The following is a 71,718-nucleotide window of genomic DNA, read 5'->3' as shown; positions in this document are numbered from 1 at the left end:
TGACTATTGGAAAATGCTAAATTATATACATTTGTTATAATTGATTCAACCAAGATGTGGCACCAAAGATAGATGCAAAGACAGTATCCATACTTGCAGCTGAAGTATTGAAAATAAAGCCAATCATTGAAGCTATTCCTTCCTCTCTCAACAGCCCCTAGGCGATTGCAAAAGATGCAATTTGTTTCTTTGAGCCATGCTTTACAATGATCATAAAGACGACAGTTTCACTGTATGCTTCTATGAGCTATTATTTACAGTGCGGCTGAAACTCAGAATTCAATGATTACAGTGTGGAATAAAAGTTTGTGCGTACTGCATTTGTGTGAAATTCCATGCATTCCCCATCCTGAAATGTTTCGCCATCCTCTATCTCTCAGATCCAGGCTGCCACTCGCGTAAACGGAGGCATCTATCTCAGCATTGACAACGCAAAGCTCGCTGCAGACGACTTCAGAACCAAGTAAATATGTCCAACAACATCCACATATACAGAACACTGCTGGTGCATTCCATATACCAAATGGAATAAGCCCAAATCTGTAAAAACCCTCAATCTTTTTTATTTAATTTTGTGTTGAATCTATAAAAAAGGAAACCAAATGACATTACCCTTCACCTCCACCATAACTACATAACCACCTCCCAACAGACATGAAGCCTGGTGTTACTTTCTGTTATTTTCCCAAAACTAAATGGAATACTAGATTCTATAACCTCCTTCCTATTTTCACAGAGGAACACATTCCGGCAGTTCTTTGACCAAAGCTCTCTCTATCTCTCAGGTATGAGAACGAGCTGGCCATGCGTCAGTCGGTGGAGGCAGACATCGCTGGGCTGAAGAGGATGCTGGACGAGATGACCATGGCCAGATCTGACCTGGAGATGCAGATCGAGGGGCTGAAGGAGGAGCTCATCTATCTCAAGAAGAACCATGAGGAGGTGGGTGTGGGCTGATGGAACATATCCATACAGTCCCTTAAAGTACTACATCTATTGACCATGTCAACCTGCTATGGGTCTTCATTAGAACACCACTGCTGGCTTTCAAGCACATTTGTATCAAGCAATGGTGTTCAAATTTTTAAAGAAGACAGAGGGCAGGTCAAGTTGTTACCATCAAGCAGAGGTTAGTCACTTCCTAATGATTTAAACTCACCCCTATGTGTTTCTCCACAGGAGCTGCTGGCCATGAGGACGCAGATGACTGGACAGATCAATGTGGAAGTGGATGCAGCACCACAGGAGGACCTGTCCAGAGTCATGGCTGAGATCCGTGAGCAGTACGAGTCCGTTAGTGCCAAGAACCAGCGCGATCTGGAGGCCTGGTTCCAGACCAAGGTAGAACCTCTAGAACCTCTAAACTATGTTCATGGTGTAGATGTTCCTTTACTTCTAGTTGGTAACGTTGTCACATTCTATCATGGGTTTGTTTGATCCTGTGATGATTGACCATTGTTTTACAGACGGAGACGTTGAACAAGGAGGTGGCGTCCAGCACAGAGGTTCTCCAGACCTCCAAGTCAGAGATCTCAGAGATCCGTCGCACACTACAGGCCCTGGAAATCGAACTGCAGTCACAGCTAAGCATGGTGAGTAGTAATTACAAACATCTGACCAAGGACCACAGTTTAGGGGACATTACTTACACAACTTTCTGCAACTTTCTTCAATAATCAACATTTGAATCTTTCATCATTCTCTTTACCATCCCTCAAGTATCTCACTTTCACCTGGACTCTTCCACTATCCCACAAGTTGTTGTAGCCAGGCACCACTCCATTACTATAGCTAACCTCTACCTGCCTACATATTCAATTACTAGAGCTAACTTTTTCAGTATGACTGTAAACATTCCAAATTCCGAACCTACTCCCACAATTTTTGACCCATCATCTCTATCCCTCCCGGCCAATAGAAAAGCTCCCTGGAGGACACGCTGGCGGAGACGGAGGGCCGTTACTCAATGCAGCTGGGACGCCTCCAGAACCAAGTGACCAGTCTGGAGGAGCAGCTTATGTCTCTCCGCAGCGACATGGAACGCCAGGGCCAGGAGTACAAGATGCTGCTGGACATCAAGACACGCCTGGAGATGGAGATCGCTGAGTACAGGAGGCTGCTGGACGGAGAGGCTAGCGGGTAAGGCAGGATGGGATTGGACAGAGGGAGGCCAATGAGACAGACAGGGATTTGGGAAGAGATTGTTACATAATTGTGGGATGGGAGGAGGGGTGACAGGGACCTTGAAACAAGTGTAAATTAATTGATTTCTCCTTCAACATTTGATTTAAAAAACAATGTTCATTTGAAGGTGACCTTACTATGAGACATGGTTGCTTTTGACATGAATCTACTGCTTTGTAACCAGTTAATAGTTACTTATTATGATCATAGATGCTAACTATGGGTTTCCCTTCCTCACAGCCACGGCGGCAGCTCCACGAAATCCATCCAAAAATCCTCCAGCTCCCACGTCAGCTCCTCCAGCTCCGGCCAAAGCTCCGGTGTCAGCAGCTCCAGTGTCAGCTCCTCCAGTACCGTCCCCAGCTCCACCACCACACGGAAGGTGGTGATCGTCACGGAGGAAATAGTGGATGGCAAGGTTGTCTCCACAAGTGAAACCAAACACACCACATAAGGTCCCACACACGCAGCGAGCACTGCAGCAAGCAATGAAATAGAAATAGAAATAGAATTACTAGAATGGGTATAGGATATGAGAGGCCAGCACATGGAATATTACTGCTCTCCAGTGCTTTATTCATGCAACCTAAAATACAACGTTTCAACTTATACAAAGTCTTCGTCAGATGAAAAATACCTGTCTTTGTTATCTGTGTTATTTGTTTAGGCCAGCTCTGGTTAGCTCTAGTTTAAGATGTGCATTCCATCCTCCTATTCTTTCTAGAATGGCTAAAGCCCGTCAGACACCCATCATGGATCATTGACTTGAATGGGGATTTATTTTCTGGTAATTCTATTTCTATGGTTAACACCTCTAGAACAACACATTTTGCTACATCTGGATGGAACACCAACAACAGACCCCATTGTGAATGTAATAAAGATGCTCTGACTTGCTGACACCATCATTCTGTCTTCAGTGTCTTTCAACTTGATTTATCTGATCTGGCGTGCTCCCATCCATCTGACTATCATATAGGTTGTTATCTTTTGCACATGAGGCCAATTCTATGGTCTTGAGAAAGCATATGTTTCAGTATGATCTTGAATAGTGTAATAATGACAATCACTTGTACTGAGTTTAATACTAAGCAAAAATGTTTAAATAATGATAGTAAAAATGTTGAAAGTTGTTAGCAAAATTATATAATTCTATCTTAACGAAGAAACTTTACAAGTTTTTAGATTGAGTTTTATACTGTATGGAGAGTGTTTGTGGAGTCAACTGTAGAGCTGTACACCATGTTTTGGTGGAAAGATTTAGATTAGAATACAATTCATTTTAAATGAGATGAGAAAATGTAACTGCTTTGACAGCTATACTCACAGATTCCTATAGTCAGTCTATGATAAAGCATGAATATCTCTAAAACAAGTGAAACAACACAGTCTATTCTCGTTCAACCACATAATCTTTATTGATGGTTCTGTTGACAAATTATTACTTGATCTCATCCACATCCGCGTTCTCCATCATAACTACCATGTAGGTCTATGGAACTACGTCAGGAGCAAGTGCGTCCTAGGTTTTGTATTGAAATCGATGTAGCCAGAGGAGGATGGCAAAGTTACACCAGGGTGCTACCTTAGAGGTCCTGTTGAGACTTCTGTAGACCTTCATTGCGAAAGTGTGTTTTAGGTCATCAGGTATTTGGTGACGTGAGTTTATGTAGTATATTTTTATCTAAAAATCATAACTGTTGAATTTTTTATTATTTATTATTTTTCTGAAAATCACTGAGTAGGGTGGTCCTGCTTTTCCTCCTCTGAGGATCCTCCACTGTTACACAACATCAGTAGGCATTGGAGTTAATTAGAGGATGGTCAGTTTGCGTTGACAGATATGACTGTGGGAGACTTAGGAGATTTGGGAAACTCATACAAAGGCTTGGAAAGTAGAGTGCTCTACTCACAGTGGTGGACAGCCATAAATCAAGATGCAGACAACATATACACTACATGGCCAAAAGTATGTGGACACCTGCTCGTCAAAAACCTCATTCCAAAATCATGGGCATTACTATGAAGTTGGTCCCCCCTTTGCTACTATAACATCCTACACTCTTCTGGGAAGGCTTTCCACTAGATGTAGGAACATTGCTGCGGGTACTTGGTTCTATTCAGCTGCAAGAGCATTAGTGAGGTCGGGCACTGATATTTGGTGATTAGGCCTGGCTCGCAATTGGTGTTCCATTTCATCCCAAAGTTGTCGATAGAATGTAATTGTATGCTGTAGTGTTAAGATTTCTCTTCACTGGAACTAATGAGCCTATCCCAAACCATGAAAACCAGCCCCAGACCGTTATTCCTCTTCCACCAAACTTTACAGTTGGCACTATGCATTCAGGCCAGTAGCATTTTCCTGGCATCTGCCAAATCCAGATTCGCCCCAGTGTTGGTGAAGCGTGATTCATCACTCCAGAGAACACGTTTCCACTGCTTCAGAGTCCAATGGATCGAGCTTTACACCACTCTATCAGAAGCTTGGCATTGTTCATGGTGGTCTTAGGCTTTTGTGCGGCTGCTCAGCCATGGAAACATATTTCATAAAGCTCCCGACTAACTGTTTAGTTGCTGACTTTGCTTCCAGAGGCAGTTTGGAACTCGGTAGTGAGTGTTGCAACCGAGTTTTATGCACTTCAGCACTCGGTGGTCCCGTTCTGTGAGCTTGTGTGGCCTACCACTTCGCGGCTGAGCCGTTGTTGCTCCTAGACGTTTCCACTTCATAATAACAGCACTTACAGATGTCCGGGGCAGCACCAGAAGAAATTTGACAAACTGACTTGTTGGAAAGTTGGCATCCTATGGTGGTGCCACGTTGAAAGTCACTGAGGTCTTCAGTAAGTCCAATCTACTGCCAATGTTTGGTTATGGGATTGCATAGCTGTGTGCTTGATTTTATACACATGTCAGCAACGGCTGTGGCTGAAATAGCCAAATCCACTAATTTGAAGGGGTGTCCACATAGTTTTGGCCATGTAGTGTATGATAGATGATATAGTGATTCATGCATTCAGATGAACCTATTATATCTCATTTGATTGCATTGGCCTGGCACCTTGTTTGTGTGAACACGCCAATGCAAACTCACTGACTGACTGCACCCTTATGATTTAGCATTTCTCAGGAAAGACCATCATTTCACAAATGTAATAAGACACATGTGACAGCACTTGGGATTTGAATCCATTTCAACTAGATTGTGGTCTAGAAATGACTGCTTTAGCATGTCTTCTTTTAGACATATTTGTTCATGCGAAGGGGGTCCGTTTGTTCCTACATTGGGGACATTGTGTGTCTAGAAGAACCAGTTACAGAATGCCAATGGACAGGGGTTGAGTTCTGGGTGAATCTAGTGACTGTCAGTGGCTCTATGTGCTGTCGTGCTTGGCTCGGCTCTCTGTGACTGGGTTTTATTCAGCCACAAACAACCAGGAAATATGTTATGAATAATTAAAGACGAGGCTAAGGTGAGGAGGTATACTTTACTTTTTACAAACTTTAGACAAGTCTTAGGGCAACATTTATCTATTGTTGTTTTTGGACTGAGGCTGGAGCACTCAGGAATACTCAACACCACTTGGAAAGTCATTCTGGCATGTCTTTGACATTAAAATATGTGTAATTCTCCCGCTGAGAAATAAAAAGTTTAACCTAGGCCTCGCTCCTTTCATATTTATTTTGATCCTGACAAATTCCCCAGTTCCTGCCGGTGACAAGTATACCCATAACATGATGCTGACATCCCAACGCTTGAAAATACAAAGCGTTTCACCCTGTGTTGTTTTCAGAATCAAAATAAATAATGGAGCAACGCCCAGGTAAAATGTTAGAGGAAAATGGTAACCTCTGGAGCGTGACAAAAAAAGATCTGCAAGAAATGCTGTGGTTATATGGAAATATTCAGATGCCAAGTTCCCTGCCAAGATGTTAAGGGAAAAGAACAGTACTTTAATCCCATCTGGGGTGAGTTTTTCTAGGGTACAATGCCCCGAGTAATGACTCATCCCATGGGGGCTATAAAGTGGTAAAAGGAATGAAAAACTACTTTTGTCGGTCCTGCAGACTCCTACAGTAGATGGAACACGCATAAAGTTGAGTGAAAATTAGGAAAATGGAACCTGAGTGTATGCATAAAATCACAAAAACTATCAAGGAACAATCGACTGTTGCGTTTAAGGAAATGGACAGATTTTCTTGCGAGATATCAGTGTGTGAGACAAAGACAGGTCAATTCGGGGAGAATTTTGTCTGGGTGTCAAGCGAAATATCATATTGTACCGGGAAATTTCTTTGCAACTTGTTGTCTTGGTGAGATAACAGGTACAGGTAAATAGCCATTCAGTGTTTCAAAGAATATGCTCAGAAAACATGTCAAAGCTCACCTGTCACAGCATATCAAAGTTATACTGTGTGTGTTGACTGATTAAATGACTTACCTGGGGCTAATTGAAGCAGGCCTGTCCATGCTTTTACTGGAGAGGAATTCCATCTCTTTATGGGAGTGTGCACTTCTATATGTTTGTGTGAGTGCCTGCAAGCACCCTGTCGGCTGATACCACCTATAGAGTGAGATGGGGGAGAGTGGAGTTGCACAACAATAGAATATTTTCAAAATTTGCATATCCACACATACAGTACATATCTATCTATCCTCTTCAATCTTCTGCATCCTAACGTGTCAAAGTGGGGCGAGGAGCCCTGCCCTACATTTGGTAATACCTCCCTGTTTTCAACCCTTCTCTATTCCTCCCTCCCTCCCTCCCTCCCTCCCTCCCTCCCTCCCTCCCTCCCTCCCTCCCTCCTCCCTCCCTCCCTCCCTCCCTCCCTCCCTCCCTCCCTCCCTCCCTCCCTCCCTCCCTCCTTCTGCCCTGTGCAGCATAAAAAGGGAACAGCGGCTGGGCCGTGCACCACATTATCTCTCCTCTTCATCCCAGGCAGGCAGACTCCCTCTCAGCAGCCATGTCCTTCTCCAGATCTAGCATGTCCTACAGCAGCGGCGGTGGTGGAGGTGGCACCATGTCAATGAGGTCTGGAGGTGGCGGTGGAATGGGTATGGGTATGGGCTCCTCCCGCTTCTCCTCGATGGGTGGTGGTGGTGGAGGAGGCCGCGTCACTGCCATGAGGGCCGGCAGTGTGTATGGAGGTGCAGGAGGCTCTGGGGTGCGCATCTCTAGCTCCTCGTTTGGTTCTGGCGGCGGAGGTGGAGGTGGTGGCGGTTATGGTTTCGGCATGGGAGGGGGTGGTGGTGGCGGCGGTGGAGCTGACATGAATGTGTCAGCCAACGAGAAGGCCACAATGCAGAACCTGAACGACCGCCTGTCCAACTACTTGGAGAAGGTGCGGAAGCTAGAGGCGGCCAACGCCGAGCTGGAGTTGAAGATCCGTCAGTTCATGGAGAGCAAGACGTCCCCCAGCGCTCGTGACTACTCTCGCTTTTACGCTACTATCGCCGACCTGCAGGACAAGGTACGTGACATGTGTCCTTGATAGCAAGAGCACTCAATAATGACATCACAGCATGTCAAAACATGGTAATGTCTGCAGAGTGACAATGTTATGCTTCATCAGAGAGTACATGTACATGGTGTACACATGTTATCAGATTGTTTTTCCAACAAGTTACTGAGAGTGATATATGACAATTGGGAAATGCAAAATTATATGCATTTGTTATAATTGATTCAACCAAGATATTGCACCTAAGATAGATGCAACGACAGTATGCATATTTGCAGCTGAAGCATTGAAATTATAGCAGATCTTTGAAGCCAATCCTTCCTGTCTCGTAAGAGCCCCTAGGCGATTGCGAAAGGTGCAGTTTGTTTCTTTGTGTCATGCTTTACAATGTTCACAAAGACAACAGGTTCCCAGTAATGCTTCTATTGGCTATCATTTACAATGCAGCTGAAACTCAGAACTCAGTGATTACAGTGTGGTATCAAAGTTTGTGCGTACTGCATTTGTGTGAAATTCCCTGCATGCCCCATCCTGAAATGTTTTTCCATCCTCTACCTCTCAGATCCAAACTGCCACTCGCGTAAACGGAGGCACCTATCTCAACATTGACAACTCAAAGCTCGCTGCAGACGACTTCAGAACCAAGTAAGTATATCCAACATGATCCACATATAGAGTACACTGCTGGTGCATACCATAAACCAAATGGAATAACCCCAAATCTGTAAAAACCCTCATAGTGCTTTTTATTTAATTTTGTGTTGAATCTATAAAAAAAGAAACCAAATGACATTACCCTTCCCCTCCACCATAGCCACACCATCCCAACATACATATAAAAAGCCTGGTGTTACTTTCTGTTATCTTCCCAAAACTTAATGGAATACTAGATTCTATAACCTCCTTCCTATTTTCACAGAGGAACACATTCCGGCAGTTCTTTGACCAAAGCTCTCTCTATCTCTCAGGTATGAGAACGAGCTGGCCATGCGTCAGTCGGTGGAGGCGGACATCGCCGGACTGAAGAGGATGCTGGACGAGATGACCATGGCCAGATCTGACCTGGAGATGCAGATCGAGGGGCTGAAGGAGGAGCTCATCTATCTCAAGAAGAACCATGAGGAGGTGGGTGTGGGCTGATGGAACATATCCATACAGTCCCTTAAAGTATTACATCTATTGACCATGTCAACCTGCTATGGGTCTTAACTAGAACACCACTGCTGGCTTTCAAGCACATTTGTATCAAGCAATGGTGTTCACATTTTTAAAGAAGACAGAGGGCAAGTCAAGTTGTTACCATCAAGCAGAGGTTAGTCACTTCCTATTTATTTAAACTCACCCCTATGTGTTTCTCCACAGGAGCTGCTGGCCATGAGGACACAGATGACTGGACAGATCAACGTGGAAGTGGATGCAGCACCACAGGAGGACCTGTCCAGAGTCATGGCTGAGATCCGTGAGCAGTACGAGTCCGTTAGTGCCAAGAACCAGCGCGATCTGGAGGCCTGGTTCCAGACCAAGGTAGAACCTCTAGAACCTCTAAACTATGTTCATGGTGTAGATGTTCCTTTACTTCTAGTTGGTAACGTTGTCACATTCTATCATGGGTTTGTTTGATCCTGTGATGATTGACCATTGTTTTACAGACAGAGACGTTGAACAAGGAGGTGGCGTCCAGTACAGAGGTACTCCAGACCTCCAAGTCAGAGATCTCAGAGATCCGTCGCACACTACAGGCCCTGGAAATCGAACTGCAGTCACAGCTCAGCATGGTGAGTAGTAATTACATACATCTGACCAAGGACCACAGTTTAGGGGACATTACTTACACAACTTTCTGCAACTTTCTTCAATAATCAACATTTGACTCTTTCATCATTCTCTTTACCATCCCTCAAGTATCTCACTTTCACCTGATCTCTTCCACTATCCCACAAGTTGTTGTAGCCAGGCACCACTCCATTACTATAGCTAACCTCTACATGCCTACACATTCAATTACTAGAGCTAACTTTTCAGTATAACTGTAAACATTCCAAATTCCAAACCTACTCCCACAATTTTTGACCCATCATCTCTATCTCTCCCGGCCAATAGAAAAGCTCCCTGGAGGATACGCTGGCGGAGACGGAGGGCCGTTACTCCACGCAGCTGGGACGCCTCCAGAACCAAGTGACCGGTCTGGAGGAGCAGCTAATGTCTCTCCGCAGCGACATGGAACGCCAGGGCCAGGAGTACAAGATGCTGCTGGACATCAAGACACGCCTGGAGATGGAGATCGCTGAGTACAGGAGGCTGCTGGACGGAGAGGCTAGCGGGTACGGCAGGATGGGATTGGACAGAGGGAGGCCAATGAGACAGACAGGGATTTGGGAAGAGATTGTTACATCTTTGTGGGATGGGAAGAGGGGTGACAGGGACCTTGAAACAAGTGTAAATTAATTGATGTCTCCTTCAACATTTGATTTAAAAAACAATGTTAATTTGAAGGTGACCTTACTATGAGACATGGTTGCTTTTGACATGAATCTACTGCTATGTAACCATTTAATAGTTACTTATTATTATCATAGATGCTAACTATGGGTTTCCCTTCCTCACAGCCACGGCGGCAGCTCCACGAAATCCGGCCAAAAATCCTCCAGCTCCCACGTCAGCTCCTCCAGCTCCGGCCAAAGCTCCAGTGTCAGCAGCTCCAGTGTCAGCTCCTCCAGTACCGTCCCCAGCTCCACCACCACACGGAAAGTGGTGATCGTCACGGAGGAAATAGTGGATGGCAAGGTTGTCTCCACAAGTGAAACCAAACACACCACATAAGGTCCTACACACACAGCGATCACTGCAGCAAGCAATGGGTTAACCCCATAGAAATAGAATTACTAGAATGGGTATAGGATATGAGAGGCCAGCACATGGAATATTACTGCTCTCCAGTGCTTTATTCATGCAACCTAAAATACAACGTTTCAACTTCTACAAAGTTTTCATCAGATGAAAAATTCCTGTCTTTGTTATCTGTGTTATTTGTTTAGGCCAGCTCTGGTTAGCTCTAGTTTAAGATGTGCATTCCATCCTCCTATTCTTTCTAGAATGGCTAAAGCCCGTCAGACACCCATCATGGATTATTGACTTGAATGGGGATTTATTTTCTGGTAATTCTATTTCTATGGTTAACACCTCCAGAACAACACATTTTGCTACATCTGGATGGAACACCAACAACAGACCCCATTGTGAATGTAATAAAGATGCTCTGACTTGCTGACACCATCATTCTGTCTTCAGTGTCTTTCAACTTGATTTATCTGATCTGGCGTGCTCCCATACATCTGACTATCATATAGGTTGTTATCTTTTGCACATGAGGCCAATAAAGAAATATTTTGATGTTCACTCTTGCTGGAAGACCCTACATTCACTGTCTACTTTCCTTTTCTTTGAAATCTTTGAAAATCACATTTTGCGCAATTTCTAGCTAGCTACTAGATCAAATCAAATCACATTTTATTTGTCACATATACATGGTTAGCAGATGCTAATGCGAATGTAGTGCTTGTGCTTCTAGTTCCGACAGTGCAGTAATTAATATCTAACAAGTAATCTGACAATTCCCCAACAACTACCTAATACACACATATCTAAAGGGGTGAATGAGAATATGTAAATGTAAATGTAAGTATATGGATGAGCGATGCCTGATCGGCATAGGCAAGGTGCAATAGATGGTATAAAATACAGTATACATGTGAAATGAGTAATGTAAGATATGTAAACATTTTTAAAGTGGCATTATTTAGAGTGCATTGTATAAAGTGACTTGTGATCCATTTATTGAAGTGGCCAGTGATTGGGTCTCAATGTAGGCAGCAGCCTCTCTGAGTCAGTGATTGCTGTTTAGCAGTCTGATGGCCTTGAGATAGAAGCTCTTTGTCAGTCTCTCGATCCCAGCTTTGATGCACCCGTACTGACCTCGCCTTCTGGATGGTAATGGTGTGAACAGGTCGTGGCTCGGGTGGTTGATTTCTTTTCTTTTTGGCCTTCCTGTGACATTGGGCGCTATAGGTGTCATGGAGGGCAGGTAGTTTGCCCCGGGGATGTGTGGTGCAGACCGCACGACCCTCTGGAGGACCTTGCAGGTTTAGGGCGGTGCAGTTGCCGTACCAGGCTGTGATACAGCCCGACAGGATACTCTCGATTGTGCATCTGTAAAAGTTTATCAGGGTTTTGGGTGACAAGCCAAATTTCTTCAGCCTTCTGAGGTTGAAGAGGCACTGTTGCGCCTTCTTCACCACTCTGTCTGTGTGGGTGGACCATTTCAGTTTGTCTGTGATGTGTATGCCGGGGAATTTAAATCTTTCCACCTTCTCCACTGCTGTCGCTTCGATGTGGATGTGGGGGTGCGCCCTCGGCTGTTTCCTGAAGTCCACGATCATCTCCTTTGTTTTGTTGACGTTGAGTGAGAGGTTGTTTTCCAAAATACTGCATAGTTTCCTAAGAACTCGAAGCGAGGCGACCATCTCTGTAGGCGCCATGCGGTAAGCACTATTTATAACTGTGACGTGTGTGTCAGCCTGTCAGTTGTTGTCTGTCCTCGTGCGGTTGTTATTTATATGTGCCTTCAAAATAAATGTCCCATAAGTGGTGGGAGTTAAATCATTACACAAAGGTGAGTATTCAATGGGATTTTAATTTGAATAACAAATACGATTAAAAAACTTTACTATCGCAAATTCTTTATGTGATCTGAGCATGATTCCGTGGGCCGTATTGAATCAGGTCGCGGGCCACATACACCCCCCGGGCCGGCCTTTGCCCAGGCGTGGTCTACACCATGGTCCTACTCTAGAGTGTGCTGTTGAGACTACTGTACTGTAGACTTTCATTGCAAAATCAGTTTGTTTTAATTGGGTACAGTATTTGGTGACGTGACTATATTTAGTATAGTTTTATCTGAAAGGGATAACTTTTTAATGTTTCTGTAATGGAAATTATATGATTAAAGGTTTGACTAAATGGTTTCACTCAGAAACCTTATAACCTGTTGAAATGTATTCAAAATAAGGCTATAATAATGGGTTAAAAACTATATTTCAATACTGTGTGTGAGTATGACACTGGTCACTTCAAAATGAGCAGGGCAGAGTTGATAAGACGACATTGGGAAAGGAACAGGAGAAGAGGCCTCCTTAAGTTAGGGAGAGAAACTACGGCCTGGGAACATTTGGGCTGGCAAAAGATAAGGAGACAGGTGGTCTGGGTACTGTGGAAAAATACAGCCGCCTAAAGCTGGGTGGAGTTCTCTACTGGTGTGTGTGTGTGTGTGTGTGTGTGTGTGTGTGTGTGTGTGTGTGTGTGTGTGTGTGTGTGTGTGTGTGTGTGTGTGTGTGTGTGTGTGTGTGTGTGTGTGTGTGTGTGTGTGTGTGTGTTAATATAAAAGGCTTTGTACATTGTAAGGATTTTCAGAGCTCTCATAAATAAACGTTTTGACCCTTGTAGGCTGGCTATCCGTCTGCTTCATTCAACGAGAATCTTACACACTCTGGTGGGGTAGACTGAGTAGTTTAATTGAAGTTCGGTTTAAGAACATTGATAACTTAATTCCCGTAACAGTTTCATAATTTTTGATCCTCCACTGTTACACAACATCAGTAGTCATTGGAGTTAGTGTTGACAGATATGACTGTGGGAAACTTCAGAAGCTCATACAACGCTTGAAAAGTAGAGTGCTCTACTCACGGTGGTGCACAGCCATAAATCAAGATGCAGACCACATATTAAGGAAAGGGAAAGGGGGATACTAGTCAGTTGCACAACTGGATGCATTCAACTGAAATGTGTCTTTCGCCTTCAACCAATATAGTGATTTATGCATTCCGATGAATTGCTGTTATCTTAACTGTGCCCTGGCTCCTTGTTTGTGTGACCATGTCAATGCGGACTACCAGACTGACTGCACCTTTCTGATTTAGCATTGCTTGTAAAAGCCATAATATCACTAGATTGTGGTCTAGAGAATATTGCTATAGAATGTCTTCTTCACTTCATGACATATTTGTTCAGTCAAAGGGGTTCTGTTTGTTTCTACATTGTGTGTCTGGAAGAACCCGTTATGGAATGCCAATGGACAGGGGTTGAGTTTCGGGTGAATCTGGTGATTGAAAGCGGCTCTATGTTGCACTGCTGTGCTCTGCTCCGTGTGACAGCCACAAACAACCAGATAATAAGTTATGAATTATAAAAGGTTGAGGCTAAAATGAAGCGGTATACCTTAGTTAACACACAAACAAGCATGCTCAATTTAATTAAAGAATCAAACTAAAATCAAACTAAACCCGAACACTTCATGCCACTAGCTGAATGTCAGTGTAAAGTACATTCTAGTAAGTGGAATAATAATAAAGGTATTCTGCTTCTAGTTAGAGTTTATATTGTTTTTAAGATTAAGATTAGATAACTTTATTGGTCAATTGCACACAAGGTCCAAACCGAAATTTGACTTCCGCTTTTTACCCAACCTACAAATCCATACAGATTTTTTGGAGAGGTGTGGGGATGCCCGGGGATATTTTGTTGTGGTGGATTAAGTGCCTTGCTCAAGGGCACAACAGCAGGCAATGGCATATAAGATTTGATACCAGTAACCCTCCGGTTACCAGCTCACTTCCTGACTGATTTTTCCAGTCTGCCCCGGGATTCAATCTTGCAACCCAGTTGCTGGCTCACCTGCCACCCTTTATGGGTGATTGCACAGTAGGCACAACCTGATGTCCAAACTGGGAGGTGGATGTACACCATTGTTCTATTTAACCCTTATTCTACCAGGTAAATTGACTGAGAAGAGAACACATTGTTATTTATAGCAACAACCTGGGAATAGTTGCAGAGGTGAGGGGATGAAAGAGTTGATTGGAAAGCTGGGGATGATTACATTTTGGGGTCCCCATGTTGAGGGTCAGCGTGGTGGAGGTTATGTTGCCTACCCTCACCACCTTAGGTTGGCACTTCAGGAAATCCAGGATCCAGATGCAGAGGGAGTTGTTCAGTCCCAGGTTCCCAAGCTTGGTGACGAGCTTGGAGGGGACAATATTGTTGAACGTTGCGCTGTAGTCAATGAAAAGCATTCTCACATAGGTATTCCTCTTATCTTGGTGGGTTAGAGCAGTGTGGAGTGCAATTGAGATTGTGTCGTCTATGGATCTGTTGGGGCGGTATGCAAATTGGAGTGGGTCTAGGGTGTGTGGAATGATGGTGTTGATGTGTGCCATAACCAGCCTTTCAAAACACTTCATGCTACAAGGTGGTAGTTATTGTGGCAGGTAGTCTTAGAGTTCTTGGGCACAGGAATTATGGTGGTCAACTTGAGACATGTGGGCATTAGGGACTGAGACAAGGAGAGGTTGTAAATGACTGTTCTGCCCAAGCTCTGAGAACGTGCCCTGGAATACAGAGTGTTTACTTGATTAGCGAGATCACCCAGTCCTCTGAATTGGCGGGTGCCCTCATGCACGGCTCAGTGTTGTTTTTGTTGAAGCATGCATTAAATGCATTGAGTTCTTCTGGTGGAGAGGCATCATTGGGAAGATCATGGCTGGGCCTTCCTTTGTAATCCGTAATGGATTATAGCCCCTGCCACATGTGGCGGACGTCGGAGTCTGTGTAATAGGATTCCAGCTTGTTCCTATATTGTCCTTTTGCTTGTTTGATGGATGTCTGGAGATCATAGCAGGATTTCTTGTACTTGTTTGTGTCCTCAGCCATAGCCTCTGGGTTGGCTGTGATATCTCTGTGTGCGCTAAACCTATGCTTTAGCTTTGCGCCAAACTCTATGTTAATCCAGGGCTTTTGATTGGGGAAGCAGCGTCTGTCGCTGATGTATTTCCTAATGAAGCCGTTGACGGAGGTGGTTAGCTTGTTGATCATATCGGCTGAGTAACATAACATATTCCAGTCAGTGCTAGCAAAGCAGTCTTAGCCTCGGATTCGGAGGACCATTTCTCTATGGAGTGTGTTACGGATACAGGTATCCTGTTTATGTATCCTGTGAGTGTGTATTTCTTTTTTTCTCCTTCTCCCCTCCTCACAGGTGGCAATCATCATTCCCCAATCAGTCACCAATCAGTCTCCAATCTGAAGACACACCTCCTCCTGTTTCCATTAACCAATCACATCCCCTTTCTCCTAGTTTAAAAACCCCATCAGTTGTTTTCTCAAGAGCTCAATCTCTCTGTTATTCTCTCTCTCCCTCTCTCTTTGTAAGCTAGACCTCTCTGTTGTTTTTGCCCATACATGTCACTTTGTCCATTATTTGTGAGTATTGTTTTGTTATGGTGTTTAACTGTTTGTTTGATGGTGGGAAAATGGGGTAACAAGTCAAGTCGCCCATGGGCATACATTACCCGTAGGAATACTTTGTCTAAGAACACTAGTTAGAACTGGGCGAACCAGTTGTTGGTTAGTGAGCAAGCCGTTGTTGAAGTAGGTAGACTAGCTTATTTTTATTTTTTTGATATTTGTTTCTTTCCTTGGGTCCAGCTCAGCCCCTTTTCCCGCCCCCCATTACCGTGTGTTTAAGCAATAAACTATTCGAGTTTGACGGTAGATTTAAGTTGTCTGTGGTTTTTGTTCTCACCGTTCTTTTTCACTATTATAATTTGCATGAGTTATGTTACGGGTCTCGTTTCCATCCCCCCTAGACTGCAGGGCCAAAGGGATTCGTAACAGAGCACGTCACGGGTACTTCCTGTTTGATCTTGTAGACAGGAAGTAGGAGTATCAAGTCATGATCTGATTTGACGAAGCGCCTTGTATGCTTGCTTGTGGATAGAGTAACAGTGGTCAAGGACTTTATTGCTCCTACTGGAGGAGACGTGTTAATGGAAAGAACCAACCCAGATACAGGTTTCTGTGATTATATTTGTTATTAATAAGTCATTAAAAACAACATATGGACAGAACATTTTATTTGAGGTTGCAAAGGCTAATGGTGAAGACAAGGAAGTGTATAAAAGAAAAGGGTTATTATGGACAACATGAACCTCTTCCCCTCCCACCTCCCACAATCCCAGATCCCCAGCCAGCACCCAGATGCCGGTTTATGAGAGTTTGTAAAAGCCTGCAGTGTGCAGGACTTATCATGAGAGTACATTGCACACTGCCATGTCATAGCACCTATTATTCTATATAGTTGAGTTACATGTATGCATGACACAAACCAGGAGAGTTTGGAGTTGTTTCAGTGATAGAAATGTTTGACTAATGCGAACTTCAACTTTGTGACCAGAGGCAAAATCCACTCCAATTTTACACCTCTGTGTTTGAGAGTTAAAAAAAAATTATTTCACCTTTATTTAACCAGGTAGGCCAGTTGAGAACAAGTTCTCATTTACAACTGTGACCTGGCCAAGATAAAGCAAAGCAGTGCGACAAAAAAAACACAGAGTTACACATAAACAAACGTACAGTCAATAACACAATAGAAAAATATATGTACAGTGTGTGCAAATGTTAAAGAGTAGGGAGGTAAGGCAATAAACAGGCCATAGAAGTGAAATAATTACAATTTAGCATTAACACTGGAGTGATAGATGTGCAGATGATGATGTGCAAGTAGAGATACTGGGGTGCAAAAGAGCAACAATATGTAACAATATGGGGATGAGGTAGTTGGGTGTGCTATTTACAGATTAGCTGTGTACAGGTACAGGGATCAGTAAGCTGCTATGACAGCTGATGCTTAAAGTTAGAGAGGGAGATATAAGATTCCAGCTTCAGTGATTTTTTTTGCAATTTGTTCCAGTCATTGGCAGCAGAGAACTGGAAGGAAAGGCGGCCAAAGTAAGTGTTGGCTTTGGGGATGACCAGTGAAATGTACCTGCTGGAGCACGTGCTACGGGTGTGTGTTGCTATGGTGACCAGTGTGCTGAGATAACGTGGGGCATTACCTAGCAAGGACTTATAGATGACCTGGAGCCAGTGGGTTTTGCGACGAATATGTAGTGAGGGCCAGCCAACGAGAGCATACAGGTTGCAGTGGTGGGTAGTATATGGGGCTTTGGTGACAAAACGGATGGCACTGTGATAGACTACATCCAGTTTGCTGAGTAGAGTGTTGGAGGCTGTTTTGTAAATGACATCGCCAAAGTCAAGGATCGTAGGATGGTTAGTTTTACGAGGGTATGTTTGGCAGCATGAGTGAAGGAGGCTTTGTTGCGAAATAGGAAGCTGGTTCTAGATTTTATTTTGGATTGGAGATGGTTAATGTGAGTCTGGAAGAGAGCTTACAGTCTAACCAGACACCTAGGTATTTGTAGTTGTCCACATATTCTAAGTCAGAACCGTCCAGAGTAGTGATGCTAGTGGGGCGGGAGGGTGCAGGCAGCAATTGGTTGAAGAGCATCCACTTAGTTTTACTAGCATTTAAAAGCAGTTGGAGGCCACGGAAGGAGTGTTGTATGGCGTTGAAGCTTGTTTGGAGGTATGTTAGCACAGTGTCCAAAGAAGGGCCAGATGTATACAGAATGGTGTCATCTGCGTAGAGGTGGATCAGAGAATCACAAGCAGCAAGAGCGACATCGTGGATATATACAGAGAAAAGAATCGGCCCGAGAGTAAAGTGGTTACGAACGAAAGTGGGGAATGGATAAGAGTGGGATATGGCTGTGCCATTTACTCTAGACTAGATTTTTTTCAGAATTATTATCATACCCAAAAATAGATGTCATGCTAAACTAAGTAGAATTGCAGGAACTTAGATTTAAAAAAGAAATGCCAGCACCACATTTCTGGTCCTAGTCTGCCCCTGCTTGCACTTTTAATGCATTCTCAATTGCAATTCAGCTCATTTGGTTGAGCTATTAGACGAAGCACAGTGACAACACATTGAGTTGTACAAATACACAACATTTCTGTCATTGTTTTCCATTTGAACTTTGTGCTAAATGGTTGAAAGGGCAGATACAACACATTTAGGTGACAACTAAACAAAAATCAGACAATGTTTTTCCATTGTTTTTGGATGGTTGAAAGCATAGTGATAACACATTGGGAATTCAACAAACTTTTGTTTGTCTTTTTGCATGGGTGAATATAGGTTAAAATCTCATTGAGCAACATCTCAACCAAATATCATCCAATTGTCCATGTGAACTTACGTGGTGTGCCCAGTCGGATGTCACTGCAACTTACATGTCAATAATATGTCAGCTATGGTGACAGTTTACCTACAAAGGTTAAATCTTACTTTTGTTGCAAATTCCATGTTGACTGAAAGGCGATAGCTATATATAGTGCAACATCTCTGTCACACCAATGTCACAATAATCCATTCTACTGCAAATCATTAACATGAGATGCTGCAATGTTCTTTGGCTTTAACCACATACAAAATATGGGACTCAAATGGCAACATCTGGAGCATGATTAAAAAAATCTGCAAGAAATGCAGTGGTGATATGGAAATATGCAGATGCCAAGTTCCTTGCCAAGGAAAAATGACTTGTCAGACCTGCAAACTCCTACAGTGGATAGAAAATGCATAAAGTTGAGTGAAACTTAATATAATGGTACCTGCGTCTATGAATAAAATCACAAACACTATGAAGCAACAATGGACTGTTAAGGACAACTTAAGGAAAAGGACAAGCGGTGGTGACCGGTCGCATCACCGCCTGGTATGGCAACTGATCGGGATCAGACGGTAAGGTGCTACAGAGGGTAGTGCGTACAGCCCAGCTGCCAAGCTTCTTGACATCCAGGACCTAGATTATTACTTTCTGTTTTTCACTTTAGTTTATTTAGCACATTATTATTTTCTTAACTCTTAACTCTGATTCTTGAACTGCATTGTTGGTTAAGGGCTTGGAAGTAAGAATTTCACGGTAAGGTCTACACCTGTTGTATTCAGTGCGTGTGACAAATAAAATGTGATTTTATTTCAGATTTTCTTGTGAGATATCACTGCCATGATGGCCGGCAGTGTGTAGGGAGGTGCAGGAGGATCTGGGAATCTCTAGCTCCTCGTTCGGTTCCAGCGGCGGCGGAGGTGGTGGTGGCGGTTATGGTTTCGGCATGGGAGGGGGTGGCGGCGGTAGTGGCGGTTATGGTTTTGGCATGGGAGGAGGTAGTGGTGGCGGCGGTGGAGCCGACCTCCATGTGTCGGCCAACGAGAAGGCCACAATGCAGAACCTGAACGACCGCCTGTCCAACTACTTGGAGAAGGTGTGCTCTCTGGAGGCGGCCAATGCCGAGCTGGAGCTGAAGATCCGTCAGTTCATGGAGAGCAAGACGTCCCCCAGCGCTCGTGACTACTCTGACTTCCACGCTACTATCGCCGACCTGCAGGACAAGGTACGTGCCATGTGTCCTTGATAGCAAGAGCACTAAATAATGACGTCACAGCATGTCAAAACATGGTAATGTCTGCATTGTGACAATGTTATGCTTTGTTAGAAAGTACAGGTACATAGTGTACACATGTTATCAGATTGTTTTTCCAACAAGTTACTAATAGTGACATGAATATTGGACAATGCAAAATTATATACATTTGTTATAATTGCTTCAACCAAGATGTTGCACCAAAGAGATGCAAAGACAGTATGCATATTTGCAGCTGAAGCATTAAAAATAAAGCAGATAATTGAAGGCAAATCTTCCTCTCTCTTAAGAGCTCCTAGGCAGTTGCGAAAGGTGCAATTTGTTTCTATGTGTCATGCTTTACAACGTTCACAAAGAAAACAGGTTCCCTGTAAAGCTTCAATGAGCTATAATTTACAGAGCAACTGAAACTCAACTCAATGACTACAGTGTGGTATCACAGTTGTGCATACTGCATTAGGGTGAAATTCCATGCATGCCCCATCCTGAAATGTTTTCCATGCTCTACCTCTCAGATCCAGGCTGCCACTCGTGTGAACGGAGGTATCTACAGTTGAAGTCGGAAGTTTACATACACTTAGGTTGCAGTCATGAAAACTAGTTTTTCAACCACTCCACACATTTCTTGTTAAACAAACTATAGTTTTGGCAAATCGGTTAGGACATCTACTTTGAGCATGACACAAGTAATTTTTCCAACAATTGTTTACAGACAGGTTATTTCACTTATAATTCACTGCATCACAATTCCAGAGGGTCAGAAGTTTACATACACTAAGTTGACTGTGCCTTTAAACAGCTTGGAAAATTCCAGAAAATTATGTCATGGCTTTAGAAGCTTCTGATAGGATAATTGACATCATTTGAGTCAATTGGAGGTGTACCTGTGGATGTATTTCAAGGCCTACCTTCAAACTCAGTGCCTCTTTGCTTGACATCATGGGAAAATCAAAAGAAATCAGCCAAGACCTCAGAAAAACAATTCTAAACCTCCCCAAGTCTGGTTCATCCTTGGGAGCAATTTTCAAATACCTGAAGGTACCACGTTCATCTGTACAAACATTAGTACGCAAGCATAAACACCATGGGACCACGCAGCCGTCATACCGCTCAGGAAGGAGACGCGTTCTGTCTCCTAGAGATGAACGTACTTTGGTGTGAAAAGTGCATATCAATCCCAGAACAACAGCAATGGACCTTGTGAAGATGCTGGAGGAAAGAGGGACAAAAGTATCTATATCCACAGTAAAACGAGTCCTATAACCTGAAAGGCCGCTCAGCAAGGAAGAAGCCACTGTTCCATAAAAAAGCCAGACTATGGTTTGCAACTGCACATGGGGACAAAGATTGTACTTTTTGGAGAACTGTTTGGCCATAATGACTATCGTTACGTTTGGAGGGAAAAGGGGGACGCTTGCAAGCCGAAGAACACCATCCCAACCGCGAAGCACGGGAGTGGCAGCATCATGTTGTGTGGGTGCTTTGCTGCAGGAGGGACTGGTGCACTTCACAAAATAGATGGCGTCATGAGGAAGGACAATTATGTGGATATATTGAAGCAACATCTCAAGACATCAGTCAGGAAGTTAAAGCTTGGTCGCAAATGGGTCTTCCAAATGGAAAATGACGCCAAGCATACATAAGGACCAAAAAGTCAAGGTATTGGAGTGGCCATCACAAAGCCCTGACCTCAATCCTATAAAAAAATTCTGACCCACTGGGAATGTGGTGAAAGAAATAAAAGCTGAAATAAATTATTCTCTCAACTATTATTCTGACATTTCACATTCTTAAAATAAAGTGGTGATCCTAACTGACCTAAGACAGGGAATTGTTACTAGGATTAAATGTCAGGAATTGTGAAAAACTGAGTTTAAATGTATTTGGCTAAGGTGTATGTAAACTTCCGACTTCAACTGTATCTCAGCATTGACAATGCAAAGCTCGCTGCAGATGACTTCAGAACCAAGTATATCCAACACCATCCACATATACAGAACACTGCTGGTGCATTCCATAAACCAAATGGAATAAGCATAAATCTGTAAACATTCTCATACTCCTTTTTTACATTTAATTTTGTGTCTGTACACTATAATCACACCCGCCCAACAGACATATCAGAAGCCTGGTGTTACTTTCTGTTTTCCCAAAAATGTATGGAATACTTAAGAAATAAGGCCAGAGGGGGTGTGGTACATGGCCAATATATCACGGCTAAGGGCTGTTCTTAGGCACAACGCTCCGTGGAGTTCCTGGATCCAGAGAATGATGAAAGAGGGCTGGATGCAGACCTTGGCCGTTGTATATTGCCGTTATTGCTTTAATAAATTGGTTACCAACGTAATTAGAGCAGTAAAAAGAAATCCTTTGTCATTGCTTTGTAGGCCGTCACTGTAAATAAGAATTTGTTCTTAACTGACTTGCCTAGTTACATAAAGGTTAAATAAAATAAATAAATACCCGTTGTATACAGTCTGATATACCAGCCAATCAGTATTCAGGGCTCAAACCACCCAGTTTATAATAGAATCTATAAACCCCCTGCTATTCTCACAGAGGAACACATTCAGGCAGTTCTTTGACCTAAGTTCTCTCTATCTCTCAGGTATGAGAACGAGCTGGCCATGCGTCAGTCGGTGGAGGCGGACATTGCCGGACTGAAGAGGATGCTGGACGAGATGACCATGGCCAGATCTGACCTGGAGATGCAGATCGAGGGGCTGAAGGAGGAGGTCATCTATCACAAGAAGAACCATGAGTGTTTTCTATCCAATGCTACCAATTATATGCATATCCTGGCTTCTGGGCCTGAGTAACAGGCAGTTTACTTTGGGCACGTCTGTCAGGTGGCATCTAAGATTTGATACCAGTAACCCTCCGGTTGCCAGTTCACTTCTCGTCGGACCCGGGATTCAAACGTGCAACCCGTTTGCAGGCTCGCCTCTCTAACCACTAGGCTACCTGCCACCCTTAGGCACATCCTGCAATCCAAACTGAGAGGTGGGTGCACACCATTGGTTTATTGAACTCTTATTCTACCAGGTGATTTGACTGAGAAGAGAACACATTCAAATCAAATCAAATCAAATTTTATTTGTCACATACACATGGTTAGCAGATGTTAATGTGAGTGTAGCGAAATGCTTGTGCTTCTAGTTCCGACCATGCAGTAATATCTAACAAGTAATCTAACAATTTCACAACAACTACCTTTTACACACAAGTGTAAAGGAATGAATAAGAATATGTACATAAAAATATATGGATGAGCGATGGCCGAACGGCATAGGCAAGATGCATTAGATGGTATAGCGTACAGTATATACATATGAGATGAGTAATGTAGGGTATGTAAACATTATATAAAGTGGCATAGTTTAAAGTGGCTAGTGATGCATTTATTACATCCAATTTTTAATTATTAAAGTGGCTAGAGATTTGAGTCAGTATGTTGGCAGCAGCCACTCAATGTTAGTGATGGCTGTTTAACAGTCTGATGGCCTTGAGATAGAAGCTGTTTTTCAGTCTCTCAGGCCCCGCTTTGATGCACCTGTACTGACCTCGCCTTCTGGATGATAGTGGGGTGAACAGGCAGTGGCTCGGGTGGTTGTTGTCCTCTGATCTTTTTGGTCTTCCTGTGACATCGGGTGGTGTAGGTGTCCTGGAGGGCAGGTAGTTTGCCCCCGGTGATGCGTTGTGCAGGCCTTACGGTTGTGGGCGGAACAATTGCCGTACCAGGTGGTGATACAGCCCGACAGGATGCTCTCAATTGTGCATCTGTAAATGTTTGAGTGTTTTTGGTGACAAGCCGAATTTCTTCAGCCTGCTGAGGTTGAAGAGGCGCTGCTGCGCCTTCTTCACCATGCTGTCTGTGTGGGTGGACCATTTCAGTTTGTCTGTGATGTGTACGCCGAGGAACTTCAAACTTTCCACCTTCTCCACTACTGTCCCGTCGATGTGGATGGGGGGCTGCTCCCTCTGCTGTTTCCTGAAGTCCACAATCATCTCCTGTGTTTTGTTGACATTGGGTGTGAGGTTGTTTTCCTGACACCACACTCCGAGTGCCCTCACCTCCTCCCTGTAGGCTGTCTCATCGTTGTTGGTAATCAAGCCCACCACTGTAGTGTCGTCTGCAAACTTGATGATTGAGTTGGAGGCGTGCATGGCCACGTAGTCATGGGTGAACAGAGAGTACAGGAGAGGGCTGAGAACGCACCCTTGTGGGGCCCCAGTTTTGAGGATCAGCGGGGTGGAGATGTTGTTTCCTACCCTCACCACCTGTGGGCGGCACGTCAGGAAGTCCAGGACCCAGTTGCACAGGGCTGGTCGAGACCCAGGGTCTCGAGCTTAATGACGAGTTTGGAGGGTACGACTGTGTTAAATGCTGTGCTGTAGTCGATGAACAGCATTCTTACATAGGTATTCCTCTTGTCCAGATGGGTTAGGGCAGTGTGCAGTTGATTGCGATTGCGTCGTCTGTGGACCTGTTGGGGTGCTAAGAAAATTGGAGTGGGTCTAGGGGGTCAGGTAGGGTGGAGGTGATATGGTCCTTGACTAGTCTCTCAAAGCACTTCATGATGACGGAAGTGAGTGCTACGGGGCGATAGTCATTTAGCTCAGTTACATTAGCTTTCTTGGGAACAGGAACAATGGTGGCCCTCTTGAAGCATGTGGGAACAGGAGACTGGGATAAGGATTGATTGAATATGTCCATAAACACACCAGCTAGCTGGTCTGCGCATGCTCTGAGGACGCGGCTAGGGATGCCGTCTGGGCCGACAGCCTTGCGAGGGTTAACACGTTTAAATGTTTTACTCACGTTGGCTGCTGTGAAGGAGAGCCCGCAGGTTTTGGTAACGGGCTGTGTCGGTGGCATTGTATTGTCCTCAAAGCGAGCAAAAAAGTTGTTTAGTTTGTCTGGGAGCAAGACATCGTGGTCCGCGTCGGGGCTGGTTTTCTTTATGTAGTCCGTGACTGACTGTAGACCCTGCCACATACCTCTCGTGTCTGAGCCGTTGAATTGCGACTCTACTTTGTCTCTATACTGACACTTAGCTTGTTTGATTGCCTTGTGGAGGGAATAGCTACACTGTTTGTATTCGGTCATGTTTCCGGTCGCCTTGCCCTGATTAAAAGCAGTGGTTCGTGCTTTCAGTTTTGCGCGAATGCTGCCATCAATCCACGGTTTCTGGTTGGGGAAGGTTTTAATAGACGCTGTGGGTACAACATCACCGATGCACTTGCTAATAAACTCGCTCACCGAATCATCGTATTCATCAATGTTATTGTCCGACGCTATGCGGAACATATCCCAGTCCACGTGATCGAAGCAATCTTGAAGTGTGGAATCCAATTGGTCCGACCAGCGTTGAACAGATCTGAGCATGGGCGTTTCCTGTCTTAATTTCTGTCTATAAGCTGGGAGCAACAAATTGGAGTCGTGGTCAGCTTTTCCGAAAGGAGGGCGGGGGAGGGCTTGTATGCGTCGCGGAAGTTAGAATAACAATGATCCAGGGTTTTGCCAGCCCGGATCGCACATTCGATATGCTGATAAAATTTAGGGAGCCTTGTTTTCAGATTAGCCTTGTTAAAATCCCCAGCTACTGTCTCGCCCTGACCATAGAGAGCCTTTTTATTTCTCTATTTGGGTAGGTCAGGGTGTGATTTGGGTGGGCATTCTAGAATATGTTTATCTAGTTTATTTTTTCTATGTTGTGTTCTAGTTTATTTGTTCTATGTTGGGGGTTTTGTATGATTCCCATTTAGAGGCAACTGGTCATCGTTGTCTCTAATTGGGGATCATATTTAAGTAGTTGCTTTTCCCACCTGTGTTTGTGGGAGATTATTTTGAGTTAGTGCCTGTTGCACCTCTGTCGTCACGGTTTGTTGTTTGTTTATAGTTTGTTTGTTTGGCTAAGTTTCACTATATAATAAAGATGTGGAACGATATGCACCCTGCGCCTTGGTCTCCTCCTTCGGACGAACGTGACAGAATCTCCCACCACCAAAGGACCAAGCAGCATGCCCAGGAGTGGACATGGCAAAGGATCCTGGACGTGTGAGGAGATCCAGGCCGGATGGGATCACCTCCCATGGGAACAGGTGGATGCAGGGAGGGAGGAATGACGCTACGAGGAATTAGCACGGCAACGACGGAAGCCCGAGAGACAGCTCCCCCAAAAATGTTGGGGGGGGCACACGGGGAGATTGGCAAAGTCAGGGTTTAGACCTGAGCGAACTCCCCATGCTTCCCGTGGGGAACATGTGACCAGTCAGGCACCGTGTTATGTGGTGATGTGCACTGTATCCCCAGTGCGCATTCACAACCTGGTTCGCTCATTGCCGGCTCCCCGCATTTGCCGGGCTAAAGTGATCATTCAGCCAGGACAGGTTGTGCCAGCTCTACGCTCCAGACCTCCAGTGCGCCTCCACGGTCCAGTATATCCTGCACCGGTTCTACGCACCAGGTCTCCAGTGCGCCTCCACAGCCCAGTACGTCCTGTGCCTCCTCCTCGCACTCTCCCTGAAGTGCGTGTCCTCAGTCAGATACGTCCTGTGCCTGCTCTCCGCACTCGCCCTGAGGTGCGTGTTACCAGTCGGGCGCCATGATAAACATTAGCTTTTTTGCCATGATAAACACTTAGCGAAAGGGAGGGCTTTGGTGGAGAGTTTCCAGTTGCGAGGGAGGAGACTTTGCTTCCTTCCTATGCACGAAGGTAATCATAATTGAATCCTACAGACGAAGAACCATATATGTGACAATTTTTCCATTTTAAGATAATCAGTTATTTTTATATTATTCATTGTGTGTACCACATTAGGTGTTTTATGGTTGACAAATAATTCACCATACTCATATCTTGCAACAACAATTGATATTTTTTTGTTATTTCAAAACAAAAACAAAAATTGTTGCCGTTTTAATTTTTAGAATGTGGAAGAACAGTATATCTCCAGTGATGATTTCAGTTTGTGGAAGAACAGTATATGTGACATTTTGCATGACACTTGTAAGATGTCCTTTTTTAATACCTGATATGATGTTTTAAGTACTTTCAAGTACAGATGCCCTTCATGTAAATAACTTAAATGCAATATGTAGTTAATTCATTTAATGGAGGTTCATTTAAAGGTGGTCTATCTACTTTAGCACCGATGACTTTTCTTAAAGGTTGAGTCATGAAATCTTAGTCTCATTTAAAATGAAGCCCTCAATGTGAACATACCATAGAATAACTACAAAAATAGAATACAATTAAATTAATTCAATCAAAAGAAGCACAACTTGTACATATCAAATATGGATCAATGTGATGTGCCAATATGCATGTCCATTATGCAGGTCCCTAAGGTCAATATTACAAAACGTTCAGAAAACCATTCTCTTTGCGTTTAACACTATGATCAGCAATTAAGTTTTGAATTGCGTTAAACCCATGCTAAAGGCAAGAAATGTCCTTCTGTACTGAGGTGACAGCAGTAAATAAGTATTAACTGCTTAGAGTTGATGCTAAATGCGGTGACAGAGATGTATATTGTAATGAATAAAAAAAGGGAATCATTAGGATATTTTATTGTTAGAACAACATGTTGCATGTTGATGGGATGGGATGTTAGTAAACTATTCTCTGTGCAATACCTGTGACTTTTAACCACCTCACTGAGGTGATCTATAGTCCAGCTGGTCGCTTGAGGACAGAATCTGGGAGGTGACTGAAGTCTTCACATTGCATCCTCATCACCTTGAATGGTTTTGCTGGTTGTGCTTCAAGTATCATCTTTGAAACATCATCAGGTGTATGGACTGACACCTTGCGCCTCTTCTCGATGGTGGCAAAAGATCGATCACAAGGAAGAAAAGAATGACCAGAGACCATGAACTTCTGCTCAACTTGGGTAAAGTAACCCATAGTGACGAGCATCGACATCAGATTGAGCATCTGTTGTTTTTCTGCCCACAGCATCTGTCACTGAAGATGATCAACTTGCGCACCTCTGGTTTGGTGAGTGGCGTGAATTTTGTCTTCACCCACTTCAATATGCAGCTTGCTACCTCAATGGACCCTCGGTGTGCAATCCCCTCATGCCAAACACACATGTATGCAGGATCTTCTTTTCCAAGTTCCTGGATGCAAAGGTTAAAATTTGACAGCTGCCGCTGGTAGTAGACATTGGAGTGGGTCAGATTAGGGGTGTAAATCACCCCCTGTAGATCCACAGAAATGACATGGCAGTCAGCATTGGCTTTAGCCCACTCAGTGTCACTTTGAAGCTGTGTGTAGGCCTTTTCGGCTTTTCGATGGTGCAACTCACTTTCAACTGCAATCTTCCTCTTCTCCTCTTCAGATGTTGCTGCTGACATCTTAGTGAAGAATGTGTCACATGTGCCATAGGTGTCACTCCTGGGTTGGCCGGAATTGAGACTCTGCTGTTTGAAAATGTCCCTATAAACCCAGAATTTTGCAGATGATGTGGTATTCTTCTCTTTGTAGAACATATACATTTATTGATAGTAAAACATATATTGTAGCACATTCAGGGTATTGCTTCAGGACCCCCATCTTTCACACACTCCCAACCTATACACAGAATGAGTTTGTATTGCACCATTGTGTAACACTGCACTTTTAGAGTTAACGTTAATGTACGTATCATTACTGTCAAAGTTAAACTATGCAAGTGTTCAATATAGCTATTATAATAAGAGTGTTGTCCTATTTCTAAGCTGTTCTAAGCCGGAGAGAATCAACGCTTGTTGTTTCTCGTATGGGACAGTGTAGAAACTGTTGAACAGATGCAGCTTGCGTTCATCAGTCAACTTTCCACAATCCTTTCTGCACGTCGTGGAACAAACACGCTCTTCCCTGCAGGATACAGTGTAACGTTACATATAACTAGCTAGCTACTGTAGCCATGTCGAATCATCCGGTGGATGGACTAAAAGTAGCTAGCTATGTTTCTTCTAGAATCTAGCAATAACATTTGTAACGATAATGTATAAGTTAGTAGCCGACGAACTTTAGCTAATATATTTTCTCTATAGTTACAAATTAGACAACCCAGAACATACATGTTAGTTACTGTACTCTATAGCTAGCTAGGTTGATTGTTTGATATACGGTTCTTCCACATACCTCTTTTGGACAGCTTTTCCCGTTTTTTTTCTTGACCCTTACGATTTGTATAGGGGTTTCCCGCATCCCGTAAGATCTTCCTTTGCCTGTCTTTCCATTCTTTTAGTTTTGTTTTACGTTTCTTTCCCACATTTCGTCGATTTTCATCAGCAACAGAAAAGTTGTGCGCTTGTCCGTCCATTCTGAGTGGTGCACATAAACGGTTATTCCACGAGAGCCTATCTTTAAATGTAAAAATATTGTTAATTAGCGCGTGGAAAGCTTGTGAAACCGGTTCACTATAGAAAAAGAGTGTCCAATAATGATTTTTCATGTATATCTCGTTTTTTGGAAAAATGTCACATATACGGTTCTTCGTCTGTAGGATTCAATTGTTAACTCATTTTTAGTGCTTAGGGATTTAGACACAGGAACTTGAAGCTTTCGACCCACTTCACTACAGCCCCATCGATGTGGATGGGGGAGTGCTATCCCCCCTGTTTCATGTAGTCCACGATCAGCTCCTTGGTGTTACTGATGTTGAGGGAGAGGTTGTTGTCCTGGCACCACACTGTCAGATCACTGACCTCCTCCCTGTAGGCGCTCTCATAGTCACCGGTGATCAGGCCTAGCACCATCGTGTCGTCAGCAAACTTGATGAGGGTGTTGGAGTCGTGCGTGGCCTCGCAGTCGTGGGTGAACAGGGAGGACTAGAGGAGACTAAGCACACACCCCTGTGGGGCCCCCGTGTTGAGGATCAGTGTGACGGAGGCTATGCTGCCTACCCTCACCAACTTGGGTCGGTTTATCAGGAAATCCAGGATCCAGTTAGAGGGAGGTGTTCAGTCCCAGGTTCCCAAGTTGGGAACTATTACCAGGACGTGTTCTCTGAGCATGCGCTGACCAACTGGCAAGTGTCTTCACTGACATTTTTAACCTCTCCCTGTCTGAGTCTATAATACCAACCATGAGTCTATAATACCAAGCAGACCACCATAGTCCCTGTGCCTAAGAACACTAAGGTAACCTGCCTAAATGACTACCGACCCGTAGCACTCATGTCTGTAGCCATGAAGTGATTTGAAAGGCTGGCCGTGGCTTACATCAACACCATTATCCAAGAAACCCCAGACCCATTCCAATTAGCATACTTCCCCAACAGATCCACAGATGATGCAATCTCAATTGCACTCCACACTGCCCTTTCCCATCTGGACAAAAGAAGCACCTATGTGAGAACTCTATTCATTGACTACAGCTCAGCGTTCAACACCATAGTACCCTCAAAGCTCATCACTAAGCTAAGGACACTGGGACTAAACACCTCCCTCTGCAACTGGATCCTGGACTTCCTGACGGGCCGCCCCAGGTCATAAGGGTAGGTAACAACACATCCGCCACACTGATCGTCAACATGGGGGCCCCTCAGGGGTGCGTGCTTAGTCCCCTCCTTTATTCCCTGTTCACTCATGACTGCATGGCCAGGCACAACTCTAACACCATCATCAAGTTTGCCAATGACACAACAGTGGTAGGCCTGATCCCCGACAATGATGAGACAGCCTATAGGGAGGTCAGAGACCTGGTCGTGTGGTGCCAGGACAACAACCTCTCCCTCAACGTGATCAAGACAAAGGAGATGATTGTGGACTCCTGGAAAAGGAGGACCGAGCACGCCCCCATTCTCATCGACGGAGCTGTAGTGGAGCAGGCTGAGAGCTTCAAGTTCCTTGGTGTCCACATCACCAACAAACTATCATGGTCCAAACACACTAAGACAGTCGTGAAGAGGGCACAACAAAACCTATTCCTCCTAAGGAGACTGAAAAGATTTGGCATGGGTCCTCAGATCCTCAAAAGGTTCTACAGCTGCACCATCGAGAGCATCCTGACTGGTTGCATCACTGCCTGGTATGGCAACTGCTCGGTCTCCGTCCGCAAGGCACAACAGAAGGTAGTGCATACGGCCCAGTACATCACTGGGACCAAGCTTCCTGCCATCCAGGACCTTTATGCCAGGCAGTGTCAGAGGAAGGCCCTAAAAATTGTCAGACTCCAGCCACCCTAGTCATAGACTGTTCTCTCTGCTATAGCACGGTAAGCGGTACCAGAGCACCAATTCTTGGTCCAAAAGGCATCTTAACAGCTTCTACCTGCAAGCCATAACACTCCTGAACAGCTAATCAAAGGGCTACCCAGACCTCTCTTTTACGCTGCAGCTACTCTGTTTATTATCTTTGCGTGGTTACTTTAACTACCTACTTGTACATATTGCTATTGCGATTTTACTGCTGCTGTTTAATAATTTGTTCATTTTATTTTTTATTTAACATTTTTTACTTTACACTTATTTTTCTTAACTTCTTAATAAGGATCCAACCCTTTTTTTAAATTTTCGCCTAAAATGACATACCCAAATATAACTGCCTGTAGCTCAGGACCTGAATCAAGGATATGCATATTCTTGATTCTTGAAAATATTGATATTTGAAAGGAAACACTTTGAAGTTTGTGGAAATGTGAAATTAATGTAGGAGAATATAACACATTAGATCTGGTAAAAGATAACACAAAGAAAAAACATGCGTTTTTTGTATTTTATATGTACCATTATCTTTGAAATGCAAGAGAAAATCCATAATGTATTATTCCAGCCCAGGCGCAATTTAGATTTTGGCCACTAGATGGCAGCAGTGCATGTGCAAAGTTTTAGACTGATCAAATGAACCATTGCATTTCTGTTAAAGTTGTTGTATCAAGACTGCCCAAATGTGCCTAATTGGTTAATGAATAACTTTTCAAGATCATAACTGGGCACTCTCCTCAAACAAAAGCATGGTATTCTTTCACTGTAATAGCCACTGTAAATTGGACAGTGCAGTTAGATTAATTAACAAGAATTTAAGCTTTCTGCCAATATCAGATATGTCTATGTCCTGGGAAATATTCTTGTTACTTACAACCTCAGGCTAATGTGATTAGCATATGTTAGCTCAACCGATCCCGAAGAAGTTTTAACACTAATTAGACATTACGCTAAAATATTTTTGTATAATCATGACCAAGCTTACAAAATATAGTGCTGGGTTAAACAGCCAATGTTTTTCACTGCAGAACATATGCTACTCTGTGATAATGGTAGAATAATATGATCATGTGGGTGTACATATCTATGCCTAAAATGTTATCCCAGGGCTACAGACAGTACAGACAGTACATTGGCACAAAGCATAAAGAGTTCTTTAATTCAAATTTGATCTGTTCTTTTCATTGCACTGTATCAACAGAGACAAAGTGCCTGTGTTGTCTGGCCCTCCATCCTTCATCACCTATCCACACCCAAACAATAAATCTCTATGGCCACACCCTACTACAAGTCGACCTGTGGAAGGGACAGCGATCCCGAAAAAGTTAATGTAATCATATTTCATTTCAGCTATTATTTAAATTTAATCCAGGACAAACATTGATAATACATAGAGGCCTAGTGTTTCAAGCTTTTAATTCCCGTTTGTGGACAACTTAATAATGAATGTGTTGGATTCACATCTCCATCTCAACCAAAATAAAAGGACTAAGCCATTGGAACAGCTCTCCTTCAAATGTTGATATTTGGTTTCACTGACCAAACATAATTCAGTATCACTTTTTTCATTACAGTAAATAGCCTAATAACTTGTCGACAAGTATGTTGGATTTACTTCTCCATCTCAACCATTAATCTATAGGACTGAGCCAGTGGCACAAATGAAACAAGCTAAGTGTGACGACCCTCCCACTCTGTCTGCCGAATTCTTTCTCTTTGCTCTTGTTTTCCATAGTAGGATGTCGGTGGGCGGAGCTTGTAGGGTCGTCAGCGAAATTGGACACACCTGGGCTCGGGTGTTTCCCGGGGATAAATACACCTTTCCTCCGCACATCGAGGAGACTCTCGCTACACAGACACTGTTGGTTTTTGGTTGTGGCATTTTGTGGCTTGTTTGTTTTGGCACCTCTCAAAACCCCTCATTATCACAATCTATGCATGCAACCACTCACTTACATTAATGACTACACACACCATTGTTACTTGTTTATAGTTTACTTTAGTTAATAAATATGTTTTTGTTATTCCTTGACCTCTGCGTTGGCTCCCTTTTTGTTACGGGTTACGAGCCGGTTCGTTATAAGGGGGGGCTGGTCTGGGATCATAAGGTTGGTTCCTAGACATTTTGGCATATAGGATTTTGTGGCATTATGATGGATTCATGTTAATTGGGATGCGATTTGGTCGATATTCACTGTCTAGTCTTCGGTATAGTGCCTTAGTGATTTTGGTTGTCTAGTGACGTCGTCAAACAGGTGCGTTCCATGGAGAAGTATGCCAGTAGGCTTGATACTAGTGTCGTTAAGCTAACTGTTAAGTGTATTTTGTTTGTGAGAACGTGGAGTTAGTGTTAGTTAGTTTTTTTTAGTTGCGCTGTTTGGTAGGCCCAGTGTTTGCCTTTTTGTTTGGTGAACTTGCAACTGCGGTGGATAGTTGCTTGTGTATTGCGTTGGAGAGAAACATTGGTTAGTTTCCAGGCCCCTGCCCAGACTGGAAACTCCTGCTCTACTTACTGTTGGGATTTTGGTCCGAGGTGAGTACAATCTGCTGTGTACCTCAGTGGGAGATTTGGGTAGGGTAGTGCTATTTGCTACCCAGAGCTACAGTTGAAGTCAGAAGTTTACATACACGTAGGTTGGAGTAATTAAAACCCGTTTTTCAACACACGTTTTCTCGAGCGTGTTGTCCCATAGTGTATGCGTGTCGTCCAGGTGACTGACCACTGTTTATTTTATTTTGTTTTCTGTTCCCTGCTGTCCTCGTTTTCTTCTTTCCTCTTAAAGGATGCTTCCTGTGCGCAAAGATTGCTGAGGTCTGGGGAGGACGAGATCGGCTGGGGCAGTAGGACAGTGTTAACCAGGGCAGTATTTTGTTTGTGTGGTGGTCCCTGGTTTTCTTTCTTTGCTCCTGTATTCTTTAATAGGATGTCGGTGGGTGGAGCCGGGAGGGTCGTCAGCGAAATGGGACACACCTGGGCTTGGGTGTGTCCCAGGGATAAATACACCTTTCCCTGTAAACCGTGGAGATTCTCTCCCCAGAGACACTGTTGGTTTTTGTTTGTGGCATTTTGTCTTGTTTGTATTGGCACCTCTCAACACCCCTCATTATCATCATCTATGCCTGCAACCACTCACTTACACTACTGATTACTGACTACACACACCATTGTTACTTGTTTATAGTTTACTTTAGTTAATAAATGTTTTTGTTATTCCTTGATCTCTGCATTGGCTCCCTTTTTGTTACTGGCTATGAGCTGGTTCGTGACATAAGCAGTAGATACATTTCCTTCAAATGTTGCTATTTTGTTGTGTAGACAACCAAACACAATTCAATATTATTTTTGTAAAACAATAGCCTACAGTGAAGGCTCTTACAAAAGTTTGTAACAGTTCAACCTTAACCTCTCTAGGGTAGGTGGCACCAAATCGTCCCACCTACGCAACAGCCAGTCTAATCCCGTGGTGCGATATTCAAATACCTTAGAAATGCTATTACTTCAATTTCTCAAACATATGACTATTTTACACAATTTTAAAGACAAGACTCTCCTTTATCTAACCACACTGTCCGATTTCAAAAAGGCTTTACAACGAAAACAAAACATTAGATTATGTCAGCAGAGTACCCAGCCAGAAATAATCAGACACCCATTTTTCAAGCTAGCATATAATGTCACATAAACCCAAACCACAGCTAAATGTAGCACTAACCTTTGATGATCTTCATCAGATGACAACCCTAGGACATTATGTTATACAATACATGCATGTTTTGTTCAATCAAGTTCATATTTATATCAAAACCAGCTTTTTACATTAGCACGTGACGTTCAGAACTAGCATACCCCCCGCAAACTTCCGGGGAATTTACTAAATTACTTACGATAAACGTTCACAAAAAGCATAACAATTATTTTAAGAATTATAGATACAGAACTCCTCTATGCACTCGATATGTCCGATTTTAAAATAGCTTTTTGGTGAAAGCACATTTTGCAATATTCTAAGTACATAGCCCAGCCATCACGGGCTAGCTATTTAGACACCCAGCAAGTTTAGCCTTCACCAAAATCAGATTTACTATTACAAAAGTTTGATTACCTTTGCTGTTCTTCGTCAGAATGCACTCCCAGGACTTCTACTTCAATAACAAATGTTGGTTTGGTCACAAATAATCCATTGTTATATTCGAACAGCAGCGTTTTGTTCGTGCGTTCAAGAAACTATCCGAAATGGTAAATCAGGGTTACGAGCATGGCGCATTTCGTGACAAAAAATGTCTAAATATTCCATTACCGTACTTTGAAGCATGTCAACCGCTGTTTAAAATCAATTTTTATGCAATTTATCTTGTAAAAAAACGATAATATTCCGACCGGGAATCTGCGTTTCGGTAAATAGAGGAAAAAAAAGAAAGACAGGGGCGACCAGTGCACGCGCCTAAGCCCACTGTCCCCTGATCGGCCACTTGACAAAGGCGATAATGTGTTTCAGCCTGGGTCTCGAATGACGACATTCAGCTTTTTCCCGGGCTCTGAGAGCCTATGGGAGCCGTGGGAAGTGTCACGTTACCGCAGAGATCCTTTGTTTTGGAAAGAGATGGCAAAGAAAGCCAATAAATGGTCAGACAGGCCACTTCCTGTAAAGGAATCTCTCAGGTTTTTGCCTGCCATATGAGTTCTGTTATACTCACTGACACCATTCAAACAGTTTTAGAAACCTTAGGGTGGTTTCTATCCATATCTAATAAGTATATGCATATTCTAGTTACTGGGTAGGAGTAGTAACCAGATTAAATCGGGTACGTTTTTTATCCGGCCGTGTAAATACTGCCCCCTAGCCCTAAGAGGTTAATGAGTAAAACATCCATAGCAGTTGTTTTGGCGCTGCCAGAGGTGGAACTGCGTTTGTGCTGTCAAAGCCAAAGTGGCTCTTGGCATTATACCTAAAGCAGACATTGACTTTGGCTACAGGGAGTCCCATTAATAGAAATCCCATGCAGCCTTGTTTACAAGTTCAATAGCTGGAATATGAGCAGGGCCAGCTCCAGGCATAAGCGACTTAAGCCATCATTTGGGGCCCCCTGACCCAATTGTGAAAATGTGCATGAAATGTTTTATAAAATTGCAAATTTTTCTCTATGCCGCTTGGCAAAATGTGTAGAACTGCAGAAATGTTTTCTCTCCACTGTCAAGAAGGGGGCCACTAAACGTTTTGCCTGCTTGATGGGGGGGACCCCCAAATAAATCTTGCTTAGAGTCAACTCTGAATGTGAGATGTAATCTACACCTCGATTAGGATGATAAAAATCTTCATTTCGTTGAACGATTTTTCAATTTGAGCATAATTCTTTCTATATAGCCTACACTTTCTCGTTCTGAACTACTAACAAGAGTGAGGCTTTGTGAAAATGACCGAAAGAGCAGCTGCTCACCGATTTGACAGCGCCAAAGCAGTTCCACCTCCAACACATCTGCTATGCGGGTGTCTGTTTTTGCCGGTTAATGCTTGATCTGATTGAATATAGCCATTTAACAAATTCAATAAACCGATGCATAACAACTATCTCTGCGATGCTTTAGGTTGTATGATATTCAGAGACTGAGATTTTGCAAGTCAGAAATATTTTTTGGACTTTACTTTAAATGGGAAATCTGGCACTGTCAATTGAGCTATTCACTTACTGAAAACTTCAGAAAAACAATAATGCATTTCGCTATTTTGATAGTCCCAGGTGTTCTGAATAAGAGATTATAATTGCTCATTTTACAATATTACAACATATTTGGTAGGAAGAATAACATCAAATATGGGTTGGACTAGATTCTTTTCATAATTTTTATCATGAAATTGCATACCCAACATTATGTCATGTTAAACTAAGTAGAATTGTAGGAACTTAGCTTTAAAACAAATGTCAGGGCCAAATTTCTGGTCCTAGTCCACCCCTGCTTGCACAATGTACTTTTAATGAAATCTCAACTGCAATTCAGCTTATTTGGTTGTACTATTCATTAGATGAAGCACAATGATAACACATTCCATTGTACAGATAACTATCATTGTTTTCTCATTTGAACTTTGTGCTAAATGGTTGGAAGTGCAGTTATAACTCATTTAGGTGACAACCAAATTCCATTGGAATTCCATAGGAAATTGGTTGTGTTTTTGGATGGTTGAAAGCATAGTGATAACACGTTGGGAATTCAACAAACTTTTGGCTGTCTTTTCGAATGGGTGAATGTAGGTTAAATTCTCATTGATCAACATCTCAACCAAATATCCCCCAATTGTCCATGTTGAAATGACGTGTGCCCAGTGTGATGTCACTGCAGCATACATGTTAATAATGTGTCAGCTATGGTGACAATTTACCTACAAAGGTTAAATGTTACTTTTTTGTTACATATTCCACCAATGCCACTATAATCTAATTTACCACAAATCATTAACATGTGGACATAATTGATGCAATGCTCTTTGGCTTTAACCAAATGCAAATTAACATTTTCACATACTAAATGTGAGACTCAAATGTTAACCTCTGGAGCATGATAAAGAAAAATCTGCAAGAAATGCTCTGGTTGTATGGAAATATACAAATATACAAACAAGCGATAGCTTGTTCTTGCACGCTGCAGATGCCAAGTTCCCTGCCAAGGTGTTGAGGGAAAAGAACAGTGCTATAATCCCATTTTAGGTGTGTTTTCCTGGGGTACAATGCCCGGAGTAATGACTCATCCCATAGGGGCTATAAAGTGGTACTTTTGTCAGTCCTACAGACTCTTACAATAGATTGAACATGCATAAAGTTGAGTGAAACTTAAAACAATGGTACCTGAGTCTGTGCATAAAATCCGAAAAACTATCAAGGAACAATGGACTGTTGCATTTAATGAAAAGGACAGGAGATGTTCTTGCAAGATATCAGTGTGTGAGACAAAGACAGGTCTGTTCGGGGAGAATGTTGTCCGGGTGTCAAGCGAAAGATCACATTGTACCGTGAAGTTTCTTTGCAACTTGTTGTCTTAGTAACATAACAAGTACAGATAAATAGCCATTCTGTGTGTCATGGCAAAGCTCACCTGTCAAAGTTAAGCTGTGTGTGTTGACTGACTGACTGACCTACCTGGGGATAATAGAAGCAGGTTTGTCTATGCTTTCAACCAGACGTTATTATGGGAGAGGAAATCCATCTGTTTATAGTTGTGTGCAATTTTATATGCTTGTGCAGGCAGACACCGTACATAGATGGGGGAGGGTGGAGTTGCACGACAATGGTTTATTTTCAATATTCACACAAAGTACATATCTATCCTCTTCCATCTCCTTCTGCATGCTAGCATCTGCCCTCAGGGTGTCAAAGTGGGTGGAGGAGCCCTGCTCTGCCCTACATGAGGTAATTACTACCTGTATTCCTCCCTTCTCTGTTCCTCCCTTCTGCCTCTCCCACCTATGTCCTCCTCCCTCCCACCCTCCCTCCCTCCTTCCACCCTGTGCAGCATAAAAAGGGAACAGAGGCTGGGCCGTGCACCACATTCTCTCTCCTCTTCATCCCAGGCAGGCAGACTCCCTCTCAGCAGCCATGTCCTTCTCCAGATCTAGCATGTCCTACAGCAGCAGCGGTGGTGGAGGTGGCACCATGTCAATGAGGTCTGGAGGTGGAGGTGGAATGGGTATGGGTATGGGCTCCTCCCGCTTCTCCTCGATGGGTGGTGGTGGTGGAGGAGGCCGCGTCACTGCCATGAGGGCCGGCAGTGTGTACGGAGGTGCAGGAGGCTCTGGGGTGCGCATCTCTAGCTCCTCGTTTGGTTCTGGCGGCGGAGGTGGTGGTGGCGGTTATGGTTTCGGAATGGGAGGGGGTGGCGGCGGTAGTGGCGGTTATGGTTTCGGCATGGGAGGAGGTGGTGGCGGCGGTGGAGCCGACCTCCATGTGTCGGTCAACGAGAAGGCCACAATGCAGAACCTGAACGACCGCCTGTCCAACTACTTGGAGAAGGTGCGCTCTCTGGAGGCGGCCAACGCCGAGCTGGAGCTGAAGATCCGTCAGTTCATGGAGAGCAAGACGTCCCCCAGCGCTCGTGACTACTCTCGCTTTTACGCTACTATCGCCGAACTGCAGGACAAGGTATGTGACATGTGTCCTAGATGGCAAAAGCACTAAATAATGACATCTCAGCATGTCAAAACATGGTAATGTCTGCAGAGTGACAATGTTAAGCTTTGTTAGAGAATACAGATACATGGTACGTATGTCATCAGATTGTTTTCCAACAAGTTACTTAGAGTGATATGAATATGACTTGCTAAATGATACACATTTGTTATAATTGACTCAACCAAGATATTGCAACAAAGATAGATGCCTAAGACAGTATGCATATTTGCAGCTGAAGCATTGAACATAAAGCAGATCTTTGAAGCCAATCCTTCCTGTCTGTTAAGAGCCCCTAGGCGATTGCAATAGGTGCAATTTGTTTCTTTGTGTCATGCTTTACAATGACCATAATGACCATAGGTTCCCTGTAATCCTTCTATGGGCTATCATTTGCAGTGCAGCTGAAACGCAGAACTCAATGATTACAGTGTGGTATCACAGTTTGTGCGTACTGCATTAGTGTGAAATTCCCTGCATGCCCCATCCTGAAACGTTTTTCCATCCTCTACCTCTCAGATCCAGGCTGCCACTTGCTTGAATGGAGGCATCTATCTGAACATCGACAACGCAAAGCTCGCTGCAGATGACTTCAGAACCAAGTAAGTATATCGAAAATCATCCACATATACAGAACAATGCTGGTGCATACCATAAACCAAATGGAATAACCCCAAATCTGTAAAAACCCTCTTACTGCTTTTTACAGAATTTTGTGTTGAATCTATAAAAAAGGAAGCCAAATGACATTACCCTTCCCCTCCACCATAGCCACACCATCCCAACAGACATATCAGAAGCCTGGTGTTACTTTCTGTTATTTTCCCAAAACTAAATGGAATACTAGATTCTATAACCTCCTTCCTATTTTCACAGAGGAACACATTCCGGCAGTTCTTTGACCTAAGCTCTCTCTATCTCTCAGGTATGAGAACGAGCTGGCCATGCGTCAGTCGGTGGAGGCAGACATCGCTGGGCTGAAGAGGATGCTGGACGAGATGACCATGGCCAGATCTGACCTGGAGATGCAGATCGAGGGGCTGAAGGAGGAGCTCATCTATCTCAAGAAGAACCATGAGGAGGTGGGTGTGGGCTGATGGAACATATCCATACAGTCCCTTAAAGTATTACATCTATTGACCATGTCAACCTGCTATGGGTCTTCATTAGAACACCACTGCTGGATTTAAAGCACATTTATATCAAGCAATGGGGTTCAAATTTATAATGAAGACAGAGGGCAGCTCAAGTTGTTACCATCAGCAGAGGTTAGTCACTCACCCCTATATGTTTCTCCACAGGAGCTGCTGGCCATGAGGACGCAGATGACTGGACAGATCAATGTGGAAGTGGATGCAGCACCACAGGAGGACCTGTCCAGAGTCATGGCTGAGATCCGTGAGCAGTACGAGTCCGTTAGTGCCAAGAACCAGCGCGATCTGGAGGCCTGGTTCCAGACCAAGGTAGAACCTCTAGAACCTCTAAACTATGTTCATGGTGTAGATGTTCCTTTACTTCTAGTTGGTAACGTTGTCACATTCTATCATGGGTTTGTTTGTTCCTGTGATGATTGACCATTGTTTTACAGACAGAGACGTTGAACAAGGAGGTGGCGTCCAGCACAGAGGTTCTCCAGACCTCCAAGTCAGAGATCTCAGAGATCCGTCGCACACTGCAGGGCCTGGAGATCGAACTGCAGTCACAGCTCAGCATGGTGAGTAGTAATTCCTAACATCTAACCACTGACAACAGTTTAGGGGACATTACTTACACGACTTTTTGCAACTTTCTTCAATAATCAACAATTTACTCTCTTCATTCTCTACCATCCCTCAAGTATCTCACTGTCACCTGGACTCTTCCACTATCCCTCAATTTGTTATAGCCAGGCACCACTCCCTTACTATAGCTAACCTCTACCTGCCTACACATTCAATTACTAGAGCTAACTTTTTCAGTATGACTGTAAACATTCCAAATTCCAAACCTACTCCCACTGTTTTTGACACATCATCTCTATCTCTCCCGGCCAATAGAAAGGCTCCCTGGAGAACACTCTGGCGGAGACGGAGGGCCGTTACTCAATGCAGCTGGGACGCCTCCAGAACCAAGTGACCAGTCTGGAGGAGCAGCTAATGTCTCTCCGCAGCGACATGGAACGCCAGGGCCAGGAGTACAAGATGCTGCTGGACATCAAGACACGCCTGGAGATGGAGATCGCTGAGTACAGGAGGCTGCTGGACGGAGAGGCTAGCGGGTAAGGCAGGATGGGAAGAGGGGTGACAAGGGTCCTTGAAACAAGTGAAAATGTTTCCTTCAACATTTGACTTTATAAACAATGTTCATTTGAAGTTGAGCTTAATATGAGCCATTGTTACTTTTGACATGAATCTACTGGTGTTTGCCCTTTAATAGATACTTATTATGATCATAGATCATAGATGCTAACCATGGGGTTCCCTTCCTTACAGCCTCGGCATCAGCTCCTCGAAATCTGGCCACAGCTCCTCCAGCTCCCACATCAGCTCCTCCAGCTCTGGCCCCAGCTCCACCACCAAAGGCAAGGTGGTGATCGTCACAGAGGAAATGGTGGGCGGCAAGGTTGTTTCCTCAAGAGAAACCAAACACACCACATAAGGTCCCACACACGCAGTGAGCACTGCAGCAAGCAATGGGTTAACCCCATAGAAATAGAATTACTAGAATGGGTATAGGAAATGAGAGGCCAGCACATGGAATATTACTGCTCTCCAGTGCTTTATTCATGCAACCTAAAATACAACGTTTCAACTTCTACAAAGTTTTCATCAGATGAAAAATTCCTGTCTTTGTTATCTGTGTTATTTGTTTAGGCCAGCTCTGGTTAACTCTAGTTTAAGATGTGCATTCCATCCTCCTATTCTTTCTAGAATGGCTAAAGCCCGTCAGACACCCATCATGGATTATTGACTTGAATGGGGATTTATTTTCTGGTAATTCTATTTCTATGGTTAACACCTCCAGAACAACACATTTTGCTACATCTGGATGGAACACCAACAACAGACCCCATTGTGAATGTAATAAAGATGCTCTGACTTGCTGACACCATCATTCTGTCTTCAGTGTCTTTCAACTTGATTTATCTGATCTGGCGTGCTCCCATCCATCTGACTATCATATAGGTTGTTATATTTTGCACATGAGGCCAATTCTATGGTCTTGAGAAAGTATATGTGTCATTATGATCTTGAATAGTGTAATTTATGACATTCACTTGTACTGAGGTTAATACAATGCAAAACAAATTGAAATATTGATAGTAGAAAAGTGTCAGCAAAATTATATATTTCTATCTCTATTCAGAGTTATACTGTATGGAGGGTGTTTGTGGAGTCAACTGTAGGGTCAACTGTAGGGCTGTACACCATGTTTTAGTGGAAATATTTAGATTTGAAAACACTACATTTTAAATTAGATGCCAAAATGTATCTGCTATGACATCCATACTCACATGTTCATATAGTCAGTCTATGATAAAGCATGAATATCTCTAAAACAAGTGAAACCATACAGTCCATTCTCATTCAACCACATAATCTTTATTGATGGTTCTGTTGACAAATTATTACTTGATCTCATCTACATCCACATCGAGGTTCTAGGTGTTCTCCATCATAATTACCATGTAGGTGTAATATTGCCTGTGTGTAGCTGGTGTAGAGGGGTCAGGCGCAGGACAGCAGATGTGAGTAATAAACATAATTTACTCAATTATTCACATATACAACGCAAATATGCGAGCCCACAATAACGGACTGTATTACAAAACAAACCATCACTCACAAAAAACCATGGGGGAACAGAGGGTTAAATAATGACCAAGTAATTGGGGGAATGAAACCAGGTAAGACAAGGACAAAACAAATGGAAAATGAAAAGTGGATCGGCGATGGCTAGAAGGCCGGTGACGTCGGTCGCCGAACGTCGCCCGAACAAGGAGAGGGACCGACTTCGGCGGAAGTCGTGACATTAGGTCTATGGAGGTAGCTGAGGTGCATGAGCTTCCTATTTTTTATACTGAAGTCAATGCAGCCAGAGGAGGACGGAAAATAGCTGTCCTCCGGCTACACCAGGGTGCTACCCTAGAGGGTCCTGTTGAGACTACTGTAGGTCTTCATTGCGAAGTGTGTTTTAGATCATGATGTGTTTGGTGATGTGAGTATATGTAGTATAGTTGTATTTAAAAAGCATATTTTTTTTATTTAGAATTATTTAGTATTTTTCTGAAAATCACTGAGTAGCTCCTCTGAGGAGCCTCCCCTGTTACACAACATCAGGCATTGGAGTTAGATGATGGTCAGTTCGCGTTGACAGATATGACTGTGGGAGACTTAGGAGATTTGGGAAACTCATACAAAGGCTTAGAAAGTAGAGTGCTCTACTCACAGTGGTGGACAGCCATAAATCAAAATGCAGACCACGTATACACTACATGGCCAAAAGTATGTGGACACTTGCTCGTCGAACACATCATTCCAAAATCATGGGCATTAATATGGAGTTGGTCCCCCCTTTGCTATTATAACAGCCTACACTCTTCTGGGAAGGCTTTCCACTAGACGTTGGAACATTGCTGCGGGTACTTGGTTCTATTCAGCTGCAAGAGCATTAGTGAGGTTGGGCACTGATATTTGGTGATTAGGCCTGGCTCGCAGTTGGTGTTCCATTTCATCCCAAAGTTGTCGATAGAATGTCATTGTATGCTGTAGTGTTAAGATTTCTCTTCACTGGAACTAACGGGCCTATCCCGAACCATGAAAACCAGCCTCAGACCATTATTCCTCCTCCACCAAACTTTACAGTTGGCACTATGCATTCGGACCAGTAGCATTTTCCTGGCATCTGCCAAACCCAAATTCATCCCAGTGTTGGTGAAGCGTGATTCATCACTCCAGAGAACACGTTTCCACTGCTTCAGAGTCCAATGGATCGAGTTTTACACCACTCTATCAGAAGCTTGGCATTGTTCATGGTGGTCTTAGGCTTTTGTGCGGCTGCTCAGCCATGGAAACATATTTCATAAAGCTCCCGGCCAACAGTTTATGTGCTGACCTTGCTTCCAGAGGCAGTTTGGAACTCGGTATTGAGTGTTGCAACCGAGGAGAGACAATTTTTATGCGCTTCAGCACTCGGCGGTCCTGTTCTGTGAGCTTGTGTGGCCTAACACTTTGTGGCTGAGCCGTTGTTGCTCCTAGATGTTTCCACTTCATAATAACAGCACTTACAGTTGTCCGGAACAGCACCAGCAGTGCATAAATTTGACAAACTGACTTGCTGGAAAGGTGGCATCCTATGGCGGTGCCCCGTTGAAAGTCCCTGAGCTCTTCAGTAAGGCCAATCTACTGCCAATGTTTGTTTATGGAGATTGCACAGCTGTGTGCTTGATTTTATTCACGTGTCAGCAACGGGTGTGGCTGAAATAGTCAAATCCACTAATTTGAAGGGGTGTCCACATACATTTGGCCACGTAGTGTATGATAGATGATACAGTGATTCATGCATTCAGATGAATTTATTATATCTAATTTGATTGCATTGCCCTGGCACCTTGTTTGTGTGAACACGCCAATGCAAACTCACTGACTGACTGCACCCTTCTGATTTAGCATTTCTCAGAAAAGACCATAATTTCACAAACGTAATAAGACACATGTGATAGCACTTGGGATTTGAATCCATTTCAACTAGTTTGAGGTCTAGAAATTACTGCTTTAGCATGTCTTCTTTTAGACATATTTGTTCATGCGAAGGGGGTCTGTTTGCTCCTACGTTGGGGACATTGTGTGTCTGGAAGAACCAGTTACAGAATGCCAATGGACAGGGGTTGAGTTCTGGGTGAATCTAGTGACTGTCAGTGGCTCTATGTGCTGTTGTGCTTGGCTCGGCTCTCTGTGACTGGGTTTTATTCAGCCACAAACAACCAGGAAATATGTTATGAATAATTAAAGGCCGAGGCTAAGGTGAGGAGGTATATTTTAGTTTTTACAAACTTTAGACAAGTCTTAGGGCAACATTTATCTATTGTTATTTTTGGACTGAGGCTGGAGCACTCAGGAATACTCAACACCTCTTGGAAAGTAATTCTGGCATGTCTTTGGCATTAAGATATGTGTAATTCTTCCGCTAAAAAATAAAAAGTTTAACCTGGGCTTCGCTCCTTTCATATTTATTTTGATCCTGACAAATTCCCCAGTTCCTGCCGGTGACAAGCAGACCCATAACATGATGCTGCCATCCCAACGCTTGAAATTACAAAGCGTTTCACCCTGTGTTGTGTTTTCAGAATCAAAATAAATAATGGAGCAATGCCCAGGTAAAATGTTAGAGGAAAATGGTAACCTCTGGAGCGTGACAAAAAAGATCTGCAAGAAATCTGTGGTTATATGGAAATATTCAGATGCAAAGTTCTCTGCTAAGGTGTTAAGGGAAAAGAAGAGTACTTTAATCCCATCTGGGGAACGATGACCAGAGTAATGACTCATCCCATGGGGGCTATAAAGTGGTAAAAGGAAGGAAAAACTACTTTTGCGGTCCTGCAGACTCCTACAGTAGATGGGACATTCATAAAGTTGAGTGAAACTTAGGAAAATGGAACCTGAGTCTATGCATAAAATCAGAAAATCTATCAAGGAACAATCGACTGTTGTGTTTAAGGAAAAAAAACAGGTCTGTTTGGGGAGAATTTTGTCTGGGTGTCAAGCAAAAGATCATATTGTACCAGGAGGATTCTTTGAAACTTGTTGTCTGGGTGACATAACAGGTACAGGTAAATAGCCATTCAGTGTTTCAAAAAATATGCTCAGAAAACATCTGTCACCTGTCACAGCATGTCAAAGTTATAATGTGTGTGTTGACTGATTAAATGACTTACCTGGGGCTAATTGAAGCAGGCCTGTCCATGCTTTAAACCAGATGCTTTTACGGGAGAGTAATTCCATCTCTTTATGGGAGTGTGTACTTCTATATGTTTGTGTGAGTGCCTGCAAGCACCCTGCCGGCTGATACCACCTATAGAGTGAGATGGGGGAGAGTGGAGTTCCACAACAATAGAATATTTTCAAAATTTGCATATCCACACATACAGTACATATCAATCTATCCTCTTCAATCTTCTGCATCCTAACGTGTCAAAGTGGGGCGAGGAGCCCTGCCCTACATGTGGTAATACCTCCCTGTTTTCAACCCTTCTCTTTTACTCCCTTCTGCCTCTCCAACACATGTCCTCCTCCCACCCTCCCTCCCTCCTTCCACCATGTGCAGCATAAAAAGGGAACAGCGGCTGGGCCGTGCACCACATTCTCTCTCCTCTTCATCCCAGGCAGGCAGACTCCCTCTCAGCAGCCATGTCCTTCTCCAGATCTAGCATGTCCTACAGCAGCAGCGGTAGTGGAGGTGGCACCATGTCAATGAGGTCTGGAGGTGGAGGTGGAATGGGTATGGGTATGGGCTCCTCCCGCTTCTCCTCGATGGGTGGTGGTGGTGGAGGAGGCCGCGTCACTGCCATGAGGGCCGGCAGTGTGTACGGAGGTGCAGGAGGCTCTGGGGTGCGCATCTCTAGCTCCTCGTTTGGTTCTGGCGGCGGAGGTGGTGGTGGCGGTTATGGTTTCGGCATGGGAGGGGGTGGCGGCGGTAGTGGCGGTTATGGTTTCGGCATGGGAGGAGGTGGTGGCGGCGGTGGAGCCGACCTCCATGTGTCGGTCAACGAGAAGGCCACAATGCAGAACCTGAACGACCGCCTGTCCAACTACTTGGAGAAGGTGCGCTCTCTGGAGGCGGCCAACGCCGAGCTGGAGCTGAAGATCCGTCAGTTCATGGAGAGCAAGACGTCCCCCAGCGCTCGTGACTACTCTCGCTTTTACGCTACTATCGCCGCCCTGCAGGACAAGGTACGTGACATGTGTCCTTGATAGCAAGAGCACTCAATAATGACATCACAGCATGTCAAAACATGGTAATGTCTGCAGAGCGACAATGTTATGCTTCATTAGAGACTACATTTACATGGTGTGCACTTGTCAGTTACTGAGAGTTATACATGACTATTGGAAAATGCTAAATTATGTGCAGTTGTTATAATTGATTCAACCAACATATTGCACCAAAGATAGATGCAAAGACAGTATGTATATTTGCAGCTGAAGCATCGAAAATATAACAGATCATTGAAGCCTATCCTTCCTGTCTGTTAAGAGCCCCTAGGCGATTGCGAAAGGTGCAATTTGTTTCTTTGTGTCATGCTTTACAATGTTCAAAAAGACAACAGGTTCCCTGTAATGCTTCTATGGGCTATCATATACAGTGCAGCTGAAACTCAGAACTCAATGATTACAGTGTGGTATCACAGTTTGTGCGTACTGCATTAGTGTGAAATTCCCTGCATGCCCCATCCTGAAACGTTTTTCCATCCTCTACCTCTCAGATCCAGGCTGCTACTCACGTAAACGGAGGTATCTATCTGAACATCGACAACGCAAAGCTCGCTGCAGATGACTTCAGAACCAAGTAAGTATATCCAAAATCATCCACATATGCAGAACACTGCTGGTGCATTCCATATACCAAATGGAATAAGCCCAAATCTGTAAAAACCCTCATAATGTTTTTTATTTCATTTTGCGTAGAATCAATAAAAAGGAAATCAAATGACACCATAACCACACCATCCCAACAGACATATCAGAAGCCTGGTGTTACTTTCTGTTATTTTCCAAAAACTTAAAGGAATACTAGACTCTATAACCTCCTTCCTATTTTCACAGAGGAACACATTCAGGCAGCTTTTTGACCAAAGCTCTCTCTATCTCTCAGGTATGAGAACGAGCTGGCCATGCGTCAGTCGGTGGAGGCAGACATCGCCGGACTGAAGAGGATGCTGGACGAGATGACCATGACCAGATCTGACCTGGAGATGCAGATCGAGGGGCTGAAGGAGGAGCTCATCTATCTCAAGAAGAACCATGAGGAGGTGGGTGTGGGCTGATGGAACATATCCATACAGTCCCTTAATGTATTACATCTATTGACCATGTCAACCTGCTATGGGTCTTCACTAGAACTCCATTGCTGGCTTTCAAGCACATTTGTGTCAAGCAATGGTGTTCAAATGTATAATGAAGACAGAGGGCAGGTCAAGTTGTTACCATCAGGCAGAGGTTAGTCACGTCTTAATTATTTAAACTCACCCCTATGTGTTTCTCCACAGGAGCTGCTGGCCATGAGGACGCAGATGACTGGACAGATCAATGTGGAAGTGGACGCAGCACCACAGGAGGACCTGTCCAGAGTCATGGCTGAGATCCGTGAGCAGTACGAGTCCGTTAGTGCCAAGAACCAGCGCGATCTGGAGGCCTGGTTCCAGACCAAGGTAGAACCTCTAGAACCTCTAAACTATGTTCATGGTGTAGATGTTCCTTTACTTCTAGTTGGTAACATTGTCACATTCTATCATGAGTTGGTTTGTTCCTGTGATGATCGATAACTTATAGTGGTGTAATGTTCTTAAGTAAAAATACTTTAAAGCACTACTTAAGTAGTTTTTGGGGTATCTGTGCTTTACTCTTTATATTTTTGACTACTTTTACTTTTACTTCACTACATTCCTAAAGAAAATAATGTTCTCCATACACCTTATCTGACACCCAAAGTACTTGTTAGATTTTGAATGGTTAGCAGGACAGGAAATTGGTCCAATTCATTCACTTACCAAGAGAACATCCCTGGTAGTACCCTATTGCCTCTGATCTGGCGAACTCACTTAACACACATACTTCATTTGTAAGTTATTTCTGAATGTTGGAGTATGCCCCTGGCTAAAAAAACTAATAATTTATACTTTAACTCTTAATACTTAAGTATATTTTAGAAATTACATTTACTTAAGTATGTTTTAAACCAAACAGTGGTAGACTTTTACTCAAGTACTATTGTACTGGGTGACTTTTACTTGAGTCATTTTCTATTAAGGTATGTTTACTTTTAGTCAAGTATGACAATTGGGTACTTTTTCCACCATTAACGACGTATTCTTTTTTACAGACGGAGACGTTGAACAAGGAGGTGGCGTCCAGCACAGAGGTTCTCCAGACCTCCAAGTCAGAGATCTCAGAGATCCGTCGCACACTGCAGGGCCTGGAAATCGAACTGCAGTCACAGCTCAGCATGGTGAGTAGTAATTACAAACATCTGACCAAGGTCCACAGTTTAGGGGACATTACTTACACAACTTTCTACAACTTTCTTCAATAATCAACAGTTGACTCTTTCATGATTCTCTTTACCATCCCTCAAATATCTCACTTTCACCTGATTTCTTCCACTATCCCTCAAGTTGTTATAGCCAGGCACCACTCCCTTACTATAGCTAACCTCTACCTGCCTACACATTCAATTACTAGAGCTAACTTTTTCAGTATGACTGTAAACATTCCAAATTCCAAACCTACTCCCACTGTTTTTGACACATCATCTCTATCTCTCCCGGCCAATAGAAAGGCTCCCTGGAGAACACTCTGGCGGAGACGGAGGGCCGTTACTCAATGCAGCTGGGACGCCTCCAGAACCAAGTGACCAGTCTGGAGGAGCAGCTAATGTCTCTCCGCAGCGACATGGAACGCCAGGGCCAGGAGTACAAGATGCTGCTGGACATCAAGACACGCCTGGAGATGGAGATCGCTGAGTACAGGAGGCTGCTGGACGGAGAGGCTAGCGGGTAAGGCAGGATGGGATTGGATGTCTCCCTCAACATTTGACTATAAAAACAATGTTCATTTGAAGGTGACCTTACTATGAGACATGGTTACTTTTGACATGAATCTACTGCTCTGTGACCTTTAATAGATAGTTATTATGATCATAGATGCTAACTATGCTAACCATCGGTATCCCTTCCTCACAGCCTCGGCCACAGCTCCTCCAGCTCCCACACCAGCTCCTCTAGCTCCGGCCTCAGCTCCGGCCCCAGCTCCACCACCTCCACCACATCCACCACACGCAAGGTGGTGATCGTCACAGAGGAAATGGTGGGCGGCAAGGTTGTCTCTTCAAGTGAAACCAAACACGCCTCTTAAGGTCCCACACACACAGCAAGCACTGCAGCAAGCAATGGGTTAACCCCATAGACATATAATTACTAGAATGGGTATAGGAAATGAGAGGCCAGCACATGGAATATTGTTGTTCCCCAGTGCTTTATTCATGCAACCTAAAATACAAAGTTACAACTTATACAAAATATTTGTAAGATGAGAAATTCCTGTCTTCTTTATCTGTGTTATTTGTTTAGGCCAGCTCTGGTTAACTCTAGTTTAAGATGTGCATTCCATCCTCCTATTCTTTCTAGAATGGCTAAAGCCCCTCAGACACCCATCATGGATCATTGACTTGAATGGGGATTTATTTTCTGGTAATTCTATTTCTATGGTTAACACCTCCAGAACAACACATTCTACTACATCTGGATGGAACACCAATAACAGACCCCATTGTGAATGTAATAAAGATGCTCTGACTTGCTGACATCATCATTCTGTCTTCAGTGTCTTTCAACTTGATTTATCTGGTCTGGCGTGCTCCCATACATCTGACTATCATATTGGCTGTTATCTTTTGCACATGAGGCCAATTCTATGGTCTTGAGAAATGATATGTGTCAGTATGATCTTGAATAGTGTAGTTTATTACATTAGCTTCTGCTGAGTTGAGTTTAATTCTTTGCAATATTGAATTGCGGATAGAAGAAGTCTGATTGCTATTATCACACACCGGCTTGTAGCCCATAACAAAGAGGGTGACAATGTGGAGATAGTTAATATATACACTTTCGTATTCCCTAAAGTAAACTGTATACGATTAACAATGGTGTGTGTTGTCAGTAGTGTAAGTGAGCGGTTGCATGCATAGATGGTGATAATGAGGGGTGTTGAGAGGTGCAAAAACAAAGAAACCACAAAATGCCAGAACCAAAAATAATAGTGTGTCTACGTGGAGAGAGTTTCCTCAATGAATGGGGAAAAGGTGTATATATCTACGGGACACACCCGATCCCAGGTGCGTCCCACATCGCTGACAACCCTCCCGGCTCCGCCCCCCAACATTCCACCAAGGAAAACAAGAGCATAGAGAAAGAGTTTGGCAGACAGAGTGGGAGGGTCGTCACACTAATTGTCAGCAGAATTACATAATTATAACTCTATTAATCAAACTCTCAGTTTTTCAAGCATTAGATTCGGAGTTATACACTGTATGGAGACTGTTTCTGAGGTCAACTGTAGAGCTGTACACCGTGTTTTGGTTGAAAGGTGTAAAATTGAAAACAATTCATTTGAAATGAGAACACAAAATGTATCTGCTATGACATCCATACTCACAGATTCCTATAGTCAGTCTATGATAAAGCATGAATATCTCTAAAACAAGTGAAACCACACAGTCCATTCTCATTCAACCACATAATCTTTATTGATGGTTCTGTTAATAACTTATTTAATAAAAGACTCAGTGGTTTCCATCACCTTTCCATCCACAGTGGTCTGGGTCACGGTGATCGTCTTAGTAACCACTGGGGAGTCAAAAACGGACAAGTAGTAAATCTCTTTGCAATACTCATACTGAGCACTTTAAAGCATCATTTTAGAATAATTTTTCTTTCTTAATATCTTCTTCATTAGTACACTTTTGATACAGTTCAAAATAATTGTCAACTTTCAACTGTTGAAGATACAGTATGTTGCTTTCAGCTTAAAATCAAGCAAGACCAAGTATCATCAGTCTCATGATGATGCGTTTGGCAAGAAGTCTACAAAGGCCTATTGCCAGCTGTAAACAATGGCTCACCTTGGGTGGAGCTGTCATCCTCTCCGTCCAGCAGCCTCCTGTACTCTGCGATCTCCAGCTCCAGCCGGGTCTTGAGGTCCAGCAACATGTCGTACTCCTGCTTGTTGTGGGCGATGTTGGCGTGGAGCTGGGAGAGCTGGAGCTCCAGGCTAGTCACCACACTCTGGAGCCCTGCCAGCTGAGCAGAGTAGCGCTTCTGGGTGTCTGCCAGGGTGCCCTCCAGGGATGATTTCTATCAGGGGAGGAGGGAGTGGGTGAAGGGTGAAGTAGCACCTAGACCCTGATCTTGGGGGTCTAGTGGGTATACTGTGGGTATACTGGTGCCTTGTCCAATGATATACCTCCACAGTATGTGACACTGTTGCACAAGTTTTTCTTCTGTTCAAGGGGGATAGAGTGGGTGCCCTCTCCATTGCACTACACATATGGATAATATTCTATTATTGTATAACTCTGTTGCACAAAAGTGTGTGAGAGGTTGTGAATCTGGTGCTCCAATAGACTACACACCCAGAAAAATGTTTGGTCAAGTCCAGAGATGAGATGGGCATGTTGCAAGTTCAAAATGTCAGTAAGGTATTTATGGGTGTCAGAATAACAACACGAAGAGACCTGGCTATAATCCATGCCTGGGTTTTCACTTCCAATTCCAATATTGTGTGTGTGTGTGTGTGTGTGTGTGTGTGTGTGTGTGTGTGTGTGTGTGTGTGTGTGTGTGTGTGTGTGTGTGTGTGTGTGTGTGTGTGTGTGTGTGTGTGTGTGTGTGTGTGTGTGTGTGTGTGTGTGTTTGTGTGTGTGTGTGTGGTCTTGTACCATGCTCAGATGGGACTGCAGTTCAATCTGAAGCCTCTGGAGGGTGTTCTTGGACTCCTTGGACTCTGTGAGGCAGCTCACTAGCTGCTCATTGTTTGTCACGACTTCAATCTCCACTGTGGCCAGCTATACAGGTAAAAACATTAGCCAACATAGAGCCTCAGAGCCTACTCATTCAGTCTCTAAATTGATTTCCATGCTTCAATAGATCATTGACTTCATCCTATACAGATAATATACTTTATTCATGCTTTAAACATGTTTTTTAACACTTCAAATGTAACACTTTTAATTTTAATGCAAGTTTTTTTAGGGCAGCTGACATTGTCTTAAGCTGAATTGCATTATTCTTATGAGGAAAAAAAACACTTTTGAGAATAAATGACTACATATAGTAAGTATCTTGGTCATGCAGCTCACCTTGCCCTGGTACCAGGCTTCCAGCTCTTTGCGGTTCTTGACGGCCACAGACTCGTAGTGCTTCCTAATCTCGGTCATCGCTGCGTTCAGGTCCTGGGATGGGGCAGCATCCACCGATACATTCACCTGGCTGCCCACGTGGGACTTTACCATGGAAATCTCCTATAGGTCAAAGGTCAGAGGGCGTAACCTCAGTTAGTAACCATAACAACCAACAGTAGCTTGACTGCGATTAAACAGGTCTCAATGCTTTAGATAAATCTGAGTATTTGATATTACAGTGCAGCACCACACTTGTGATTACATGTTTTCAACCAGAGGATTTTAAACCTGAGGGACTAAGTTATTGTCAACTAATCTAATGTCTCCTACTGGTCAATATATTACCCATTATACACCATACATGAACTGTAATGTGTGTGTTTGTGGATGTAAGAGTCCCACAAAGGGTAATAGTCAGTTAATGGAAAACATAAAGAATACTAGGAAGTGTGAGGATGGGAGAGGAACTGTGTTGTAAAAACAACACCCATCCATCTGTGTAAGGGAAATCCTGGTGTGATATCAGCAGAGGTTAGGTAGATGTCATATTTGTGTACTAAACATTAACTGCTCCAATAACACCCCATACAAAACAGGGCTACGTACTCCTTAGTGGCCAATGATATCCTTCCGCCTAGCAACTGTCGTGGATGCCTACTGAAGTGAGTTTTTTGCTGCTGTAGGTGGAATGAAATACATGTAGGGTCCAAGGTATATCGTCACTGAACACTAAGCAAATAATCAATATTTTTTTCTAGTACTGTTTTCACTATTAGGTCAGTACTAACAAGTAAACAGTGAGGGAAAAAATATTATTTGATCCCCTGCTGATTTTGTACGTTTGCACTGACAAAGAAATGATCAGTCTATAATTTTAATGGTAGGTTTATTTGAACAGTGAGAGACAGAATAACAACAAAAAAATCCAGAAAAACGCATGTCAAAAATGTTATAAATTGATTTGCATTTTAATGAGGGAAATAAGTATTTGACCCCCTCTCAATCAGAAAGATTTCTGGCTCCCAGGTGTCTTTTATACAGGTAACGAGCTGAGATTAGGAGCACACTCTTAAAGTTTGCTACCTGTATAAAAGACACCTGTCCACAAAAGCAATCAATCAATCAGATTCCAAACTCTCCACCATGGCCAAGACCAAAGAGCTCTCCAAGGATGTCAGGGACAAGATTGTAGACCTACACAAGGCTGGAATGGGCTACAAGACCATCGCCAAGCAGCTTGGTGAGAAGGTGACAACAGTTGGTGCGATTATTCGCAAATGGAAGAAACACAAAAGAACTATCAATATCCCTCGGCCTGGGGCTCCATGCACGATCTCGCCTCGTGGAGTTACAATGATCATGAGAATGGTGAGGAATCAGCCCAGAACTACATGGGAGGATCTTGTCAATGATCAAGGCAGCTGGGACCATAGTCACCAAGAAAACAATTGTTAACACACTACGCCGTGAAGGACTGAAATCCTGCAGCGCCCGCAAGGTCCCCCTGCTCAAGAAAGCACATATACATGCCCGTCTGAAGTTTGCCAATGAACATCTTAAAGATTCAGAGGACAACTGGGTGAAAGTGTTGTGGTCAGATGAGACCAAAATGGAGCTCTTTGGCATCAACTCAACTCGCCGTGTTTGGAGGAGGAATGCTGCCTATGACCCCAAGAACACCATCTCAACGGTCAAACATGGAGGTGGAAACATTATGCTTTGGGGGTGTTTTTCTGCTAAGGGGACAGGACAACTTCACTGCATCAAAGGGACGATGGACGGGGCCATGTACCGTCAAATCTTGGGTGAGAACCTCCTTCCCTCAGCCAGGGCATTGAAAATGGGTCGTGGATGGGTATTCCAGCATGACAATGACCCAAAACACACGGCCAAGGCAACAAAGGAGTGGCTCAAGAAGAAGCACATTAAGGTCCTGGAGTGGCCTAGCCAGTCTCCTGACCTTAATCCCATAGAAAATCTGTGGAGGGAGCTGAAGGTTCGAGTTGCCAAACGTCAGCCTCGAAACCTTAATGACTTGGAGAAGATCTGCAAAGAGGAGTGGGACAAAATCCCTCCTGAGATGTGTGCAAACCTGGTGGCCAACTACAAGAAACGTCTGACCTCTGTGATTGCCAACAAGGGTTTTGCCACCAAGTACTAAGTCATGTTTTGCAGAGGGGTCAAATACTTATTTCCCTCATTAAAATGCAAATCATTTTATAATATTTTTGACATGCGTTTTTCAGGACTTTTTTGTCGTTATTCTGTCTCTCACTGTTCAAATAAACCTACCATTAAAATGATAGACTGATCATTTCTTGGTCAGTGGGCAAACGTACAAAATCAGCAGGGGATCAAATACTTTTTTCCCTCACTGTATGCATGTCATTCCTAATCAGATTCACTAGCACAACCATATATGTTATACTGCAGGTGTGGCTGTGAGGAGGGAGGCGAAAACGTGTAGGCGTTGGTGGACATCAAAGATATGAAGGTATGGCATTTTGTTAGATTTGTGTTGCTAACGCTTTGTGGTTTTGAATGGGTGTAGAGTGAAAAACAGCTCCCCTGTGCTATACAGTGTGGTTGTACTGTGAATAACTGTTGCCCGGAACAATCTGTTACCTCCTGGTGGTTCCTCTTGAGCATGATGAGCTCGTCCATCAGACCCTCGTAATGCATCTCCAGGTCAGAGCGGCCCAGGTTCATGTCATCCAGGACCCTTTTCAGACCACTGATGTCTGCCTCCACTGCCATCCTCATGGCCTGCTCTTTCTCATACCTGAGCAGGGCAAAGGTCAAAGGTCATGCTAAGGTCACACAGGCTACCAATATGTTTTCAGATTGTAGTCTTTTGCTTTGTCTATGGAGTAGGGATGGCTAGACACTGGCCGTGTCTGAATACCCATACTAGCGTACTAAATAGTGTGTGAAAAAGAACGTTTTACAGTGTGTGAAATTTGAAAATAGTAATCGAAATGCATCATCTAATGCGAGAATGCATTGACTCCCACCCTTCGTTAATTTTTGTACAGCGTATTAATTAATCTGTTGTGAAACACGTGAGTCGGAAAAGACATTAATTCTACTAGATCAAACGCCAAAATGAGTAAGCAGTTTAAGTATGTAATACGCTAGTATGGGTATTGGGACACGGCCATTGATCAGTTTTGCCTTTTCCTCACTAATAGTTATGGATAGGATGTAGCTTGGGAAGGCTGATTCTGGTTCTGTTTCTAAAAGGGTAACTTCTACTCAGAGTGTGTTGTATAGAGCCTTGAGTGACAGACAAATGTTTTATATGAATAGTGTGTCATGATTCATAGTAGTTAGTAGCCCCTTACTTCATCTTGAAGTCCTCAGCAGCAAGCCTGGCATTGTTGATGTCTAGCAATGTCTTGGCATTGGACCTGGATACCAAATGGATCTGTGTAACAGAAATCACAATGGCACCGTGTTAATTTTCACTCACATCATTATACACACATTCTCAAGTGACTGTGACCTGCAGCAGGAATGCCAGAAATGAGACTTGGGCTGTGTCCCAATTGGCACCCTATATCGTGCACTACTTTTGACCAGGACCCATAGGGCTCTGGTCAAACGTAGTGCACATTTTAGGTAATAGCATGCCATTTGGGACTCAGATTTGGTTGCAAATCTGGTATGTAGCTATAGAAAGATAAGATGACATATGAATATGGACGCGTGAAGCTGTAGTTAATTACATTCTTTTAGTACCAAACCTGCATTGGCCTTCAAGGAACAGAACAAAAATGTTCTCTGCCAGAATTCATTTTGGCTAAAACACCCCCATCCCATCTCACACACATTTCCCTCCTCACCCCCATAGATAGAACAGATGCAACAACTAACTGCAACAACTAACTGCCTGTACACAGAGGAGCCAGGAAATAAATCAACAGTGATGATGGAGTTAGTGCTTTTGGGAATAAGTTAACATTGTCAGGTGTCAAACACCCCTAATTCTAACACACACACCCTTCCCCCTATCCCTCTCACCTTGTCCTTCAGGCCAGCGATGGTGGCAAAGTAGGCGCTGTGGTCGTGGCAGATAACCGTGCGTGACGCATACCAATCCTTGATTTTCTTCTCCAGCTCGGCGTTCTCCTTCTCCAGACATCTCACCTTCTCCAGGTAGGAGGCCAGGCGGTCGTTCAGGTTCTGCATGGTGGACTTCTCGTTGGCTGACACGTGGAAGTCCAGCCCATCAGCCAGGTCTAAGCCACCCCTGGAGGAAGATGTGCCGCAGAATCCCCCAGCGTGGGAGGTGGAGATGCGGGAACCATGGCCACTGGCACCCCCATACACGCTGAGGGCCCTGGAAGAGGTGTACGATCTAGAGGTGAACGACATAGTGGTGGATGGTGGATGGAGGATTATGGCTGGCAAAGGTACATTAGCAGATGCTGGCTGGATCAGACTTGGACAAAGGATCTGCAGTGACAAGCATCACTCTGGTGGCATGGTTATATACCTGAGGAAAAGGGGCTTGGCCAGGAGTTTGTTGATGACAGTGGACATCCCAAGAATGTGAACAACCTGCTCACTCTCTCCCACCTCCTTCCATTCCACTTTCTTCAGGGTGGTGTGGGTCAGCCCCATTTTCTGGTGGAACTCGCACTTCAACTTTTTCTTGTTCCTTAACGAGCATTCCTGGAAAAGTTATTGTTATGCTCATTTACCTGGAGTCCCTCTGCGTTTCACAATGGAGTTAAGGGAGGGGTTGGGGGGTAAGTACTGAGTACAGTCTAACAGGTGACACTTTTACTCATGCCCACTAACCCACTTATCAATAAGTAAAGTTGGCCAGTAAAATGACTTAGGCTAATGGTAAAAGCTAAAGCTTGAGATTGTGGGTGGTGTTGTTTGACATTCTTACCAGAAAATCTAAAGTAGTGAGAAAAGGTCATGCTGTGGTATTAACCTCCATGTGTAGCAGGAGAAACATAGGTGTTTCAAAGTATATTGTCATCAATTATTTCATAGAAAAAAGACACTTTTGTACTGATAACATATTGCGTGTGTGCATTGCAATGGTCAAGGGGACGTATTGAAGTCAGTGGAGGTTGATGAGGGGAGGACGGCTCATAATAAGGAATGGTGTGAATGGAATGGTATCAAACACATGGAAACCATGTGTTTGATGTATTTGATACCATTTCACTGATTCTACTCCAGCTAATACCACGAGTCTGTCCTCCCCAATTAAGGTGACACCAGCCTCCTGTGACTGAAGTTGCAATCACAGATTTACAATTCCAAAATTATTTTAGTAGGTGAAAAAAATGCAATTGGATGTATAGTATAATAACAATTTGATATGTTCTCTGTTCATGGTAACAAAGGATGTCTGTGTGAAATGATGTAAATGTAGGGAACACTCAAGTTGTACACTAGATTAATTTTCATCTTTAAGTCTACTGTAAATTATACACATTGAAATAAGACACAAGACACATGTTTTTTTTTTGCATTGACAATGAATTCAAAAGTTTACATTTTGGTGCACATTTGTCTGTCCAACTAACCTGATACTCAGTCAAACAACCACTTCACAGGTCCCTATTTTGCATCTATTTCATGTTCCTTTTTAAAAATGTATATTTTAAACAAAGCATATCATTATTTGTATGACTGTCTAGAGGATTACGTTTCAGTAGACAGTGTGGGTGGAGGGTGTTCACCAGCATTGCTGCCAACCTCCCAGAAAGATAAGATTTAAAAGGGATGTTTATACATCCAGTTAGATGGGTTTATCCAGTTTCTGACACAGGGTTTGCTATTGTTTTACTCTGTTATTGATATTGAAACTGTCACTAGACTTAGCCTGCAATAGGTTACTTACTGCCTTAGTATTCACACCCCTTGACTTTTTCCACATTTTATTGTGTTGCAAAGTTGTTTTACAATGGATTGAATTGTAATTTGTTATGTCAACGATCTACACAAAATACTATGTAAAGACAAAGTGGAAGATTTTATAAAATAACCTCCTGAGTAAATACATGTTAGAATCACCTTTGGCAGTGATTACAGCTGCGAGTCTTTCTGGGTAAGTCTCTAAGAGCTTTCCACACCTGGATTGTCACGTCGCTCGTAAAGATGGGACCAAGGCGCAGCGGGAATGTGTATGCTCATCTTCTTGTTTATTGAAGAAAAAGCCATGAACACAAACAACAACAACAACAACAACAACAACAACAACAACAACAACAACAACAACAAACAGTCCTGTAAGGTACAATGACTACACGGAGAAACAACTACCCACAAATCCCATAGACAAAACGCCCCTATTAAATAGGACCTTCAATTAGAGGCAACGAGAAACAGCTGCCTCCAATTGAAGGTCAAACCAATAAACTAAGCATAGAAATAGACTAACTAGAACGAACATAGAAATACACTAACATAGAACATGAACCAACAAACCCCGAAAACCACTAAACAAACACCCACTGCCACGCCCTGACCAAACTACAATAACAAACAACCCCTTTTACTGGTCAGGACGTGACATGGATTGTTCAACATTTGCCCATTATTCGTAAAAAAAATGTCAAGTTCTGTCACTATGTGGATTCAATGTTTTTTAAACCAATAAAGTAATTAGTGACACACGCCACATTTTTAACCATCTACTCCAGGTGCATCTCATCATGACAACCTCAAACAGTAGAAATAGAGCACATGTATAGATAACCATCTCCTTGAAACAAGGAACTGCAGGTTGCAGAATAAAGTCCCCCATCTAATCACTTTAGATCTACTCTACTCTGTCGTCAGCATTGCAGATAAGAAGAAGGATGGAGACAGAAACAATACACATTGATAGGCAGTTGATGGTTGGACTACTAGAGAATGTAGTTCTGCAAGCTCTCTTTTCTCTTTTCTCTTTACTAAACAAGATGTGTTCCACTAAGTGATTGGAAGAAGCTATTAGTGCAGATGAAAAGGAATGGTGAGAATGTATGTCTTGCCTTGGATTTTTCTACTGCTTCTACTGGCATGCATACATTAAAAACATTAAAAATACATAAAAAATACAGAACATTTTGATTTGTCAGTGGACTACCAGTATGTGAATAATTGCACTCTAGATGCATGTCATAAATGGTTAGCAGAAAGGTATAAGTAAGTGAAATGCATTTAAACATTTCTATAAAATCGGGGGAGGACCCCCAGACCCCCCACCAGATTTAATACCCCCCAATATCTAACACAGAGTAGTGAGTGGATCACAAAAGACTGTGATTATGAAGTTGATAAATGTTACCGAATGTGATGTGAAAGTTGAAGCTAAGGGGAAGCTTAATGATTCCAAAGCCATTTGGTGCATTTACCTGCCAAAGAAAGGCAGCTTGCAGAGAAAAAGTTGATATGATTTTATTAATGTGTTCTACATCAAAGCATCATTGTGTTACAAGTCCTTTTGATCTATTGCCAGCAGCTCTGATCTGTTCAATCCATCACACAGGAAATCTATGTGCACCTGTTTCCAGCTTGCCAAGATAAGGGAATGTAGTTTGGGCTGAGACATTAATAAGGGCTGTAGACTTGAAACGTATCAAACAATTTTATGTAAGTTAAATCATATTGTGATTTGTGTTATGGTCCAAACTCAAATTCTTACATGTATACAATATATTCTGTGACATGTTTTTTTGTTTCTGTTCCTATAGTTCTAAGAGTGGGAGTTCAGGGGGTGAAAGTTGTTCAGTCTGTTGGAAAGTACTGTTCTAGGACCTTCATTTGAGACAGTTTGCTACAGCAGGAAAATAATCCTGCAACAACAGGAAATGGGAATTATTATGTGGATTATAATTCATGGGGATTTTTTGGGGGTTGATAAATTTTCCGTTAGGGCAAATCAAGTCTTTTTAAAGTGTAAATTACAATCTTTAGAAGCCTTTTTTTAACCTCAACAACTCTACAAGTTTACTTTACCTGCTGGAAATCTTTTATCATCAATTTGACATTATTATAAAAAATATTTGTTTTTGATTGTGGTTATAAGCAAGCATACACATGGAGATAGAGAGCAAGGAAAGGAAGAAAGGAAGCTAGGAAAGGAGGAAAATTATATTGGAAAGGAGGAGAGGAAGATAATCTAAGAAAGGAAAGGGAGCAAGGAAAGGAGGAAAGGGAGCTACTGTAGGATAGGAGGAAAGGAAAGAGAGCTTGGAAAGAATAGGTGGAAAGAGAGCTAGGAAAGCAAAGGAGGGGAGGAAAGGGGCAAAGGAACAGGAAATTAAGATAGGAAAGAAGGAAAATAAGCTAGGATACCAAACAGATGCATTTCTAAAAGTAATTGTGATATATTCATTTTTATATTGATTTTTATGCAAATTTAGGATGTCTTAATCTGAATGCCATATCTTATATCTGCACAAACTGATCCATAAAACGCAACTCACAAATATGTAGAGCAACTCACGAATGTAATGCAAGTCACAAATGTAATCCATGCAGTCACAAATGTAATCCGTGGAGTCACAAATGTTGTCACATTCACAACAACATATTTGACCACTTCTGTGTTTGCAAAGCAAGAAATATGTTTGTAATATGTTCTGTGTAAAAACCTCTTAAGGATCCGCCCCTTTTTTCCATTTTCGCCTAAAATGACATACCCAAATCTAACTGCCTGTAGCTCGGGACCTGAAGCAAGGATATGCATATTCTTGATACCATTTGAAAGGGAACACTTTGAAGTTTGTGGAAATGTGAAATGAATGTTGGAGAATATAACACATTAGATCTGGTAAAATATCATACAAAGAAAAAACCATGTGTTTTTTTGGACCATCATTTTTGAAATGAAAGAAAAAGGCCATAATGTATTATTCCAGCCCAGGCGCAATTTAGATTTTGGCCACTAGATGGCAGCAGTGTATGTGAAAAGTTTTAGACTGGTCGAATGAACTGTTGCATTTCTGTTCAAACTTTTGTGTCAAGATTGCCCAAATGTGTCTAATTGGTTTGTTAATAACTTTTCAAATTCAAAACTGTGCACTCTCCTCAAACAATAGCATGGTATTCTTTCACTGTAATAGCTACTGTAAATTGGACAGTGCAGTTAGATTAATTAACAAGAATTGAAGCTTTCTGCCAATATCAGATATGTCTATGTCCTGGGAAATGTTCTTGTTACTTATAACCTCATGCTAATCGCATTAGCCCATGCTAGCTCAACCATCCCGTGGGGGATCACCCGATCCTGTAGAGGATTTTAACCAGAAAAAAACTGTCTTGCAGGTGGTGCTTTTTTTTAATGAATCACAAAACAACCAAATAGTTGGTGCTGTTTGTAATGATATAATGATGTAATGATGTAATTGTGTCATGTAATTATCAGTAAGCCTAATTAGCCTTTTATTCAACCACCACTTCAATCTAGATGTAATACTTATTTCCTTAAGTACTATTACAATATCCTATTTCTAAACAGGTTGAACTATACTTAAGCAATGCCAGAGGAGTTTTGGTATATGGCCAATATGCCTCGGCTAAGGGCTGTTCTTACGCATGACGCAAACCGGAATGCCTGGATACAGCCCTTAGCCGTGGTACAGTATGCTGGTCATATACCACCAGTGGCGATTTCAGTATGTAAATCTTGATGGGGCAAACTCAAAACAAATGTTTTAGATGCATGCCAGCAAAGCCACTACACAACAGAACACAACACTAAACAATACATTAATTGCACTATAATGATGCCCACAAACCTATATAATGCTGTCCCAACAGCAGAGCTTTCTTTTCAGCACCATGGAGTGAATCCTTACTGCTACACCTGGCTATCAGCGGAGCAGCAAAACAGTTCATTCAGCCTCATTTACTGCCTTTAAAAAAAAACATAGCTGATATGGCTGACTTGCTTATACAAATGTGGTTTCTACTGACAATTGATATGTACAAACTATGGCATAAGGGGACGACGAGTGGATGAGAGGCAATCTGTAATTTTCATTAAGACATTAATGAACGAGCTAAGACGGACATAGTCAATATAACTATTTGTTCAGCACTTTTGAAATGTATAGCGACAGAATTCAGAACATGGGCTGTTCTTAACTGACTTGCCTAGTTAAATAAAGGTAAAATAAAAAATACATTACTATTACTTTCTTAACTATGGTATACATATCTCCCTGGCATAATACATAATTTATGCAGCAGCATACAATACATTTGTTGACTCACCTTGTTGTGTTGTGCTCACTTGAACAGGAAGGAAGTGCATCAGTCCTTCTTGTGGGCATATTTTGTCATCAAACTATGTCATCAAAGTCTGGCAATCTCTGGATATATGGTGCTTTCAAGACAACTGGGAACTCTGAAAAAAAAGGTTGAATCATGATGTCAGTGATCTTCAGGTCGGAGCTCTAGAAAGAGGCCCAAGTTCCCGACTTGAAATTCCGAGTTGGATGACTATTCAAAACATATTTTATGAGTCAGAGCTAGTTTTTTTCAGACTTCCCACCTCCTCCTCCATGCTTCATGGTAGAAACCACACATGCGGAGATCATCCATTCACCTACTCTGTGTATCACAAAGTCACAGCGTTTGGTACCAAAAATCTCAAAAATCAGACTAAAGGACAAATTTCCACCGGTCTACTGTCCATTGCTTGTGTTTCTTGGCCCAAGCAAGTCTCTTCTTATTATTGGTGTCCTTTAGTAGTGGATTCTTTGCAACAATCCGACCATGAACCCCTAATTCACACAGTCACCTCTGAACAGTTGATTTTGAGATGTCTGTTACTTGAACTCTGTGAAGCATTTATTTAGGCTGCAATTTCTGAGGCTGGTAACTCTAATGAATTTATCCTTTGCAGCAGAGGTAACTCTGGGTCTTCCTTTCCCGTGGCGGTCCTCATGAGAGCCAGTTTCATCATAGCGCTTGATTGTTTTTGCAACTGCACTTGAAGAAACTTTCAAAGTTCTTGAAATGTTCCGCATTGACTGACTTTTATGTCTTAAAGTAATGACGGACTGTCATTTCTCTTTGCTTATTTGAGCTGTTCTTGCTAAAATATGGACTTGGTCTTTTACCAAATAGGGCTATCTTCGATATACCAACCCTACCTTGTCACAACACAACTGATGGCTCAAATGCATTTACAAGGAAAGAAATTCCACAAATGAACTTTTAACAAGGCATACCTGTTAATTGAAATGCATTCCAGGTGACTACCTCCTGAAGTTGGTTGAGAGAATGCCAAGAGTGTGCAAAGCTGTCATCAAGGCAAAAGGTGGCTACTTTGAAGAATATCAAACATAAAATATATTTTCATTTGTTTCACACTTTTTTGGCTACTACATGATTCCATATGTGTTATTCCATAGTTTTGATGTCTTCACTATTATTCCACAACATAGAAAATAGTAAAAATAAAGAAAAACCCTTGAATGAGTAGGTGTGTCAAAACTTTTGACTGGTATATATATAAGCTAAACAGGTGGGGCACAAAACAAATGGGGCTCAAAACAAGTGGGGCTCTGAATGACGGGTCGCCACTGTATGCCACAAACCCCTGAGGTGACTTGTTGCTATTATAAACAGGTTCCCAACATAATTAGACCAGGAAACAAGTAGTTTTGCCTCATACCCATAGTATATTGTCTCATATACCACAGCTTTCAGACAATCAGCATCCAGTAACCAAACTACCTGATTTATATCCTGTTGGTATTGTATTGTTGATCCAGGTACCAAAACAATCATGATCAAGAATCATGTCCCACTTGGCAAAATAAAAAAAGGATGTGCCTTGGATTATAGACTTTACTTCCGTCAATGATCATGCAACAGTTGTGATATCATCTGGAAAGTTCAGTGGTTTTGATGTCACTCTATGCTACCACTAGAGTGTGCACTATTACCACAGGAATTATGTCCACCAATCAAGTTGACTTGATGCAGGGTGTGGCCATAGAGATTTATTGATGGGTGTGGATAGGTGATGAAGGATGGAGGGCCAGACAACACAGGCACTCTGTCTCTGTTGATACAGTGCAATGAAAAGAACAGGTTCCATTTTTATTAAACAACTTTGTGGTAATGTATTGTCTGTACTGTCTGTAGCCCTGGGACAACATTTTAGACATACAGTTGAAGTCGGAAGTTTACATACACCTTAGCCAAATACATTTAAACTCAGTTTTCACAATTCCTGACATTTAATCCTAGTAAGAAAATCCCTGTTTTAGGTCAGTTAGGATCATCACTTTATTTTAAGATTGTGAAATATCAGAATAATAGTAGAGAGAATGAGTTACTTCAGCTTTTATTTCTTTCATCACATTTCCAGTTGGTCAGAAGTTTACATACACTCAATTAGTATTTGGTAGCATTGCCTTTAAAATATTTAACTTGGGTCAAACTTTTCAGGTAGCCTTCCACAAGCTTCCCACAATAAGTTAGGTGAATTATGGCCCATTCCTCCTGACAGAGCTGGTGTAACTTGAGTCAGGTTTGAAGGCCTCCTTGCTCGCACACGATTTTTCAGTTCTGCCCACAAATTTACTATATGATTGAGGTCAGGGCTTTCTGATGGCCACTCCAATACCTTGACTTTGTTGTCCTTAATTTTGCCACAACTTTTGAAGTATGCTTGGGGTCATTGTCCATTTGGAAGACCCATTGCGACCCAGCTTTAACTTCCTGACTGATGTCTTGAGATGTTACTTCAATATATCCACATCATTTTCCTTCCTCATGAAGCCATCTATTTTGTGAAGTGCACCAGTCCCTCCTGCAGCAAAGCACCCACACAACCCCCGTGCTTCGCGGTTAGCATGGTGTTCTTCGGCTTGCAAGCATCCACCTTTTTCCTCCAAACATAACAATGGTCATTATGGCCAAACAGTTCTATTTTTGTTTCATCAGACATTTCTCCAAAGAGTACAATTTTTGACCCCATGTGCAGTTGCAAACCGTAGTGTCACGGTCGTCGTAAGGAGTGGACCAAAATGCAGCGGGTATATTGATCATCTTCTTATTTTATTAAAGAAAAAACCCTTAAGCAAAACAAACGACGAAAACAGTCCAGTAAGGTGCACAGACTATATCGGAAACAACCACCCACAAACACAAGTGAAAAAAACCCAACTAAATATGGGCTCCAATTAGAGACAACAACAACCAGCTGCCTCTAATTGGAGGTCATTGACAAAACTAACATAGAAATAGAAAAGCTAGATAAACACATAGAAATAGATAACATAGGACATAAACCAAAACCCCCGAAACACACAAAACAAACACCCCCTGCCACGCCCTGACCAAACTATAATAACAAATAACCCCTTTTACTGGTCAGGATGTGACACGTAATCTGGCTTTATTATGCCGGTTTTGGAGCAGTGGCTTCTTCCTTGCTGAGTGGCCTTTCAGGTTATGTCGATATAGGACTCATTTTACTGTGGATATAGATACTTTTGTACCTGTTTCCTCCAAAATCTTCACAAGGTCCTTTACTGTTGTTCTGGGATTGATTTGCACTTTTCGCACCTGCTCATCTCTAGGAGACAAAACGCGTCTCCTTCCTGAGTGGTGTTACGGCTACGTGGTCCCATGGTGTTTATACTTGCGTACTATTGTTTGTACAGATGAACGTGGTACCTTCAGTCCTTTGGAAATTGCTTCCAAGGATGAACCAGACTTGTAGATGTCTACAATTTTTTTCTGAGGTCTTGGCTGACTTCTTTTGATTTTCCCATGATGTCAAGCAAAGAGGCACTGAGTTTGAAGGTAGGCCTAGAAATACATCCACATGTACACCTCCAATTGACTCAAATGATGTCAATTAACCTATCAGAAGCTTCTAAAGCCATGACATAATTTTCTGGATTTTTCCAAGCTCTTTAAAGGCACAGTCAACTTAGTGAATGTAAACTTCTGACCTACTGGAATTGAGATGCAGTGAATTATAAGTGAAATAATCTGTCTGTAAACAATTGTTGGAAAATGACTTGTGTCATGCACAAAGTAGATGTCCTAAACAACTTGCCAAAACTATAGTTTGTTAACAAGAAAATTGTGGAGTGGTTGAAAAACGAGTTTTAATGACTCCAACCTAAGTGTACGTAAACTTCCGACTTCAATTGTATAAACACCCATATTATTATACCAATTTCACAGATTTGCATATGTTCTGCAGTGAAAAACATTGGCTGTTTCACCCAGCGCTGTATTTTGTAAGCTTGCTCATAATCATACACAAATATTTTATCATAATGTCTAACTGACGTCAAAATATTTCCAAACCTAAGTTTGATAAAAAAATGAGGACCAGCCTTTTCAACATCATGTTGGATGCATTTTTACAGTGGCTTGCGAAAGTATTCACCCTCCTTGGCATTTTTCCTATTTTGTTGCCTTACAACCTGGAATTAATATTGATTTTCTGGGGGGGGTTGTATCATTTGATTTACACAACATGCCTACCACTTTGAAGATACAAAATGTATTTTTTGTGAAACAAACAAAAAACAAAAAACTTGAGCGTGCATAACTATTCACCCCTCCAAAGTCAATACTTTGTAGAGACATCTTTTGCAGCAATTACAGCTGCAAGTCTCTTGGGGTATGTCTCTATAAGCTTGTCACATCTAGCCACTGGGATTTTTGCCCATTCTTCAAGAAAAACTGCTCCAGCTCCTTCAAGTTGGATGGGTTCGCTGGTGTACAACAATTCTTAAGTCATACCACAGATTCTCAATTGGATTGAGGTCTGGGCTTTGACTAGGCCATTCCAAAAGATTTAAATGTTTCCCCTTAAACCACTCGAGTGTTGCTTTAGCAGTATGCTTAGGGTCATTGACCTGCTGGAAGGTGAACCTCCGTCCCAGTCTCAAATCTCTGGAAGACTGAAACAGGTTTCCTTCAAGAATTTCCCTGTATTTTCCACCATTCCTTCAATTCTGACCAGTTTCCCAGTCCCTGCCAATGAAAACATGGTGTTCTCGGGGTGATGAGAGGTGTTGGGTTTGCACCAGACATAGCATTTTCCTTGATGACCAAAAAGCTCAATTTTAGTCTCATCTGACCAGAGTACCCACATGCCTTTTGGCAAATACCTAACTTGTTTGCTTATTTTTTCTTTAAGCAATGGCTTTTTTCTAGCCACTCTTCAGTAAATCCCAGCTCTGTGGAGTGTACGGCTTAAAGTGGTCCTTTGGACAGATACTCCAATCTCCGCTGTGGAGCTTTGCAGCTCCTTCGGGGTTATCTTTGGTCTCTTGTTGTCTCTCTGATTAATGCCCTCCTTGCCTGGTCCGTGAGATTTGGTGGGCAGCCCTCTCTTGGTAGGTTTGTTGTGGTGCCATATTCTTTCCATTTTTGAATAATGGATTTAATGGTGCTCCGTGGGATGTTCAAGTTTCTGCAACTTTTTTATAACCCAACCCTGATCTGTACTTCTCCACAACTTTGTCCCTGACCTGTTTGGAGAGCTCCTTGGTCTTCATAGTGCCGCTTGCTTGGTGGTGCCTCTTGCTTAGTGGTGTTGCAGACTCTGGGGCCTTTCAGAACAGGTGTATATATTCTGAGATCATGTGACAGATCATGTGACACTTAGATTGCAAACAGGTGGACTTTATTTAACTAATTATATGACTTCTGAAGGTAATTGGTTGCACCAGATTTTATTTAGATGCTTCATAGCAAAGGGGAGCACCTCTTTTCTGATTTTTTTTTTTTTTTAATTTTTTAAAACCTGTTATTTTTTTCATTTCACTTCACCAATTTGGACTATTTTGTGTATGTGTATTACATGAAATAAAAATAAAAATCCATTGAAATTACAGGTTGTAATGCAACAAAATAGGAAAAACGCCAAGGGGGGTGAATACTTTTGCAAGGCACTGTACATCCAAAACTACAATGATGTAGTGTAGGCCTATATACCAGTGAAATCGGCTTACAATAACCTTGTTTACATTGCAGGGTTTTACTCACAGGAGGCACAATACAATGGCGGATGTTGGGTATCTAAAGATTATGGTATGTGACTTAAAATTAAGTTCATAAAAGACACAATATTATTAATGAATGCACATTGAATTCATGCTTAGCATGCTTAGCATTCAAATATTTCAATTATACACTCATACAGTGCACTCACATAAAGTATACCGTATTTCTGTCACGGGTGTCGTAGGGTAGAGACCAAGACGCAGCGGGAAAATGTACACTCATCTTCTTTTTTATTTGGTGAAGAAGGAAAACACATAAACGTATACAAAACAAAACGAACTTGACAGTCTTGTCAGGCAAACAGCTAAACAAGAACAATCTCCCACAAAATCCCATGAAAAACAAACTCCTAATTATAGGACCCTCAATCAGAGGCAACAATAACCAGCTGCCTCCAATTGAAGGTCCAACCCCAATTAACTAAACATAGAACTACAAAAGACTAGATAGAACATAGAAATATACGAACATAGAACAATGACTAACAAACCCCGGACTAATAAATCAAATACCCCTCTACCTAAACACATACACAAAACACACCCTGAACCACATAAAACAAACACCCCCTGCCACGTCCTGACCAAACTACAATAACAAATAACCCCGATACTGGTCAGGACGTGACAATTTCTGCTAGTTCCCAACACATATGACTGCCATACTCACACCATTGTACTCTTCAACCTTTGTTATTTACCATATTGACAGGTGATAAACAGCTGCATTAAAGACAAAAACAACTACTTTGTTATCTTTAGTTTTTTTATGCTTCGCAGTTGTTTTTATGTTTTATGTTACAAGCTACGTGAACGTTTATGTATGTGACAATAGATGCACCATTGGGTTTCAATGCTGCAACACAAACATATTTAACAACTTCACCTGTCACTCAGAGATTAAGGAACAGGCAATTACAGGCTTGTGACAGGCATGGGAACGGTGTACCGGCCATCAGCTCTCACTGTGTCATTGGTTATTGTTGTTGATGACAACAACACTGTGACAGTGTATCCGTCTGTACTCATGATAGGAATCCAGACGATCCAGATTTCAACAATAGACAAAGACACGTTCAAGAAGGAGTAAGGAAAACACTCACACCCTATGATGAGATATTCACCATCTGGTACTATGTGATCAGGTGCAATCGCCATGGCAGCCATGTTGTAAATAAATAGTAAACAGGGCCCATATTCCCAAAGCATCTCATATAATCATATGAGGCCATGCCATAGAGAGATACAGTACATACTAGAGATAGATGGGTAGAAGTGATATACAGAACAGTAAACAGTTTTATTTCCAGAAAAACAGTGTGAAACCCTTCCAAAAAATAATTTGTTGTGGCAAACTTTCTGCAAATTTGTGGTAAATTTGCTGCAAACTAAAGTGTGCCAATAAAATGCTGCCAGAAAGTTTTCAAATATTTGCCACCAGTGGTGAATCTGCGCAAACCTTTGGCAACAATAATATTTATTGCCACTAACGAAGTTGGCTCTTTTACACTAGGGGTCATTGGGAAAGAATGTTTGTTTCCCCCAATTTGTGGGCGTGGTCGAGGGGAATTCCTTATGATTATGTGAATATCGACCCGAACTATCTAGCTATCTACCGAAGTTGTCTGATTATCTCATTAATTAAACTTCCTTCTAAACTTGTGTTAGCTAATTGATGCCTGGTGAGCAATGTCATGTTTTATGGGATCGGGTGAAACACATGTTGTTGCTATATCAGTTTCAATCTGTCAGCACCACTGACTGGCTAGCTAGCTAATGTTAGTAGTGGCTAGCGCTTAGCTAGCTAGTTAGTAACATTAGCTATCATATTTTGCACAATTGATGTGATAGCCCTGTATATAGCCTCATTACTGTTAATTAATACTTTTTTTTACTTCAGTTTATTTTAGTAAATACCTTCTTTACACTTTTTTGATGTTGTTTGAGGGCTTGTAAGTAAGCATTTCACCTGTTGTATTTGGCGTACGTGACAAATAAAATTTGATTTGATAGCTATCAAATCAAATATTATTTGTCACATGCACCGAATACAACTTGTATAGACTTTATCGTGAAATACTTGCTTACAAGCCATTCCCAACAATGCAGAGTTTAAAAATAAAATAGTAACCCGAGGAATAAAATAAAATGCACAGGGAGTACCAGATCAATGTGCAGA

At 42.6% G+C, this 71,718-nt stretch overlaps 4 protein-coding genes across 6 annotated transcripts in view; 3 read left to right on the top strand and 1 right to left on the bottom strand.

Annotated features, from left to right (window-relative positions):
- The window catches only part of LOC106587764 (keratin, type I cytoskeletal 13), an 11,648-nt gene extending 728 nt beyond the window's left edge, over positions 1 to 10,920 (top strand). The window contains exons 1-7 of one of the 3 annotated variants that reach the window (XM_014176408.2): positions 7,091 to 7,653; positions 8,207 to 8,289; positions 8,613 to 8,769; positions 9,007 to 9,168; positions 9,294 to 9,419; positions 9,745 to 9,965; positions 10,251 to 10,920. In XM_014176408.2, the coding sequence (XP_014031883.2) occupies positions 7,147 to 7,653; positions 8,207 to 8,289; positions 8,613 to 8,769; positions 9,007 to 9,168; positions 9,294 to 9,419; positions 9,745 to 9,965; positions 10,251 to 10,464 (1,470 nt within the window). In that variant the 5' untranslated portion in view covers positions 7,091 to 7,146 and the 3' untranslated portion in view covers positions 10,465 to 10,920. Of the gene's footprint in view, positions 1 to 380; positions 464 to 785; positions 943 to 1,179; positions 1,342 to 1,466; positions 1,593 to 1,918; positions 2,140 to 2,424; positions 3,093 to 7,090; positions 7,654 to 8,206; positions 8,290 to 8,612; positions 8,770 to 9,006; positions 9,169 to 9,293; positions 9,420 to 9,744; positions 9,966 to 10,250 lie in introns of those variants that run through there. The other 2 variants (XM_014176421.2, XM_014176415.2) reach the window with 2 other exon arrangements.
- Positions 10,921 to 38,746: 27,826 nt separating this feature from the next.
- On the top strand, positions 38,747 to 42,474 carry LOC106587793 (keratin, type I cytoskeletal 13). The gene is made up of 7 exons (XM_014176441.2): positions 38,747 to 39,354; positions 39,901 to 39,983; positions 40,307 to 40,463; positions 40,683 to 40,844; positions 40,970 to 41,095; positions 41,418 to 41,638; positions 41,853 to 42,474. Exons 1-7 carry the CDS (start codon positions 38,812 to 38,814, stop codon positions 42,016 to 42,018), a joined length of 1,458 nt encoding a protein of 485 aa, XP_014031916.1. The 5' UTR covers positions 38,747 to 38,811; the 3' UTR covers positions 42,019 to 42,474.
- A 4,234-nt stretch (positions 42,475 to 46,708) lies between these two features.
- LOC106587783 (keratin, type I cytoskeletal 13) lies at positions 46,709 to 50,945 on the top strand. Its single transcript, XM_014176433.2, has 7 exons — positions 46,709 to 47,309; positions 47,843 to 47,925; positions 48,232 to 48,388; positions 48,626 to 48,787; positions 49,459 to 49,584; positions 49,911 to 50,131; positions 50,318 to 50,945. The coding sequence occupies exons 1-7, from the start codon at positions 46,767 to 46,769 to the stop codon at positions 50,487 to 50,489; spliced, it is 1,464 nt and encodes a 487-aa protein (XP_014031908.1). The 5' UTR covers positions 46,709 to 46,766; the 3' UTR covers positions 50,490 to 50,945.
- A 909-nt stretch (positions 50,946 to 51,854) lies between these two features.
- Positions 51,855 to 58,014, bottom strand: krt98 (keratin 98). The gene is made up of 7 exons (XM_014176451.2): positions 57,553 to 58,014; positions 56,874 to 56,956; positions 56,155 to 56,311; positions 53,488 to 53,649; positions 53,068 to 53,193; positions 52,255 to 52,486; positions 51,855 to 51,979 (listed from the first exon to the last, which is right to left on the bottom strand). Exons 1-7 carry the CDS (start codon positions 57,904 to 57,906, stop codon positions 51,900 to 51,902), a joined length of 1,194 nt encoding a protein of 397 aa, XP_014031926.1. The 5' UTR covers positions 57,907 to 58,014; the 3' UTR covers positions 51,855 to 51,899.
- Between the last annotated feature and the right edge of the window lie 13,704 nt (positions 58,015 to 71,718).

The sequence above is a fragment of the Salmo salar genome, chromosome ssa02 (genome assembly GCF_905237065.1).
Source record: "Salmo salar chromosome ssa02, Ssal_v3.1, whole genome shotgun sequence".
Taxonomy (NCBI): domain Eukaryota; kingdom Metazoa; phylum Chordata; class Actinopteri; order Salmoniformes; family Salmonidae; genus Salmo; species Salmo salar.
This window is presented reverse-complemented; position numbering and strand designations above follow the sequence as displayed.

Coding starts and splice junctions, on each gene's coding strand:
- LOC106587793 (XM_014176441.2), top strand. CDS start 38,812: ATGTCCTTCTCCAGATCTAGCATGTCCTACAGCAGCAGCGGTGGTGGA. Junction 40,845..40,969: donor AGGCCTGGTTCCAGACCAAG/GTAGAACCTCTA, acceptor ATTGTTTTACAG/ACAGAGACGTTGAACAAGGA. Junction 41,096..41,417: donor TGCAGTCACAGCTCAGCATG/GTGAGTAGTAAT, acceptor CCCGGCCAATAG/AAAGGCTCCCTGGAGAACAC.
- LOC106587783 (XM_014176433.2), top strand. CDS start 46,767: ATGTCCTTCTCCAGATCTAGCATGTCCTACAGCAGCAGCGGTAGTGGA. Junction 47,310..47,842: donor TCGCCGCCCTGCAGGACAAG/GTACGTGACATG, acceptor TCTACCTCTCAG/ATCCAGGCTGCTACTCACGT. Junction 49,585..49,910: donor TGCAGTCACAGCTCAGCATG/GTGAGTAGTAAT, acceptor CCCGGCCAATAG/AAAGGCTCCCTGGAGAACAC.
- krt98 (XM_014176451.2), bottom strand. CDS start 57,906: ATGTCGTTCACCTCTAGATCGTACACCTCTTCCAGGGCCCTCAGCGTG. Junction 56,312..56,873: donor GCTGAGGACTTCAAGATGAA/GTAAGGGGCTAC, acceptor TGCCCTGCTCAG/GTATGAGAAAGAGCAGGCCA. Junction 52,487..53,067: donor TGCAGTCCCATCTGAGCATG/GTACAAGACCAC, acceptor CTCCCCTGATAG/AAATCATCCCTGGAGGGCAC.